Source organism: Dipteris shenzhenensis, chromosome 31 (genome assembly GCF_047967505.1).
Source record: "Dipteris shenzhenensis isolate YYH24624 ecotype China chromosome 31, Dip_SZ_1.0, whole genome shotgun sequence".
NCBI classification, from domain to species: domain Eukaryota; kingdom Viridiplantae; phylum Streptophyta; class Polypodiopsida; order Gleicheniales; family Dipteridaceae; genus Dipteris; species Dipteris shenzhenensis.
The window spans coordinates 13,365,091-13,437,179 of NC_141626.1; the positions used below are offsets into that span (position 1 = coordinate 13,365,091).

General features: G+C 42.0%; 1 protein-coding gene across 3 annotated transcripts; it reads left to right on the forward strand.

The window, feature by feature from the left end:
• The first annotated feature begins 30,147 nt into the window (after positions 1-30,147).
• LOC147881058 (pollen-specific LRR extensin-like protein) lies at positions 30,148-53,072 on the forward strand. Of its 3 annotated transcripts, none has more exons than XM_087369860.1 (5): positions 30,148-30,408; positions 30,760-30,877; positions 51,422-51,573; positions 51,757-52,569; positions 52,726-53,072. In XM_087369860.1, the coding sequence occupies exons 1-5, from the start codon at positions 30,389-30,391 to the stop codon at positions 52,802-52,804; spliced, it is 1,182 nt and encodes a 393-aa protein (XP_087225986.1). In that variant the 5' UTR covers positions 30,148-30,388; the 3' UTR covers positions 52,805-53,072. The 3 variants fall into 3 exon arrangements, with proteins under 3 accessions (XP_087225986.1, XP_087225988.1, XP_087225987.1); XM_087369862.1 differs by lacking the exon at positions 30,148-30,408 and adding an exon at positions 31,065-31,108 and having other exon boundaries at positions 30,757-30,877; XM_087369861.1 differs by lacking the exons at positions 30,148-30,408; positions 30,760-30,877 and adding an exon at positions 31,088-31,175.
• Positions 53,073-72,089: the final 19,017 nt, after the last annotated feature.

Consider the following 72,089-nt stretch of genomic DNA (forward strand, 5'->3'; position numbering starts at 1 on the left):
GGTCGTTTGTTGGCAGAAAAGTGATATCAAGGTGAAGTATTGAAGGAGTGCTCAAGCTCTCATGTGGTACATCAAAGCTTCTTCTCTGCTACTGGTAGTCCACATTCCAAATCATGTAGAAAGTATGTAAAGGGGTCTCCTTCAGGGAATAGAGCTTACTGTAGTTTTGAGATTAGGAGCCCTTGTAAAGGGGTCTCCTTCAAGGAATAGAGCTTACTGTAGTTTTGAGATTAGGAGCCCTTGTAATGAGTATAGCTTCGTTCGCGAGGAACACTGAGCACTAGTCCTATTATTGATTTCAAAGCCTTGTGTCTTCTTGCCTGAGTGGACTCAGTGTGACAGCCACTTCCTCTATAACCGTAAGCCCATGAGATCTTTTTCCAAAGATTTCTTGTACTTGTTACTTAATGCATTCTACTTCCTACTGTTAGTACCAGACCATGGCAACATTTGTCATGCCAGTAAATCCAACCATAGTACATATATATAGTCATAAAGGAGGCCAAATTCATGATGATTCCTATGGTGTGGGGTTCGAGGTCTGCTGTCATAATCAAATCTCCTCCAATCACATATGAATATACACATATTCATATCTCCCTAAATATATAGTAAACCCCTTCCTTGGGCTTGTATAGGGAAAAGCTATTAGTAATCCTTTATATCTTTATATAAAACTACTAATATATAGAGTATCTATATGCCAATGTTATCTGCAATAATAATTGCAAACATTTGCAATCCATTGGTCAGTCCAATGCCTCTAGTACATTCTTCTCCTCTCCATGTTATGGGACACTATATGATATAGATGATGATGTTCCTGTCACTCATTTTCCCAAGTACTATATGTCCTTCCACACTATTAATTATTTGATCCTTATACATAGGATTCCCTCCAAAAAATCATGTATTCCTCATGAAATTAAAAGCTAGGGAATTCCAACATCCATTGGTAAACTGGGAGGTCTAATAAATAATCCCTTCATGCAAGTCTCTCATCTTTCTGAACCAAGGGAGAATACTTGTTAGAGCCCTATTCTCTAAAATTACTAATGTACTCTTCTCAATGACAGGGTCAAAACAAGTAATGTTTTCTTGGGTTATCAAAATGTTAAACCATGGTAAAGCTATCGAGGGACCTTTAAGGGCCATCAGTATGTTGACAATCCTAAAGCACACAAGGATCCCCAAAGGGATGTGTGTGTGTGTGTGTGTGTGTGTGTGTGTGTGTGTGTGTGTGTGTGTGTGTGTGTGTGTGTGTGTGTGTGTGTGTGTTTAGGACCTAAAAAAGTGAATGTGTGTGTGTGTGTGTGTTTAAAAAAAGAAACCTCTAAACAACATGACACACGATGCTAAGAAAAGGGTGGAAATTTCTTTATTTTTAAAAATATTTAATATATGGATACTAATAAGTACAAAGTGTCGAATCCATCTAGCAATCTCCACTCTGAGGTTGGGGTCCACTTACCTGCCACCATCCAAACAAAACAATGTGTTAGAACATCATAGAGGGAAGACACGTAATGCCTGTAAACCCCAGCTTTAAACCCCAGCTTGTTATCGCTTATACCAAAGAGCAAGACGCCTACCAGGATTCTGAAATGAAATAATATGTAATATCATCAATCTAGATGGTACAAGAAGGGGGATCCTACTTCTTTACAAGAGATGCTTAGCTATTAATCTTTAAACGGAGTAACAAGGGGGGCATCACAACTTTATGACTAGAACCTCAAAAACTTGATCGAATCAAGGATTATTTTGTCAGTAGGAAGAACAAACATCTCTTCTAGGAACATAGAATAGCAAAGAAATGATTGACAAAAAGTTAGTATTGTTGTCTAGATATAGGCAAATTGAATAAATTTTCATATGGTACCTATAAATAAGACCCCACATAGGCTCTAAAATTGATTTAGAAAGGATTTAAATCAAAAAAGAGGAAGCTACCAAGCAAATAATTACATAACATAGACTCAGATATAGTCCCTGAAGCCATGGTAATCATTGATATTGTCTCCAAGTAAGCCATGGGGGTTGTACTCCAAGGTCACCATGTTAAAAATTTATTTTGCTATATAAAAAACCGTTTAAGGAACAAGGCCCAACCACGATACCTTTAGAAATTAAACCCTTAGTTAAGGTATACACTTCAAAGTACTTCAATGTAGGAGGCTTTTAAGTAACTACAAAAGAAAAGAAAAGAAAAAAGGGCGGGGTTAAAAAAGGATTTAACTATGGGAAAAAAAGGGGGGGTTTATTTTAAAAGAATGAGGTCTATAGATAGAGAGGGGGAAAAAACTTAGAAAATAAGGAGTAAAGAAAAGGGAGGGGGGGCTTGCGTCGTCGGGAACAAGGGAGGGTGTGTAGATAGAAGGTGGAAGAGGAGAGGGGATATGGGGGTGACATGTATAATAACAGAAAAGACAAAGGGGGGGTTCTAAAAAACTTTGAAAAAACCCTGAGCATCCATGTTGAGGCGAGTCAAAGCCAGTAGTACACTTGGCGGTGCGCAGTCTTACGCAGCAAAACAACCACGAGGTTGTGGCAGATCTTGATGGGAGCATTATGCTATACAAGGTATAGGACAGAGGCGAAATTATTATAAGGACTTGGGAGCTTGGTTAATGCGACTACACAGAGCACTAGGCAGCAGCATATAGTGCATTAAGTGTAGTATGCAAAGAGATAAAGGCCTAGCAAAGCAAATGACTACGGGAGTGTAGCATAGCGTGTAGAGGCTTAGGGCAGTAGTCAGTGAGGTGAGAGGAGGGTAGCACAGTTTCTTTTATAGGCTTCATCGTCGGGTAGTCGGACATGTAGGTAGGATCTAGCGTAGTTAGCTTACATCTTTGTTTTAGCGAGGCGGGCAGGTAGGTGGCTATAGGTATCAAAGTGAGTGCCAAGTTGGGGGGGGGGGTTTAATAATTGTTCTAAAGAGGTGGACCATTTTTGGCTGCTCTATGAAAAAACCTTAAACTAAGTTCCATTTGGAAAAAATGCAGTTGGTTGGAGGGGGGGGTTGGGATTTTTTTCTAGTAATTAATTAAAAGAAGGGGAGAGTAAAGGAAAGATAAATAATGACAAGATTTTTAATTAATTAAAAAGTTAATATAGGAAAGCTTGAAAAAAGGGGTTTTAATAAGAAATATATATATAAAAACAAGGGGGTTAAAACAACAAAAGAATTGGGGGAAAAGGGGGTTTTTTATTAAATAATACTAAAAAAGTGTGGTGTTTATATTTCTAAAGGAAAGTATGGGGGGGTTGTTTTTTAATCCTACCAACTACCACAAGGTGATTAATAATGGAGCTAAAGGAAGAAATTGGGGAGGAAGGGGGAGGGGGGGGTGTTCATGAGAAGGGAAATGTGTGTGTGTGTGTGTGTGTGTGTGTGTGTGTCTGAGAGAGAGAGAGAGAGAGACAAAGAGAGACAAAGAGAGAGAGAGAGAGAGAGAGAGAGAGAGAGAGAGAGAGAGAGAGAGAAAACACAGGGTTTAGTATGTGTGTGTGTGAGTAAGAATAAGGTGTGTGTGTCTATGTGTGTGTGTGTACCCAGCTTGACCCAAAGGAACACCATATCATGATGGGGATAGGATACCCATCATATGGTATACTTCCCCCCACCAAGAAGTGTTAGTATAGACGTAGTATTGATGCAACAACCCAAAAAGTGATTCTCATATATGAATTTAGTAATTAGCTTTTTAATTTTACATTGGAGAAACCCATTATTGTAAAATAGGTGTATGATTTTAGTCAACAAGTCTAGCTAGGCCATCTCATGATCCGATGCTGCATAAATAATAGGGATAATTTGAGATAAACATACCTTGAAGGAGTTGTTCTTGGGTCTATTGCTATGAAGATGAATGAAAGCAACATTAGGGACAGGTAGCTTGTCTTTTTTCCATGCAATTGATGAAATATAGTTTCCAATAAAAAGGTGGTATTGAGAAAGGTAGTATTTGAAGTAGCAGATCCAATATAATTGAAAGTAGGTTTTAAGGAAATGATGTTAAGCGGATAAATCCATAAGGGGTTTTTTGGTGATCTTTCTTAGGATGGATCAAGGCATCTCAAAACAAATGTATTATTGCAAAAATTAAGATCATCTATGTACCTAAAAGAATATAAGAAGTTTTTTGCCATATTCCACAGATTAAGAACTATAAGTCTCTGAATAAAGGCTATCTCAAACTTGAGAAGATATAAATTGCACCATGAAGGGGAACATGAATACCCCATGGGTATTCCAAGTACCTGTTTAGCAATGTTATTACCAATTTTCACAAATGCATTAGTCACAACATAAAGATTAAGTTCGATGAATTTGTCAAATGAAACCTTAGGTTTTTTAATCTTAGTCTCAGCACCAGCTTGTGATTATGTGTTACAAACCCTGAATACCCTTTTTTTCAAAGTAAGTCCACGTGAAATCTCAAGGAAGCCATCAAGGTATCCTCCCCTCTATGTGGTATAGCTTCATAACATATAGTAATATCAAATGTGTGCATGGAAAAAATGGATGGAGGAAGGTTAATCAGGAATTCACAGGAGCTATTAATCATCCAAAAGGCATTGATCTTCTTATAACAAAATTTCCATGCATCATTATGTATGTCAATAACCTTTTCCTTGATTACAATAATCATGCTTACCAAGCTAGAGTTAATAACTGTAGTAATATGTGAAAAAACACATGCATGAGCATTAGTAATCCATCAAAATTTCTTTTTGCGGCTTTTATAGCTACACATGAGATAAGGTAGAGTTAACACCTCCGTTACCCCCAAGTCAAATGATCTAATTCTTTTGTTGATGCATGCCGTAATGTTTTCCTCAATCCCACTCATAGTCTCAAATTCATTTCCAAATATCCTATCAATAGCTAGTAGTTGGCATAACCATTTGCATATGAATGTAGGTATTTGTGGTGATTTATCCAATCCAACTACAAACAAATGTGTAGTACGGTATTGAACGTCATCCATTATATGTTTATCTTTATACCATGGTTGGGACGCATTCCAATTCGGACAACATCTATCGATCATTTTAAGACATATCATTCTAATCTTGTCTTTATGATGGGTGCTAGGTATCATATTCAAAATCTTACATATCTCACACCATGCCTTAAATAATTCCTCGATAGCTATGAAAGGATTTGGCAGAAGTGGGGGGATATGATTCAGAGCTTTAGATAGGATCTCTTTAATCTTTGGATGATGACATATAGATATGTCCACCGTGAGTACATGTGACTCATCTGTGAATCCATCTTTTAAAAAAGGCGCAAAGCATTTGCTTTGTCGACATATGCATGAAGTGTTTTGAGAAGTGGTAAATGTGTCCATAGGATGATAAAACCAGCTTGAGATATTTGGAGTATAAGACCATGCAATTCCAATATTTTCAAACATGTTTTCCTTAGAAGGATCAAAACTTTTATTAACTTCTAGAAAGACCCACCTGGGTGAAATAAACTCAAAAACTTTTGAGGAAAAACAAACATGGATAAACCTTTTGGAGATCTTCCTCTCCACAAAAAGGGTTTTCATACCATTGATATGAGTCACTAATGATCATTGGGGGCCATTACTCGAATGTGATTTGTTTGGCAATGTCCGAAGCATCGTTGTATCTCTTCGCTCCATGCATAGGACACTTGGAGCAGTAGGAAGATGAGGATCCATGTGGAGTAGAAAACCTTGATTTTTTGAAAGATCCCTTGGATGACTCAATGACGAGGCTCGATTTAAGGATTTGTTCAATAATGAGAGCCAAAGGAGTATGGTTGATTTTTGGTAGGAGAGGGGAGTTGGGAATACTACCTCGATTGCATTCAAATTAATAATTCATATTTGCGAATATTGTACTTACTTTAAGTAGCTTGAATACATACTTTAAATGGCATGCACTATGTTATATGCATACATGAAGTATAGCTACAAAGATTATACATCCTTTTAGTATGCCATATGCACCATATATGTATACATACATGGAATTTACTTGTAAATATTGTACATACTTCCTATATCTTGAATACTACATGTACAGTATAGATAGCATAGTATAAGCGAGCTGATTGTAGTTTCCCATGAGTTGAAGAACTAAGCAATGGCTACTCCTATTCTAAGCGAACCAAAATGGGGAGTCATCTTCCATGTGCATGTGGATGTTTCTAGCTATGCCTTAGGCATTATTATGGCTCAGTTGGATGGTTGGTTGGACTATCTAGTATAGTATGATAGCCAATTATTAACACCTACCAAGTCCAATTATAGCACTACTAAGCAAGCAGCTTTGGGAATGGTATTTAGTGTGCAAAAACTAAGGCATTATTTACTCGGTAATAATTTTGTGTTCTATGTGGATCATCAAGCCTAGCTTTACCTTATCAACAATACTATCATTCAAGGATGACTTGTTCATTGGATGCTTTTGCTTTAGGAGTTCCACTTCAAAATCATAAGTCAAGCAAGAGCCATGTGGGAGCTAATTGTTTACCCAAGCTACTAGCACTCGGGGATACACAAGGAGTTAATATGGAGCTGCCAGATGCTTAACTCTTTGCAGTAGACTATTGTGAGAATAAATATGCTGAGTTGATGGATTATTTATCTATGGGCACATTTCCTAACACAATTTCTCGGGATAAACATAGGCAACTAGCATTATAGGCTTAGAAATACACCTTGATCTATGGACAACTATATTGAAAGTGTGCAGATGGAGTGGGGATGGAGTTGTTTATCAATGGGTTTGGCCACACAAGTGAGCTATCATGTTGTAGGAAGCTAACTCGGGTCCGTTATGAGAACATTTCCAAGAGGAGTTAGTGCCTCCGAGCAACCTGGTCACAGTTGGTGATATAGCACATAAGAAAGGCTTGGCATGATAGAAACATTGTGCCTAAGCATTTGAAGAAGGGTTTGCTTGTGTTACTCTACAATGCTAAGCTGAGTCCTATCAAAACAAATTTTAAGTTGAATTGGAATGGACACTACCAGCAACTAGTGAAAGTCTTTGACAATGGGACAATTCAACTTGAAGATTTGTAGGGAAACATGTTCTCCAAGTTGTACAATGGAAGAAAAATAAAACCATATCGAGCAATAAGTTCTTTGGACAAACAAAACTCAGCAAAAGACTACTCGGTTGACAATGTCTTTCACAGAAGACAACATGCCAATTAGCAGTTTGGTCATGGTGGAGGAAATGCATCACATGTCGCCATATGGTAGGATTAAAGTTGAAGGCACATTACTACAAAATCATCATGCTAAAGAAAGGGAGGCTCATGCAACCATTGATCTAACAGGACACATAGCTGCAAATTTGGGTCAATTACATTTGGTTAGGGTCTCTAGTTATCATCCTCACATGCAAACTAATTATAGTACTGTCTCTACTTCTTTTTTGTCATCTTCATCACCTACAATTTCTCTTTCTTTATTCTTGCTTACAATAGCTTTCATATTTCTATTGTCCTTTCTGCTTCATCTGTTTCTATCACACCAGTATATTTCTTTCACTACACAGCCTTTTCACCAGCCTACTTCTCCGCCACTCTGTACCTATGCTATCTTCATCATCAAGGAAAGAGTAGGGCGCACCAATTGATAGAAGAAAAAGAGAAGATTTTGTGTTTTGCCTCCACACCCGATTGATCCAATGATGTTCTCACAGGAATCTTATAGGCCAACCGTTTGATGAAGTTTGCTAGCTTACCATGGAAGGACATATGGGATGAAGAGCTTACAGAGTAGATCTTGGATTCTATGATGAGGAAGACCATGGCCTCATCATCAACAATACTCATGTTAGGATCTGCTCAAGAAATTTTTCAAGTTGAAGCAATGCATTAACCGTGCAAAATTGGCAAATGCCAAAAGGTATGACACCTACTTTGACAACAATAGTCATTCATCCTCACAGAGTTACTTGATCAACAAGACCATTTATAAAAGCTTAAAGGCCACTTGTAGGTTCCTATCTGAGCTCATTGGATTGAAGAAGAGCACCAGCTATGTTCCAAGGAAGTGTGTAGTGCAAGTGGTCTCTACAATGGAGGATTGGCTGGATTGGTTTACAATCTTTGAAAAGGCCTTTTGACACCCAACTATGGGTGGTGAGCCACGATCAAACACACTACAAGCTTGGCCCACACCTCTGCATGATGCAACACTGTATGGAGTAGGGACAGGTGCCCTGACTGAAGCTAAGGTGAAGTAGCTACTTCCCTATTGCATTGAGGATAATGGCACTAGTGTCGTTCCCCCATAAGCTCATTGGAGGTTCATAGGAATGGCATTAGTGTCAATCTCCCTTTTGATGGATGCTTTCGTGATATCTAGCTTTGCAAATTGTTTCTTTTTTTTCTATTCCAAACCAATTCCATACCTTATGTTAGAACACCATTTGTATTTAATTGCAATTTCAACCACCTCACTAGGAAGGGGAGCTGCACCGCTTGCCTTTGTGGAAAGGGATACCAGTTTTTTGCATAGTCAAGCAATCACCATCTCCAAGCTCATTACCAAATTCCTAGGAGAGGGAGCCCCGGTGTCTCGCAAAGGCCGTGCCGCCTACCTTTGTGGGAAGGGATACCAATGCTTCGCACAATAGACCAGTCACCATCTCCAAGCTCATTACAAAATTCCTAGGAGAGGGAGACCCAGTGTCCCATGTAGAAAGGTTCGAGAAAATTTGCGAGACCTTCAGGGACATAGGTGACTTAGACAAGATCAATGCATTCGGGCTAAGTCTCGATGGTAAGGCGGGCCAATGGTAGGCCCTGATTGCTAAGGAGAACATCGATTGGGAAACATTTAGAAAAGCATTGATATTGAATTTTCCCCCACTGGTCCTAGATGAATCCCCATCAATCAATTATGTGAGGTCAAGTAGAAGGAACACAAGAAATTTTGCAATAATTAAAAACTTGAATTCCCATTGTGATCTTCATGAGAGAGTGAGCGATGAATGACTATTGTCACGCTTCCTCATTGGGTTAAGGGATGCGAAGTTGTTTGAGTTGTGCAGCAAGACGGCTGTACTCTTAGATGACAATATGAAGGACAAGGCTCAAATAGAAAAGCCACAAGTAGCTCCATTCGATGTGTTTCACACAGGAAAAACCATTCGTATGGATGAAGCCAAGGAGGCAACTCCACTTGCCAAGGGAGCGAAATAGATGAAATGATCACCAATCTCCTAACTAAGTGTCCCAACAACTTCAGGGAGGGTTGACAAGAGAAGGCCCCAAACAATCCTCACTTCTTTCGTAGATGAGACAATGTGTGGTGCGGACTATGTATGAGAAACCACCCAAAGAATGAGTGTCCCCATCTTATGGCTAGGCCGACACTCTATTATGCCCATTGTACAAGTAGGGAAAATCATGAGACAACTCAATGCCGATATCCCAAGGTTATTCCCCAGCATATGTATCAATAAAGGCAGCCCTTGTCCTTATCTACACCACCCAATCACTATAATCAGGGCCAATTAGTTAAAGCACCTATGAACCAGATGATTATTGAGGAGCCAACCAGTGAGTGGGAGGATTTGGACTATGCTCTTCTAGTAGCAACCGATTCCTTGCCATGTGAGAGTTTTGTGTACCAGCCTAGCTAGATAAGTCATTATATCATGTAGGAAGAGCAATACATCGTGATGTACAAACAACTCCCACCATGCAATGAGCCTAGTATATCAACATGTGAACCGCAAACCTACCATCCAATGCTATACTTATCAAGGTCCACATCGCGCTAGTGAGTGTCCCTACAAAGCGATAGCCAACCAACCGGTGGCGTGCTATGAATGCCAAGGACCTCACTTCCTGAACTGTCCCTATAAGGATGACCAACCCCTACCCACAACATCTATTACTAATCTGAATGCTCTGTTATGTTTGGGATGTGGGGCGGACCACTTGTACAAGGACTATCCCATGAGAGAGACACCTAGAAGAGCCCTGATCCTAAGACCAACATTAATTTGCTCAGCATTGAGACAGGCCAAGTGTCCTCGTGTCTCTGAATGTGATCACGGCAGCCTAAGGCTATTAGCAAAAAACTCTAGAAATAGGCTGAGAGATAAGGTGGCTCAGTATATAGACAAAGGCCACACATGTGCGATTAAATTAAGGATCGAATAAAGTCATCATCTAGAGTGGGTCCAATGAGGACACAAGTACTATATCTAATGCCATATCTTTGGGACACACCCGTTGGTAGATCCTACCAACCCTTGATCTGACGAAAAGGCTAATGCAAGAGGGGTACAGTCCACAATAAGAATTTAAAAATGATAGGTCATAATGAATACCCTGACCCCACGGTAAGAAAGCAACGCCTCACAGAGGCACAACAGCGAGTTTGTGACTACCAAAAGAAATTTGAGCAAAGGCTTAGGACCAACAAGGGCATGCATACTATTTAGACATACTACCAAGCCCTAAATAGATCCCCTGAGGCCCCTCCCACCTTGGAATAGGTGGTTGATGAAGGCTCAAGAAGCACATCCGGGGGACGATCGCTCTTAAAAGAAATTGTTTCAAGAGGATCCCACGTGGCACTAGGCCATAAAAGAGGACCCTATGTCCTTTTATGGGTTTGAAGAGCTGCAATTTGAGGGCCAAGTGCCCATCACCCAACCTCAATATGAAACAGGACTAAATGCATTCTTACACAAGGAAGTAAAGATCATTGTAGTAGCCCTATTAAGAGGGAACCACATTCTTTGGAGAGATCTCTCTAATTGGATAAATGGATAGATGGTCACTCCGAAGGAAGTGGCCACCGACGTAGTTGAAGCCCCCATGGAAGAGCCAAACCTGCTAAAGATTTTGGTCAACAAATTGGGCCAATACTTTGAGAGAAATGATACTAATGTTGTACTAATCACCTATCAAAACAAGAATGCTACAACAATCTTTGATAGATGGGCGGGTGTTAGCATTGTCACCAAACAATGCTGGGTCAAGCGGGGAAGGCCTAAAATTAAGAGTACCAATCTGGTTGCTAAGCTAGCAAATGGAGCGAGAGCTCAACCAATAGGGGTTGATAGATTGAATTATATATTGTAGTTCTATCTTCACCGACAGTTTAGATTGCACTTAATACATACAGTGTATTGCAGTTAATTTAAACCGTGATGTCACAGACACTTTGAGGACATTTCTTGCACCATGTCTTCGACTAGCAACCTCAATTTGGAGGCATCTGCTAAGCTAGACAACTCCAATTACGGCACATGGAAATACCGAATGGAGACCATTCTTGTACTTCGGGACAAATGGGAGTATGTCAATGCGCCTACACCTAGACCATTGGATGATCTAGCCACCAAAAGTAGCTCTACTCCACCTGTTGCCATAGCACCAGCAGTAGGATCTACAACAGGATCTATAGCTACACCAATAGTGACACACTTGTAGAAAATCCTAATAGAGGCACAGATTACTCAGTCATCTATAGAAAAGGTTGATGAAGAAGAGCAAGAATTTCCAAAAGCACCTCGAGAAGAGCAACGACAACTCAAACAGTCTACTAGGGAAAGTAAACCACTTGTTAGATTGACATATGCTAAGAAAGGCAAAGCAATTTAGGTTGAAACCACTAATATGACTACCATCGTGGCTACAAAAGCTCGCCAGTGTACTTTAAAGATGAAATTGAAGAATTGGAAGCTTTGTACAAGAATAATACTCAAGAATTATGCGACCTTCCATGAGGAAAGAAGGACATAGCAAACAAATGGGCTTACAAAGTGAAGTACAATCTAGATGGAAGCATTGAAAATACAAAGCCAGACTAGTTGCAAAAGGATTTCCACAACAATATGGTCAAGATTATGATGAGACTTATGCTCCAATAGCAAAGATGGATTCCATACTGTCCTTGATATCACTCGTCGTGACACTTAGCAGATGGAATGTGTACCAGCTTGATGTCAAGAATGCATTTCTTGGTTACCTAGACGAGGAAGTATACATGCAACAACCAGTAGGTTGTGTTAAACCAGGAAAAAAGAATCAGGTTTGTCGTCTTAAGAAAAGTCTCTACGGTCTAAAGCAAGCACCCAGAAGATGGTACAACAGGATCAACAAGTATTTTGCTAATCTTGGATACATGGAATCCAATGCAGATTATACTCTCTACTTTAAAGTTTAAGGGGAAGACATTACTATTGCACTTTTATACGTAGATGATCTGATTGTGACAGGAAGCAATGATAGCTTCATCAAGAAGTTGAAACAAGACTTATCTATAGAGTTTGACATGAAAGATCTTGGACTTATGCACTATTGTCTTGCAATTGAGTTCTCAAGAGATTCAAACAGCACCTTCATGAGTGAGCTAAAATATGTTGAGAGTCTCCTAAAGAAGTTTCATATGGCAGATTGCAAGATTGCAGCCACTCCCATGGAGCAGAGTTTGAAACTTACAAAAGATTTAGAGAAGCCTACCATCAATGAAGGGTACTATCAGCAGCTCATCGGATCTCTTATATATTTGACTATCACATGGCCATATATTTTTTGTGTAGTATCACTAGCACAATTTATGGCAAATCCAAAACAGTCTCACTGGAATGCAGCCAAAAGAGTCTTGAGATACATCAGAGGTACAAGATAATTTGGAATAGAATACAGAGGAAGTCATCCAAGGTTGCTTGGATACTATGACAGTGATTATGCCGGAGATCATGAGACTAGAAATCCACACAGGGATATGCATTCTTCCTTGGTCAAGGTGCTATATCATGGTTGTCAAACAAACATCCAATTGTTTCTTTACCTTCAATAAAAGCAAAATATAGGGCACTCACTACAGGTGCATGTGAGGCTATATAGCTCAGAAGACTATTGCTAGAAATAGATTATTTTGGTGAATCAAAGCCAACAACAATATACTATGATAATAATCAATTGGCTCAAGCAATGGCCAAGAATCCAGTATATCACTCCAGGACAAAGCACATTGATGTCAGAGAGCACTTCATCAGAGAAAGAGTGTTACTTGGTGACATCACATTGCAGCATTATGATAGCTAAGAGAATGTTGCAATCATCTTTACCAAACCACTTGGCAAAGAGCTTTTCGAGGTGCATTGGTAAGCTCTTGGTTTGACTCAGAGGAAGGACATTCCCATCGAAGAGGTGTGATGGAATGTAATGCTTAGTACTTCTTCGATACCCCAGAATCATCATCTTGAGAGAAGGCCTACTTCATTATGTTGATCTTGAGGGAAGGTGTTGAGAAACCATGTTCAACATCATATGTGCATAGCACTAACCCAATAGAGTGATATAGAACCCTAACCCTAAAAGGGTTTGTATATATTCTACAATTTCAACTAAATCTAGTGTACACTTAGTCATTTGTGGTGTGCTCTCTAGTTGTGCCCTCTCCCCTCATCTCCACTCTTCTCCTCTCCCCTCTTCATATTTTGTCATCATCCCGGTCCTCACTTGTGCTCTTCTCATTGTAGGCTTGGAGCACACTTATGGAGGCAGTATGTTGGGTGGTATCGAACTCAGTCATAAATAAATACCTATCATATGGTGGACCTTCCAAGTTTGAAGGTTGCAATCCTAAGAATTTGTTCATCCTTGCACAAATGGATCTTATTAGAGAACCAGTCATGGGCTAGCCCCGTAGCGTGCATAATGGGTCTCCCTAGAATGACATCACATCTGATTAACTATCCATGGAAATCCATCACAACAAACCCAATGCGATAGGTGAGGCTAAAGGTCTTAATCTAGCTCCGACGAGATGGAGATCTTGGAAGAGGTGATGCAAGTCCCCTCGGGTCCAAGGGCTTTCGAAGCCCTCTTCACTATTGTGGCCTCTCCCAACTCTCCTACTCTTTCTGTAGTGTCCAAGGTAAGAGTAGATTCTCCAACATGTCCGGACGTTTAGGCCGAATAGAGTCGATAGACATGGAGAACCCCTTTGTCGGCAAGTCTGTGGAAAGGGAAGGTCAGCAACAACCAGCTCCTAAAACACAGATGGGGACTGAAAGCACCTCCTTTGCAAGGCACCCGCAATGGGAACACATGGATGATGAAGATCCATGGATGAGGGACTTTCGAGAACAAGACCCTAGTCGAGAAGATGCGAGAGAGGCTGTCAAGAAGGGGCGTCTTATGAACTCCTAACCGTCCTTGTGCCACTGACTTTCGTCAACTATGTGGCTCCAAAAGTTCCACCCTATTGCCCATGGCATGAAACCACCGTGCCTATGACCCATGTCCCACCCCGCATGTCATTACAAGGATTGTGGCAAATGATGTCGGGAATAGCTAAGAGGCTTTATAAGGCTTGAAATAATGTGCACAATCCTCTTCCAAGATCTCCATCTCCATCTCATTACAAGGATTGTGGCAAATGATGTCGGGAATAGCCAAGAGGCTTTATAAGGCTTGAAATAATGTGCACAATGCCGAAAAAATAGCCAAATAGGCTTTACAATGATGGCATGTGTGTGTGAAATCAAATCATGTGCAATCTGTCCACTGAACAATCCATCAATGACTCTGAACTCTCTCAAGTCTACTCACTGAATTGTGGAACGTCGGGTTTCAGGTAATGTGATGATGTGAAACTGCATGTGAGCAAAGGGACTGACTCTGTGTAGGAACTATTTAGGAATTTTTTGGCATGGCTTTGATTGGCTGCTTTGGAGTTCTCTCCACTATGGATGATCTAATCTACTCTGAACTAGATCTAGACCAACTGTTAAGTGATGAAAAAAGCAGCAAATAATTCATTTTCTTTATTCGTTTTAGGTGCTGGGTCAGATGCGTCGATATAGAGTTTATGTATGTGCAAGAAGTTGATTTGTGTCTGAGGCTCAAAATTGTGTGATAATTGCACCAAAATATGTGCATGATGTGACGAGTGTATAGAGCACAAAAAATCGAGTGTTTTTCCTTTTTGGAGTGCTCTCAAATTCTTCTTGAATCAAGAGATATCGCTTGATCAAGGTGGAAGGGCAAAAAAGGGTGCAAAATGATGATGTGGTGTAGTGTGCCAGTGTGCCAGCGAAGAGATGATTGTGCCTAGTAGGGGGTCAGTGCCACATGGCACATGCTGAGGTGGTTGCCAACGAGGTAGGATGAGGTGGCACTTCACTGACCCCGCTATGACTAACTAGGGTGAAGTTGACCTACCTCGTGGTTAACTTGGCCAAACCACTAACTCAGTGTTAACTCAAGTAAACCTGTTCAATGCTATCTGCCATGTGTCAAAGGATAAACCAAGCCTTGCTAACCATGGGTTATCTTCGCCCAAGTTAGGTTGATTGGGGTTATGAGAGTGACTACCACGTGGCCAACTATGGACCAACCCTGACTAACTGAATCATGGTTAGTTTATCAACTATGGTAATGGCTTATTTGCCACATGGCATTTCCACATGGCCTAGGCTCTAGATCTTGGAGTTTGTAGAGAAACGCCATGAGAGCTCGGAGACACAGAGTATGGCAAAGGAGCAGGTCGTGAGGCTGGGAGCTCGTGGATCAATTTGGTTGTAGGCGTCAATGTTTGAGGTGCTGCCTATGGTGCCGATCAACAAAGAGGAGCTTGCAGGTTGTCAAGGCACTCACCTCTATCTCACTGTCAATGTTGTCGTTATGAAGCCATGGTTGGAGATGTCGTTCGTTGTGAGTTTAGAGTTGCAACAGCAAAGGGTCAATGATCGTGGGAGATGGCTGAGTAGTCGAGCGATGGAGCTGGGATGATCACTGGTTAGGCTCGATGGCATGGTAGCTTTGAGTTGCTAGAGCTCATGTAGTGCTGTGAGGAGGCCATTTTGGGAGGTCATAGCTCGTTGTAGTTGCTGTTGGAGCTCAGTGCTTGTTGGAGCCATCGGTGAAGGAAAAGTTGCCTTTGATTAGGAGCCTTTGATTAGGAGCTGGCCATAGTTGGAGTTGCGCTTTGAGTCGCTGCTGTACAGTGGCTACTAGGAGCCATTGAAGCTAAAGCTAGGTTGTTAAGGGGTCGGCACCGTTAGAGTCCAGGCTGATTATGCTTTAGAGCCGAGCTGATGTAGTTGGAGAAGGCTTTGGAGTCGGCTCATAAAGCTTCACCTTGATGAAAAGCAGCTTCTTTGTGGAGAGAGCTAGTCCAAATGACTAGGTTCTCAAAAAACCTTCTAGGGAACTCCTCATTTTGAACCTTAGAGCCTTTAAACTCTCTCAAAGAATGGAGAACACATAGTAGATGTTTCTCATAAGCAAGAAGAAGACACTTCCTATCTCTCTCACAAAACCTTTGAATACCTCTCAATGAATGGAAGTCTCTCTCTCTCTCTCTCACATGGATGCAATTGTATGACATAAATTTTCTATCACTCCATGGAAGTGAATGGAACACTCAATGTCTCAACCTCTTGATCACTCTCACTCTCTCGAGGATCGCAATGCCTCAGCGGAAGGCAAGGGAGCTCTAATACCATGACAAAATATGAAGAGGGGAGAGGAGAAGAGTGTATATGAGGAGAGATGGCACAGCTAGAGAGCACACCACAAATGACTAACTATGCACTAGATTTAGTTGAAATTGTAGAATATCTACAAACCCTTTTAGGGTTAGGGTTAGGGTTAGGGCATCTAACCCTTTCCTTTATAGCACCCTATTGGGTTATTGCTATGCACATATGATGTTGAACATGGTTTCTTAATAGATGAACACTGGTATGCTCCCGTGCCAAAACCCGAGTTTTCATAGAATTGTATGCATATCCTCGACGTGACCATAGGCGTAGTCGAGAAGACACGGATATGAATGGTGGCCTATGGTTCCAAGGTGCTTGGGTCTATAGTCCCCTTAAATATGATTAATTTTTTGAGGGCACTCAAGGATGGAAAGGGATACGAAAAGTCAAGACTGATCTCCATTGTTTGAGATACATCAGTGCTATTACAATGCACTACAATTTTTCTAATAATTGGGGAGCTAAACTGAACATAATTAAAGCCCCCCTAGGATCCCTTAAGGCACAGGGAGCCCCTCTATCCATGGCTAAGGCCCCACTAGAAACTAAAGCTTTGAAGGGCTCCAAAGGCCAAAAACACAAAGACTTCTCTTAAAGAGAGCAACCTATCCCAAAAGCTTTGGAGGATGAGGAGGGTGACTTACGCCAGGTCCCCAAGTATTTTAAGGTCTACACGGTCCACGGTCATAAAATACTTATTGATGAAGTGAGAAGGATGGCAGAGGAAGGGGATCAACATGGTTATGATGGTTTGGCTAAGATCAAGGAAGTGGACCTTGCAATAGAAGGCATAAGACCCCAAACCAGTCTACATAGCTGATGACCTCACTACCAAGCAAGAAGAGGCCCTAATTGCCCTCTTGCATGAATATCAAGATTTCTTTGCTTGGAAGTACGCTAATATGAAGGGCGTGTCACCCAAGGTTGTACAATATACCACCCCTATGATGGATGGCATAAAATCGGTGAGGCAAAGGGCCTACCCTATGAATCCAAAATATGTGATGATTATGAGAGAAGAGATGCAGAAGCTAATCAACACAGGATTAATTAATGAGATCAAGCATACATGCTGGGTGTCCCCCATTGTCATTGTTATAAAAAATAATGGTAAGATCCAAATATGCGTAGAACTAAAAAAGATAAATGCTGCGACCCGAAAATACCATTATCCGCTGCTGCCCTTTATAAAGCATGTGCTGGAAAGGAGGCTTATAGCTTCCTAGACGGATTCTCTAGGTACAATCAAGTACCCATAGCACTAGAGTACTAGTACAAGACCACATTTGCCATGGAATGGAGAGTATATGCTTCCAAGGTGATGTCTTTTGGGCTCACCAATGCTCCCATAACATTCCAAAGATTAATGATCATAGCTTTTAAAGAGTACTTGAGAGATTTACTAGAGGTATTTCTAGACATCCTGTATGTACATTCCACATGGGAGGATCACCTTAAATACCTTTGAAAGGTGTCACCTCTACAAGATCTCCCTCAACCCTCTCAAATGCCAATTCTGGGTCAAACATGGGGTTATACTAGGACATGTTGTGTCTAGAAATGGTATCTCCATGGACTATAACAAAACCAAGCTCATTCTGGAGCTACCACACCCCACTAATGCAAAGGGTATATAGATATTTATAGGGAATATGGGTTATTATCATAGATATATCTACAACTATGCATACATTGCTTGCCCTTTGAATAAGCTATTGATTGTTTCCTGCTAGACAGAGGATTCCAGACCTCCTACAAAACTCTTAAACTTGTTCTGGCTTCCACCCCAATCTTGCAAGTGAAAAATTAGGATTTAATATTCCATGTTCATATAGATGATGTTAGATATGCTCAATGCCCCACCCTCCTAGTAACCACCAGTGGTCCAAGGTGCTCAAGTTGTAAGGCCCCCGTATGAGAAGAAGCCATGTGTGAGCTCGAGACATTGGATGGATCCTGACTTGCATGTCAAATGAGGTCTATCAATGAGACTGTTGATGGTAGAAAGGTGATCTATGTGAGTCTAGCCTATGGGCTAGGCAGGGTAGGTAAGCTGGTAGCACAACGAGGCACATTTTCTTGATTGTGTGGGAGCCCCTTGCTCTCGCTGGGGTCTGGGGGCCAGTTGGGGGATCCCAAGGGGGCCAGTGGGGGTTCAAGGGCAAGAGCCCCCGAGGCGATGGTATAGGGAATATTCCCTAAATATTCTATGGACGATTGATCGGTTCCACCGACTAGGTTGACTGGTCGGCTCCACCGACTAGGTTGACTAGTCGGCTCCACCGACTAGGTTGAGTGGTCGGCTCCACCGACTAGGTTGAGTGGTCGACTCCACCGACTATGTAGGGAATATTCCCTAAATATTCCATGGACGATTGATCGGTTCCATCGACTAGGTTGACTGGTCGGCTCCACCGACTAGGTTGACTAGTCGGCTCCACCGACTAGGTTGAGTGGTCGACTCCACCGACTATGTTGATCTGACTACTGCCCTCATAGCTCCTATAAAGAGGTGACCTTCCCAGTCCATTGTATCCATCAGATCAGATCTTCTAGCTAGTAGCTCTTCACCTAGTATCTGTCTAGATTGCCATCTAAGCTCCACTGTGGGAGCACACGGGTGGATGGAGCCATCATTTGTACTACATAAGTATTGAAGGAAAATTTTGTTCGTCTCCAGTTTACTGTGTACTGTCTATTATTTATTTAGTTTCTATTCCGCTGTGCCGTGTAATTTAACAGATGCCTCCAAGTTTGCAATAGGGTGTGTATTGGTGAGGTATTGGTGCAACCAGGCTAGTATATATGGCATGTACCAACTTCAAGCATAAATATTTCCACAAGCGCCCCAGACATTCGAGCAGTTCCCCAAGTTTATGAAGACCTCAAAGCCATACTGCTCCCAATAGATGCTGGTGCCCTGGTGCCCAAAGTATGCAATTCAATACTGATGAGCTGATAATGCCATTAGTTCATAACTCCAAAGCACAGCTCTCCTCCCTCCTTACAAGTGCACTCAGGTAGGTACCCTAAGTCCCAACAAATTTGATTTGATTCATTATATCTTGTGTCTAGGTGATAATAGGAAGTTTACAACATAGGTGAGAATAGGGAGTCTCCACGTTCAATCTGCCTTCAGGTGAAAATAGCACCCTTCCACTAAGATGTTGTTCGCACCATGGAAGTCACTTTGGTACAAGTCCATTTTGGTGACTAGGGTCATAGAGTTTGCACAAGTTCCATTTCTAGGGTCCCTAGATCACACGGGCACATTCCAAGTCAGCACAATGGTTTTGTACACACACCATGGTTGAAGCAGCAACACAACTCCCCATGCACTCACAAGCACATAGGTGAAGTCCAGAATGGTCAGCATGACAAAATATGAAGAGGGGAGAGGAGAAAAGTGGAGATGAGGAGAGAGGGCACAGCTGGAGAGCACACCACAAATGACTAACTATACACTAGATTTAGTTGAAATGGTAGAATATATACAAACCCTTTTAGGGTTAGAGTTAGGGCATCTAACCCTTTCCTTTATAGCACTCTATTGGGTAAGTGCTATGCACATATGATCACATGATGTTGAGCATGGTTTCTCAACACTTCCCTCAAGATTAACATCATGAAGTAGGCCTTCCCTCGAGATGATGATTTTGGGGAATCGAAGAAGGAGTGAGCATTACATTCCATCACACCCTTTTAATGGGAATGTCCTTCCTCTGACTCAAACCAAGAGCTTCTCGGTGCTTGTCAAAAAGCTATTTGCCAAGTGGTTTGGTAAAGATGTCTACGACATTCTCTTTGATATCACAATGTTGCAGTGTGATGTCACCAAGTAACACTCTTTCTCTAATGAAGTGCTCTCTGACATCATTATGCTTGGCTTTTGAGTGATATACTAGATTCTTGGCCAATGGAACAATGCATATCCCTACATCGATCTCTTGGTCTCATGATCTTTGGCATAGTTGCACTAGGATCCTCATAGCGTCATCTATAAGTACAGTCCATGGTGCAAAGGATAAGGTACTTGTGGGGCTAGCATGGTGCCATAGTTGGGTGGCATTTAGTGTGGGTTGTAAAAGATTATAGGCCTTGTTACATTCCACCTTTTGAAGGGAGGGCCAACCATGTTCTCTCTTTCACCTCTCTCACTCTCTGTTTACAAGCACATGGGTCCATATGGCTCCAAGGCAGATATTGTATTGCCTATCTCACATCCTCTCCTACTTCTCTGCTTAACCTTCCAAACACATGGTGCTTGCATGAACTGTTAACCATGGCAGTTGACATCGGTGGAGGCCGTGATTGCTTTAACTTTTGGGACAAACCAAGTAAGAGACTCTTTCACCTTGACATGAGATCTTGTTCTCCTATATGTCAACATAATGTGTGGAGTTGATGCTTGCAATTGTTGAATTTCTAGATGTTTGTAAGAATCAAATTAATTGGTATCCAAATCAGTACATAAGATGAAGGATAGAGGCAAAAATCATAAAATAATTAGTTCCTATCTAAATAAAATAAAATGATAGAGGCAACAATCATATGAATGTCTTAATCTAAATACCTGATTACAATTGCCAATTTGTTAGATATGGGTGTCGAACACTTGAGAGAAATGATTTGTAATGGTTTGAACTTTTATTAGAGTGATTATTATTGTATCCTTCTTGTTCAAAATGATTGGTGGGGTAAATTTACATCTGACATTCCTTAAGCATTCAACAAGCTTCATACACTATGAAAATTTGATGAAGTCTGAACATATATGACTCCAAAATGTGAAGTGCTAAAAAACTTTCCCCATCTCCAATGATAAATTTGTCCCATTTGTCAAGAGGAATTGCCAAGCTTAATGATCATGATAGCTAATGTTGCTATGGGAGTCTAGCCTCCTTCTCTTTTTTTCAACAAAGATATTATGAACTTCTTTATATTTGGAAATGGTGGTTTTTGTAAAGAAAATATTATCAACTTGGAATGTCTCTATCTACTCGATTCTTGTAGAAGGCTAGACTAAAATAGACTGAAATCAAACATTCTCCATCATTCTGCATATTTTTGTTGCACACTGAAAAGTTACACACTCTGATGCAATCCCCAATATTCAAGACTCTATAAAGTCCATGTAGTAGAGTGCATTTATATGCACAGTAATTGAATTAATCCCCACTTTATCAGCCCAAACTTCAAGGTCCTAGGATATGTTACATTCTAGATCATATAGGTCTCATATTTATTTAGAACCTTTCCTTCAAAGAAATCTATTTCTTCTATCAATAATGAATGCACAACCCTATTGCCTTCTTCTTCATCATTACTGAGACACTAAATTTGTTCATTACTTGCCAAAGGAGAAAGTCCTCCTTTAGGAAAGAGGACTCTTAGCTTTTTGTCAATAAAATGACTATTAGTAGAATCCATCTTTGCTAGGCTTCTGTTAGTTAGAGCACCTTTCTCAATGATGGGTGGAGACCTAATTAACAACCACAGCTATTATCAATCTAGGACTGCCAGTATATTAACTTCTTGGGGAATTCATGAATTGCTATTACATTTTTTCCTTTAGCATCATCAGTATTGTCATCTATCAAAATGCACGAATGAAAGTTGTTTATGAGTTAGCATGAAAAAATTAACACACTGTTGGACGTGTTTACAATTCTTCCCATGTGATTGAAGTTGCATCAAAGCATCCAAAGTCACTTTTTCTCAATGAAATAATATTTAAAAAGTTAAAGTAAATATGTTACAATTTTATGTATTTAATCTTGACAAATGAGATACAATTCACAACAAAATTGTGATTGGAAGATTTCATCCTTCAAATCTATGTAGTAAAAGCCAATTCACCAAAGCAAAAGGTAAAGAACCAATAACACACTTTTGATAAAGGGTATAGCACAACAACACACTTGATAAACATGAAGATAAAATAGACCTAGAATTGGCATAACGTAAGTTACAACATGAAGATAAAATAGACCCAGAAATTACCAACAACATCCATATATTCACAAATTAATACATCTCAAATGAAATAAGGAAAGAAAAATCCTGATTAAGATGGAAAGTAGCAATGGTTCTTGCTACAATGTCTTCTATATATAATTATATGTTAAATGTGGATCTCTAAGGCTAAAACTAGGAAAAGAGAACAAGAAAGTTATGTGATTGTTGAAGAATACAACTCAATACGATATCAAATGCAAAAATTTGATGACTGTAAATCGTTTAAAAGAATATGTTAGTTAGTATGCAGAACTATAATCATAAATTTTTTAGCAACAATAATGCATTTTGGAAAGAATAAAGGGGAAGAGATAGAGACCTAGTCCAACTATACACACAATGTAGGGGTTTACTTTGAAGGCCTGATCTAAAACACAAGGACACATGGACTGCAAGATTAAAAACAAAGAGAAGGCATTAAAGAAGTACAAAAGGGTTCATCTTAAGCTAGACTCCAAGTCATAACATAAAAGAAACTTGCACCCCATTCCACAAGCAACAAACAGACCAGTAGGAGGCTCAATGGACTCCAAAAATAGTGTTTAGAGCTTCTCTTATACGTACAAGTAGCTTGAAGCTATAAATCAAAGGCAACAACTGTGTCCCTCTTTACTATAGAAAATGCAGAAGATGACACCCAGAAAGAACCGATTCTCCTATGTTTGAACACAATTTTGAAGCAGCAAACCAAAAAGAACAAATGAACAAAATGATTCATGGCACAATACACAATTGAACAATGAAAAGTAAACACTAATGGAGAACAAAAGTTGCAAAATATGCAAACTATTGAGCTAAGCTCTAAATTAAAGGTGCTTTTACAATGTACAGGTCTTAAAGAGCATGTGATGCAACATATATGCACATGAAAAGCATGGAGGACAAACTACACAATTGGAAGCAAGCAACGAATAAAGTGCCACCTCCTAACCCCCCTTAAACATATTTCTCTCTCCTTACCTCTTGCAACAATATTTTGTTTGTGAGACAAAAGGGGATATTTAATAAATATAAGCAAAAAGCATTACTCTACACCCAAAATTGTAACATTGGACTAACCATGAAGTCTAAGGAAAGTACATTAGATTTAGGGCCCCATAGACGAGCGTGGATGCAACAATAGAATGTTGAGAGGTTGGTTATAAGCATGAAGATTTTACATAGAGCGCAAAGGTGAGAAAGAACAAACTTAAAGAAGATATATGAAGGAAGAGTTCTAAAATCGCTTTTTAGTGCATCCGCTAAAAATATAGATGTTACAACCATGTAAGACCTTTAATGAGGTCTGCAGAGGTCAGACCCAAAAATAATATAGTATTCAAAACACAAAAACATTCTAGTTGCTCACCAGCTACTTACTAGCATGCAAATGAAATCAAATGTGAAAACTTGTAACACAAATAGTGTATAGCGTCTGACAAAAATGTGTCAAAAAATGATCATCGGTGCAACAATTAGATTGGATGATTTAACACAAATGCTACTCAAAGCTTCATTCGAGTTAGATAAGAATGGGTACATGATGTTATTTTGATAACATTCGGCTCTGATAGAAAATCTTATGAGAGAAAATATCCATGGCTCAGAGAAAACACTGCAAAAGCAATCTAAATGATACGACTTCGGTAAGCAACAAGCTCGATTACTACGAGTGAAATGGTTTGAGTCAGAATATTTCTACCAAGTAATGATAAATCTGACTTAAAGGCATCGTCTTGTTAAAGTGAGGATCGTACTAGCCTAATCTACCACTCAATGAGCATAAAGATCACGGAGGATCAAACCAAGTATGGAAAAACATGAGGAGAGAGACACCATGTAGGAAAAACTCAATCTATAGCAATGTGTATATCAACAATACATGATAGGCTCTTTATATAGAGAGAGCCTTTAGAATAGTCAACACTTGTGGGATCCTCTGATCCACATCTCTCCTAGTGGATGTCCTTGCTCCACATCCTCACATCATGTAGTCCACATCCTTGGGTGGCTACTTTAATACATTCCTACACCATATGGTACCTTAGCGTTTGATTTATGTGCTCATGGCACCATATCTCAACACCTGCCCTTGGTGCCATGATCCATTGGCTACCGCAAGGTGGTTAGATATGAGTTACAAATCCATCACCTCCCCTTAGTGCATACCTTGCTACTTAAGGTGGTCAAGTGTGGTTTTTTTAGAATTTTAAAATTTACATGTCAAAACCTCCCCTGAGTGCTTGCATGACTACTTGTAGGTGGTCAGGCTTGATTACAAGAATATAGGCTAAAGGTGGAAAGGATTTTGCTTCTCAATGCATGTTGTTCTTGCCATTCTGCTCAAGGCTTGATGATGACTCCACATAGTTGACCTGCTAGTTCTTCAATCTGCAGTCTTTCTTTGTGTCCCAGCTTCTTGCAATGGTGACACTTTGGTTGGTTCTTCAGTCTACAATCACTTTGATAGTGACCCATCCTTCTGCAATGGTAACACTTTGTTGATGCTTTGCTAAACAATGCTTGGTCTTCATGATTGTTGCTGTGTGTTGATGTAGATGTCAATGTTGATGCCTTCAACTCGCTTTCTTTCTCAAGGAGAGATGATACACATTCCTCAAACTTTGGATCTGGAAGATTCTTCAAGGTGGTTGTCAGTGCATTGTACTCTTCAGGCATGCTTTCAAGGAGGATTGCAAGTGCATCCTTTTCTCCTACTTTTGCATTTATGCCTTCTAATTGGGTCATAATGCTTTTGATCTTGTTGACAAATTGTGCCATGGATTCATTGAAGATCATGTGCAAACCATAGAATTCAATCTTAAGATGAATTTCTTGGTTCTTTGCTTTTAAACCAAACACTGTTCAACTCATCCCATGCATCTTTGGCATGATCTCTAGAGTCTATATGATGAATTATGTTTCGACCCAAGTGCAAGCTAATGAGTGGTAGTGCTGCTTCGTCGTCTTTCTCTTTCCAGGCTTCATTTTGTACAGTGGGTATGTCTTCTTTTACAGTCTTCCAAAGCTTCTGATGCATCATGAGGCACCTCATTTGTGTATTGCCATTGCAAAGGTCTTACCAGTTTGAAGAACCTTTCAAATCTGGTAGTGTCTAATTGCACAAAACAAAACTAACTTGACAACGGCATAGAGCTCAGAAAACCAGTTATTTTTCCTTTTTGGAGTGCATGTAAAATCTTTTTGGATTGAAAGTTACGGCTTGTCAAAGTTTCTATGAAGAAGAGGTCTTTGATGATGTGGCACAGGGATTCACATGTAGCATTCAAAACCATGCTTAGTAAGGAAATGTATGCTTAGGTGGGACTATGCTGATGTGGCATATTGAGACGTGTCAAGATAAGCATGTGTGCCATGTGGCATTCTATTGACCAACTGAAAAAGATTGAAGCTAAACACGGTTAGGAAATGACCATCCATCTGCCATGTGGCATTTCCATGTGGCCTCAGGTTATCAAACCTTGGGCTTTTGGATAGACGTCGAGGTTTGCACGACGACGATGTCATGGGAGGATGATTCTTTTGCGGCTATGGCTGTGGCACGATCAGTTTTGTAGATGAAGGCGCAAAGGTCAGGAGCGACTGGCCAGGACAGAGCTCAAGAGGGTTGCCCGTGCTAGGTCATCCATGGAGGGGTTGGTTGATAGTGCAAAGCATTGGAGGTCACTGCTGTAGACTTTGTGTTCAGGAGCCGTGTGTGTTTTGGAGGCTTGTCGATGATGCTGAGCGTGGACAGTCACTGTTGGAGTGCTGGAGGCCTTTGTAGTAGAGCTCGGGCCGTCACTTGCCTGTGTTGTAGCTCTTTGTGGTAGGAGGTGCGTCTCATGCATGTTGCTTTGGAAAGCTATGAGTCCGTGTTTCCTGGCGCCTCTCTGTTGTGTTGGTATGCTGGTGCTTACTGCAACTTCCTTGTTATTGTAGCTTCTTGTTTGTCGCCTCTCATTGTAGAGCTACCACATGAACCTTGCTTGACTGTGTGTAGTCTGCTGTAGCTAGAGATGCAATGAGTTGACTATCGGCAAAAGCTTGGTCTTTACCCATCTATTTTGGTTGAGAGATTGCTGAGTCAAAGGTGTTGCTTTCATTGCATGGCGATGCTATGGATGGGCCGCCTTTTAGTTCGCTTGAGCTTGAGTTGGGCCTACAGTTGTGCTATGGGCAGATTGCTCATTGGGTCGATCATAGACTAGGATAGAGATACAATCTCTCTCGAACGTTCCTCACACTCTCGCTAATGTCCTTCTCTAAGATCTCTCAAGAAGTTGAATGAAAAACCTCTCATAAAAGAATGACGAAATGCACACTCATGAACTCCCTTAATCTCAATCTAGGCTTAACTAAACCTATGCTCTGATACCATGTCAAAGAGCGGATCGTACTAGCCTAACTACCAATCAATGAGCATAAAGATCACATAGGATCAAACCAAGTATGGAAAAACATGAGGAGAGAGACACCAAGAAGGAAACACACAATCTATAGCAATGTGTATATCAACAATACGTGATAGGCTTCTATATCTATATACTTTCTAATAGGCAAGGGTGGCTTGGGGGAGGCTCACAAAGGCTCGGGGCAGCCTCGGGGAGCTTCGAGGTGCTTCGGGAGGGGAGAGACATTCCGCGTCATTATCAAGGGGGAAGAGGACAACCGTGGCGTGGATTACAAGGTGTAGTGCTGACACGAGATGAGGAGTGGAGTCAGACGCGTATGAGCTGAGGAGTGGACGCTCGCGCGATCGAAACGTGGCAACCCAAGACCACAATCGCACAGTAGTCGACCCACCACATGTCTCGAAGCCTTGATGGCGGCACGCACGCGTCTCGTTGACTCTAGTGAAGCTCTAACGGAGACTCCAATGAAGCTCTGACGACGGCGCCACATGTCCCGAAGCTCCAACATGGCAGAGGCAGCACGGATCAGACGAGAACACCACACGGTGCGGGCCAAGTGGCAGTCTGATGCGGCATATAACGTGTCTAACATGCAGGGAGAGAGAGAGAGAGAGAGAGAGAGAGAGAGAGAGAGAGAGAGAGAGAGAGAGAGGAGAAATAGAGAGATGAGAGAGAGAGAAAGAGAGAGAGAGAGAGAAGAGAGAGTGGAGAGAGAGAGAGAGAGAGAGAGAGAGAGAGAGAGAGAGAGAGAGAGGGAGAGAGAGAGAAGGGGGGAAGAGAGAGAGAGAGATGGAGAGAGAGAAGATAGAGAGAGAGGAGAGAGAGAGAGAGAGAAGAGAAGAGAGAGGAGAGAGAGAGAGATGGGGGGAGAAGAGAGAGGGAGGGAGAGAGAGAGAGAGAGAGGGAGAGAGGAGAGAGAAAATGTAGAGAGAGAGAGAAAGAGGGAGAGAGAGAGAGAGAGAGAGAGAGAGAGAGAGAGAGAGAGAGAGAGAGGGAGAAGGTTCATGCAAAGAGCATGCGAGAGAGCGAGAGAGAGAGAGAGAGAGAGAGAGAGAGAGAGAGAGGGGGGGGGGAAGAGAGAAATAGAGAGACAAGAGAGAGAGAGAGAGAGAGAGAGAGAGAGAGAGAGAGGGGGGGGAAGAGAGAAATAGAGAGACAAGAGAGAGAGAGAGAGAGAGAGAGAGAGAGAGAGAGAAGGTACGTGCAAAGAGCACATGAGAGAGAGAGAGAGAGAGAGAGAGAGAAGATGTGCGCAAAGAGCACACAAGAGAGGGAGAGAGAGAGAGAGAGAGAGAGAGAGAGAGAGAGAGAGAGAGAGAGGAGAAGAGCATGTGCACGTGCATGAGAGAGAGAGAGAGAACGTGTGATAGAGAGTGGATATTAGTGACTAATGTTTTTTGTTTTTTTAAGGAAACAAAAGGGAGAGAGAGAGAGAGAGAGAGAGAGAGAGAGAGAGAGAGAGAGAGATGTGTCTCCTACCTTGGAAGAAATTGTCAAGGATTGCCATGTAGCACTCAAAAAGGATTCCTGCATTTCCTCCACTGCACACAGAGAGAGAGAGAGAGAGAGAGAGAGAGAGAGAGAGAGAGAGAGAGAGAGGCTCTATTGTGTGTGTTCGTGTTTTAGAGAGTGGACGTTAGTGACTTTGGCAAACTCTCGAGGTTTGACCTATCACTATTTGTAAACAAGTCATTGTTCGAGTGCCTTAATGAACAAATGTGCTCATTATGTAGATAAAGTAGCTTCGGCACATAGTCCACCCATGTGCATTCAGAGGTGCACATTGATATGAACATACACACGCACCTAGACACACACACACTTGCAAGGATGCACACATAGTCCAACTCGACAAGATCTTCTTTGCTTATAGCTTCTTATCTATGTCAACAATAAGCTTGAAGTGAATTGCATGCTGTCTTAAATGTATGAGTAAAGTTAAGAAGTTGAAGTATATATGTCATTGTTTGCATATATATGTGCTAATTATCTCTCATATATATATATAGAGAGAGAGAGACACACACACACATGCATTTATATTTATATTTATACATTTATATGTTTATAAGTTTACTCATCTATGTCAATAAGCTCAATAAGGAAATAGTAATTGACATGACGTCTTACATGTATGAGTAAAGTTTATAACTTGAAGTAAGTATATATGTTAATGTCTTCATACATACATGCTAATTATCTCCATGTACACACACACACGTGCGTGCGCGCACACACTCACACACACGCAAATATGGTTCCCTCTTTGGATACACACACACACACACGGGCACGTGTGCACACACGCACACACACACACAGATGTAAGGAAGGCCCTAGCTCGTTGTAGACGGGTCAAGCTACTCGTCTTATGTAGGGAGAGCCTTTAGAATAGTCAACACTTGTGGGATCCTCTGATCCACATCTCTCCTAATGGGATGTCCTTGCTTCACATCCTCACATCATGTAGTCCACATCCTTGTGTGGCTACTTTAATACATTCCTACACCATGCCTTCGTCTCTGATTTATGTGCTCATGTTACCATATCTCAACACTTCTTGTGCTATGAGAAGTTGTCATGCAACTACAACAAGCTGTCATAGAGATAAAAGAGGCAAATAGCATAACAAGTGAACAAGGTGAGATAGTATGTGCAAGTAGATGAAATAGTAGTGAGCAACAAAGCATGGTGGCCACTACATGAATAGGTGAAGGAGGATGCATGGTGGCCACTGGATAATAAGAAAGCTTGAATGAAGAGAAGAAACCCTCAAAACACATTAAATACATAATGGTAGATTATCAGTAACCAAAAACCTAATCACACATCACCAAAATTAAGCTAAATCACAGCTGATAAATTGGTCAAATTGAAAACAACTTCAAACATGGGCTCTAAATTAGCCTTTTTCCAACATATTAGCGAAAAATTAGCCCAATGAACCTTAGTGTGGTTACACACTGAGGGTGCCCGCCAAGTTGAGGCTGATATCAATCGCCCAAAGTTGATGGGCAGCCAATCTTGCCCGGCAAGTTGAGCTGGTATCTATGGCCCAGACGTGATGGGCAGCCAATCTGGGCCGTCCATTCCCGCAGAGGCAGTGTGACACGCGGAAAAAGGGGGCAAGTTTGAAATTTAAAACCAACGAGTGTGTGTTGATTCCAAGAACACACAAACGCCACAATGCATGAGAGCAAACAACGCCTTTAAAAAAGAGTGCATTATTGCACTTGAGTGGCACGGCCCTCAAAATTCCCTAACGGTCCTTGTTTCAATGTCAATCTGCAGTTCTCATGTCTCCACCCCCGCCCTCATTGGAACCAGTGCCCTTCCTAATGTCTTTCACATCATTTCTGAGCTCCTAAATTCTGTCGTGGAGACTCGCATTACTCAAATCCGCACTTTCCTCTTCCGCTTTCCTTTTTAGAGCTTCGGCACCTCACACGATGAATCATGATACACCCAGGTAAGTCCTCCGATTTCATTCTATCCTTCCGCTGAAACCGAACGCTCCCTGTTAACATTTTTGGTCTTCACCATACCTTCAATGCTTATGGTACACGTTTGCCTAGTTTGCTCACATTTGTTGCTTAGCGAAACACTACATTTTTCAGCAATGGTAGTCAGCAAGAAGACGATGTTTTTTAACCCTCCATTTTTGATCGATGCCATGGGCAATTGATCTGTTCTTTATCCTTCTACGTGGACTAGCAGTAGCATGCTCTGATCCATCAGGATCAACTGCTGTGAAATACTGCTATGGTCGAATGGTACCTAACTGCGATGCTCAAATGGCATGTGTGGATCGGCATTTCAGAAGTGCTAAAATGGGTTGGGATTCGAGCTCTCTCCCGTGTGGTAGCAAAAGGCTCCGTCCTGCAGAGGATGAAGTGTACTTGGACAATTTCCATGTGCAAAAGAGATACTTAAGCGAGGTAAAATTTTTAGTCCTTTCTTCAAATAAGATAATTGAATCTCTGCTGAAGGGGTGCTTGAACATTTAACTTTATTTGAAGACAGGAATTGGAAAGTGCACTTTCGTGTGGGATTCCCTAAGGCATGTATTAATTTGCAGTAGCTCTCTTATGCTTTATTATTAAAGACTTTTAGTTCACCATACAGATTTTGCCTGTATCCAGTGGAATGCGCAGACTATGCTGCTCATGGTAAGTGAAAGGGCAAGTATCAAAGATTGAATCAACCTTCCACGAGATGATGAGGGGGTCTTTCAAGGTTTCTAAAGGAGTTTTTTGGCTTCCGTGCTGTATTTCCCTTCGCAGTTGTACAAGGTTGATAGCCTGCAATTTTTGTACCAACATTCTTCAATGCACCCCGTTGCAGCTTAAATGAAGAAAGGGGGCACTTATCTTTTATGAGACTGCTGTTAAAGTTCCAACGGTCATCATAACTGACTTTGTTCTTTATCTTTAAAGGAAAAAACCTTTTGTAGAGAGAGAGAGAGAGAGAGAGAGAGAGAGAGAGAGATTTTCCTTGTTTGTACTAAAGCGGTCTCCTTGTTGATCGAGCTTGCTTGAGGTGTTAATCTTTTAACAAGGTGAATGATCATAAATCATTCATAAGGCATGTCCTAGATTCAAAATAGCAAGGAAGATGTGCAGTGCGGGAAAGAGGGCGGAGATGATGAATTGAAAGCTCATGAGAGAGAGAGAGAGAGAGAGAGAGAGAGAGAGAGGGGGGGGGGGGGGGGGAGGGGGCTAAAAATGTGGAGGATTTCTAGAGGGAAAAATAGCATGTGGAGAGGGAACAATCCCAAGTAAATCATAAAATCATTTCAGATTTTTTGAAAATTGAAAATGGCTATTTTCGCTTTGTTGTGAATCGCCTTCACTTAGTCCTTCCTTTCGGCAGGCCCAAAACTATTTAAGAGTAGATTTTGACATGAGTCAAGGATCACCACCGCACGGATCTGAACATTTTCCCCCTTTGAGCCTCCAACAAAGTGCCCTCGCTTAGAAGTGGCCCTGTAGGCTTTCCAATCATTGGAAGGCCTCTCCATTGTTTCCATAAGCTGGACACTATTGAGTTGGAATATGCATGGTCTCCATGATTGGGCACATTAGTAGCTGAAATACTTGATCTTATGGAAGAAGTAATAGAGAGCCCTCGTTGATATCATAGTTGTGTTCGTACGCGTATGGTTCAGCCAACCATACGCGCATGAAATAATTATTCCGTACACTTATGGTATGGCCAATCATACTTGGTCTTTTTTCGGGGGGGGGGAGCGGGGGGAACTGGGTTCCTAGACCTTATGAAAATGTTTTTTTATCAGTTTCTTGACGTTGAAACTAATACAAGTTTGAAGTTGAAAGTTTTGTAGCTCTCTGTCAATTAAATGTGTACAATGTGTGTGTGTGTGTGTTTTCCCACAAAAAAAAAGTGTCTGTGTGTGTGTAAAATTAGGGTCACTTATGATTCAGCCTTAGGGATCCATACTCCAATCATACTTTCGTATCAGTATGCAGCATGCATATGGTAACGTATCGGAAAAACTATGATGGATATTCTCATGCTCTAGGAGCACTTGCTTCCAGTCGTGGACATCGGTTGAGGGAACCACCTTCTTCTAGGAAGGGGCCTGGATATTTGGTCCCTGGCAATGGGATAGAGGCGAGGTGTTTACATCTCAGTGGGGCAAAACTTGGCGTGGGATGTGTAGTGTGGATGGGTTTGAGGATTGGGGATTCTTGTGTGGGGATCCTCAACATTTATTCATCCGCATGCTACCAAAGAGAGGGCCCTTTTGGCACCAGTTGATAGAGTCTTCCAGTGTTGGAGGCGACTTTAACAATTTGGAGTTCGTGAAGGACATTCGCTATTATGCCTCCCTTGAACTGGGGCATGTGAGAGTACTTTATCTTTTAAGACAGGGGTCGGGATCCTTAGTGCAAGGATGATTTCTCCAGAGTGCGAGGAATTCTTAGTATCACCTTTTGGCAGCGTTGGTACAATGGTCTCTTGAAGGGATTGGGTAGATTTTAAGTAATGAGGGAGAGAATGAAACCCCATAGGTGTTGGCAGCCTGGGTGGAGGTTTAGGTCCACATCCCCAGTGTAGGCATTATAGTTAAGAGGCTCCCTTCACGGTGAGGACCTCTTAGAAGCCCTTAAGGCTCTCTTAGCGAAGAAATGCCTAGACAAGCACATGGTTCATCCTTGAAGTTCTTTCGTTGCTTTTGGGAGCACTTTCACCCTCCCTCGCGTTTGGCCTTTTGGAAGATCTTCCGTTCGGGGATGCTCCCCTAGACACTTGCTCAAGGCTAGATTTGCCTGATCCGAAAGGATGGATTGGGCTCTGTCCACAGCTTCTTGAATCATCCACGACATCTAGATAAGTTTTATATAGGAGAGGAGCATCCTAGACAACATCTTTGCTTTTTGGGAGGTAGTAGATTGGACACTAGAGAGAGGACTAACCTTTTGATATCTTCCTATTGGATTTCGAGACAGCTTATGACACGGTGGATCGGGCTTTCTTAGAGGGGCACCATGCTGAGGTTGGGCTTTTGAGACTAGTGGGTGCAAGGGTTTTTTTTCCCTCTACGTAGTTCTAGCTAGATTCTCATCGGGGGAAGGCCTTCTCATTCTCCCACTCATTGTGATAGGCCTGTTCTATAGCCCCCTTCCTTTCCTTTTTGTGGTAGAGGCACTAGGGTATTTCCTCCGTTCACATTGATTTGGCAAGAGGAGGAGCTCCTGGACTCTAATTTTTGATACACCCTGTTTGTGTCATGCTCATGTGAGAGTTTAGAGGTTTGGCTTTCCTTGAAGGTGCGGCGTTGATCTTGATTCTTTGTGGGGCATAGACCTTATCTTCTTATGGATTCCTCTTTGGCAGATGGTCCTCTACTAAAGTTTGGGCAGACTATTATTGGTAGGGACAGCATTGATAGTGAATCAAGTCATTTTGGTGACAGCAATTGCTTGGTATATCGCCGTGCTTTCATAGGGGGTGCATGGGCCAATTGAGGCACTTGGTGCGCAATTTCTTGTAGATAGACTCGGATTGCATATGTAATACTCGAGCATGGGTCATTTGGAAGGCAATGATTCTATCTTAGGTAGGGAGGCATGGGTTTCATTGATCACGAGATACAGAGCAGGGCGATGCAAGGGAAGCTCATTGCTAAGGGTCTAGCTCCAAGTTTTGCTTGGAAGCTCTTGTTTCAGTAGGGGCTTCTACGAAACACTCCACATACAAGAGGACAGTGGTAGTAGTCTCTCCGATGGTCTTTATAGAGGCCCCTTTCCATTGTCATTGATGCGAAGCTTGAGAGTGTTGCAGCATCTCTTAGGCAACCTCATTTGGGCCAGCCCCTAGGGCAATGGCGTGTTTGCACAACGGCCCCTGATATGGCACCCAAATGTCAAGGCTAGGAGGATCATATGTTGCGATTGTGCCAGTGTTGCGGCATCTCTTAGGCAACCTCATTTGGGCCAGCCCCTAGGGCAATGGCGTGTTTGTGCAACGACCCCTAATATGGCACCCCAATGTCAAGGCCAGGAGGATCATGTGTTGCGATCGTGCCAGCACCTTGGATAGGTGTAGTGGGATTGGTCCAACAAGATCTCAAGGGCATGGAGTTGGCAGATGCTGAGTATGTACACCAACCTAAGAGGATCCAATAGTAGGAGGCCATCCCAAAGGCATGGCGGGAGGGGACCCCAGGTGCCAGAGACCCTCCACACGGGTTTGGGCAAATCTCTAGGACAAGAGCTCCTCTCAAAGTCTTCTATTTGCAGCAGGACCGGGACGCGGTCTTCTTCAACATAGGCTTGAGTGGGCTACTCGAGATGGATTCAGAGTGAGGGGTTTGAAGATCCGAGGGACGTCTGGGTCTTAGATTAAGTGGAGTGGCAGAGGATCAGAGTAGTTGGCCGGCTGGGCCGAAGTTGGTCCATTGACACCAAACCATTTCGATATGGGCAATCTCACTCTAGGTTGCACCTCTGATTGTGAGAAGGTGCAGTGGGATCCAAGTGAGTGGTTCTAGCCAAATAGGGTAGGGCACTCAGATCAAGTGGCAGAGGTGCCCTTCTTTTCCTACACCACCTGCATTGATAGATGACTTCATTTGGACGTGTTAGCTTGAACCCCTTATGGGAGCAGCATTGGCTTTTCATCCTGCCTCAGGACTAGCTTCTGCCCGAGGAAGATTTCTTAGTTCTTATGGTTGGTAGCTCATGGAGGTCTGCCCACAGGACCTTGCTTGGAGCAGATGAGGTTGGATAGGATTCGTCACTGTTGGGTACCTTCAGACGATAGCTTACTATGTGTGGACTTCATGTCTGGGAATGTTCCAGTGACGTTCCTGTGCACTGTGCCTTCAAGGAATGACGTCCTGGATGTTTTGGAAGGGGAATGCCATTCCCTGGTAACTATGGTTTCTGCAAGGCATGGCTTGCAGGCATTTTTTACACTCTCATGGATTGGGAATCCGCTGGTTGTATAGCCCTTCACCCTGGTTGTTGGGCCCCTGTTTCTGGGTTTTTTGAGGGAAGGGCACAATATATTTGTTGGTTGTTTATGCACACATCTTTGCAGGTTGTCTATTCACACAACTTTGCAGACTACATATACACAATGCTTTGCAGGCTGTTTATATGCTACAGAGACATAGGAAAAATGGAGCCATGTACATAGATATATTGAATTACAATAATAGCCCATGTTATTCACACGACTTTGTAGGCGGTCTACACAAGCTTTGCAGGCTATATATACACAATACTTTGCAGGCTGTTCGTTGTCTGTCACTACTTGCACAACGTTCTCAGGACCTATTTGCATGATAGCCTCCTGTATATGACCCCAAAATAAATGCACCTGTAATTGTGAGACTTGGGAGGGAGGCATCTAAGGCTTTCGAAAGCATAGTGCCTTTGCAACGAGACACTAAAACATTATACACATTTTACCTACGTACATCTAACCATCCATCAAACAATATAGTGTAGCCATACTTCTTCCATGTTTCCTTCAAGGGCTGTAGCTGCACTTCTATGCATGCTCTTTCCCGCTTGGGCTCTCTTACCGGCAGAGCTTGAGATGGAGGGCTCTCCCACTTGCATCCAATGCGGCTGATGGCCCTCATGGTTTTCATCCATTAATTCGTCTTGGTCACATGAAAGGAAATGGCACACCGTATGAACAATCGGGTGAGCTCCCTAGTTGCCTCTGCCATTGCTTCCCTCTGAAAACCAGCTTGGATGCTAGCCCTTTGTATAAAACATCTCTATGTATTGGAGGGGTGTCTCGAGATACATCACGTGCCAAAGGAGTTCTCTTTGCATGCAAACCCGACACTGAGGTGGATGACAAATGGCCACTCTCTAATTCTGCAATGCCACAGAATTCACCTCTTTGGGAACGGCCAGGTGCTTCCGCTTCCACCCTTCAAGGCTATCCCGAACATCTTGAGGAACATGGGGGCATGGCCCTGCATCTTTGTTTGGCACATGGGCAAGATGGCCTTTCACATGGGTGACACTCCCCGATTTGACCACTCCACAATACAAGCATCTCCATTTTTTGGATCCGCCGGACCCTTCGTAGCTCCTTACTTTCTCTACATGTTTCCAGAATGCATCCGGAGCCATGTGACCTGTGAGTCAAGAAGAGAAAAAGGAGCTGTTTTGGAGCTGAGAACTTCAGAAGAAGGGGCTGTTTTAGAGCTGAGAACACACTATACAGAAAAAGGGCCTGTTTTAGAGCAAATAACTCAGAAAAAGAGCATGATTTGGAGCTGAGAACAAGGGGCTTTTGGGAGTTGAGAACTAAGAAAAAGGGAGCTGAGAGAAAAAGGGGCTGTTTGGGAGCAGAAATTTCAGAGAAAGGGTCTGTTTTGGAGCTGGAAAAAGGCTGGGACAGCCTGATTTCAGACTATCCTTGCAAATGTCTGCAAGAGGAAGTGGTTGGGTGACGGGGGTTGCCAAAGGAGGCTGAGTAGAGGCAAAGTGAAGTGACAGTTGGAGGGTGAGGTGGAAATCGCATGTGCGCAGGGGGGAGCAGAGAAAAATGGTCGATGGGCCGTCTCTCGGCAAATTTAGAGGGGGATTATTCCATTTCGGGCTTCCCGAAATGCTGTTTCTGGGCACTATGCTCACTACAAGTGCAGAGGGACTCAACGCTCACTGCTGAACTGCGTGCTGATGGAGATAAGGGACTGCTCTGATGTAGGACCCTAACTGTTGCTGTCCAGACTGAACCGGGCCTGTAGAGGAGACCTGTAGATGCCCAGGATGGGGGCAGATCTGCTGCGGACTGTCCTGGGCCTGAACTGGCGGTGGTGGTTGTTGAGAACTGAAGCCCCAAATGGCCCTAGAAGTGGATGAAGAATGAGGCCAAAGGGGTTGCCTTATATAGGCATTTAGGGCAGATTGACCAACCCTGGTCAGCTGGTCAACGCGTCAGCTTTGACCAGGTCAGTCAAAAAGTCAACCTTGACAAAAAGGTCAACGCGTTGATGACAAGAAACTCTACTCTGCGTTTTCAACCTGCGTTGTCTTCTGAGGCTGCTTGGCGACGGTGCTGCAACCTCTGGGCATCATGCCACGGGCTGTGGATGCTTGTGACAATGTCAAATTTCTTTGTGATGCTGAGAGTTTTTAAAGCTCTTTGTTACGCTACGACGCCTCCTATGGAGGTTGCCCTTGCACTATGAAGGCTACCAAGCCTATTTTGAGTCATCTCAATCCTTGAGGGCCCTTTAGTTGGGCAATTTACGCTGCTGTATGTTGCTTAAGGGTATTCAAGCCTCAAGAGCTTGACCTTTTAAGGATTATGAAAACCTGTTGCAGGGCTTAAAGCACATAAGAAAAGATGTTATGCCGAGAACAAAGAAGACATTGTTACTATTCTAAGGCATTGTTGCTCATAGTTCAAGCTCTTGTCATATGAGCTGTGAAGCTGACAACTTTTTCAAGACACTTCATGCCTCATGGAGTGACTTCCCTTCTTGCTACTGTAGTCTCCACTGTTGTTGCTCGGCCGTTTCATTGAGCTGGTTTGAGTTTTTCTTTCCTTCGAAGGTTGATTCGTATCTCCAAAGGAAACTCTCAACGTTGGGAACATGATGTAGGGTCGAAATGCATTTCGGAGTCTTCTCCTTGTTATTAAGATGTTTGCAGCTTGGGCGACATGCTTTCGTGTTGAAGAAGCACTTTACTAAGGGCTTGAAACCACTGTTGACATGCTATTTTAAGTAGAGACCACATTCAAGGAAGAGAGTCCTCGTGGGTCACTCTGGACATAGGAAAACTAGACCTGATAGAGGAGATTTGTTGTAGCTTGACAAGTCACCTATACCTAACAACAAGAATTTGGAATTGACGTAAACTAATAGAGAAACAATCTCTCCCATACTAGTTGAAGCTAAATCCTTCAAGTGAGCATATCTTGAATTCCAGGAGTTTGTTTGAGGAGCTACAATCACCAAATCTTCAAAAAAATAACACCACCAAGGGGCGATTAGAGGTAACTATGGCTTGAAACATACACACTCCTTGAACCATGCAAGGGTGGATGAAGACAGACTAGCCCTTTGTCTGTGATACCATGTTGAGAGACTATGGGATGGTGGGAGAGGTGAGAGAGATAGACCTCCAAACACTAGGATGCGATACAATACAGACATTATTGAACAAGTAGAAGGTTACAATGATATAGAGACAACACTTTGAGAATCCTAACTGTCTCTTCACACAAACTTTACATTTGAGACATGTCCATATCACCACTTGTGTACATTCTCAACAAAAGCATATACATGTATGCAAACCCTATCAAGAACTTATCATAAGTGAGCCACTCTACACCCAATGCATGCCATTGAGGTATTAGAGGAATTATTGACATTGTGGAAAGGTATTTCATTGTTCTTGTATGAGGATGGACATCACTACCTTCGTTTAACAGTGTGTAGTATGTCAATAGGCAAGGAGCGATTTGGCAAATATAAAGGGCTTACTCAAGCTCCCCTATTCCTTAAGAGAGATGGGTGTTAGAAACATGGTGAAGGGAGAGAGAGAGAGAGAGAGAGAGAGAGAGAGAGAGAGAGAGAGAAAGAAAGAAAGAAACTATTATTATCGTCCTCTGGGGGCCTGAAATCGACCCATGGGACCCAATGGAATGTTACAAAAAGTCTCCTTCTTTGAAGAAGGGTGGAGTGGACAGCTAGCATGTTGCTACTTGTGTAATACATTGGTCACGGTGTGCAAGGACCTTGGTAATGTAATTGCCCAAGGCTGCGAGGTGAGGATGGGAAAGCAAGCTCTCCAAACTGTTGTGATGCTGCGTGACATTGCTGAAATCTTCTCTTAGATGCTCATATCGCGGACATGTCAAAAGAACATGTGCCTCATTTTCCACTTCATCTAAGTTGCATAGCTGGCAGAGTCTTTGTTCCCTTGATACTCCTTCCCATGCTTTTTTCTCCACTTCTAGGGAGTGTGATCGAGTTCGGATGATTGCGATGCTTCTTCTTGCCTTGAGAGAGATAGGTGTGCATATATATTTGTGTGCTTTGTTCTCTTTCTGAGAGTATGTGGTCCAATAGTTGGGGTTGATATTCTCACAATAGTTAGAGAGAGAGAGAGAGAGAGAGAGAGAGAGAGAGAGAGTTAGGGTGTGAGGAAATGATGCACAAATGAAGACATAATGAAAGGCTTTCATTCATTCATCAAGTATGACAAGACAAGTGAAGTACAAGCCTTATATAGGCTACCTAGTGCACATGGCATAAGTACCATGATGACACGTGGCACTCACACATGACTCACACACATGAACTAGTACTACACACTAACACATCACCACACTCTTTGACTATGATATCTCCAACACCCCCCTTCAGAGCAAAGAGTGTGAAGACCCAATACGCAAGAGTAAACGGATCCCCCCTCCACCCAATATTGCAAAGAGCAAGTCCAACTATCCAACACCTCGCGTGTGATAGTGGCTTCTTAGTCAGCTTACGACCTCAAGGGCAAACCATCACTCGTCACCCCCCCCCCTTACCCTGAATTGGGTGGTCAATACCATCAAACCAAAGTAAAAGACAATACATTCATTTTTGGGGGACAACCCAGGACAAAGGACCTCTTATTGACTCCAAAGACATTCAATTTAGAGGGACAACTCAAGGCTACTCAACACAAACATAGAAATATTTTCATTCATTTTATGCATAGCAAGGGCACAGAACCCATGATCCCAAAGTAGCTACCGCACAAGAGTGTGCACATCCTGATGCGAAGAGGTATGTCGGTGAAGAACCAGGCGAGGATGCCCTCGAATGATGTGTCGATGAAGTCCATAGAAGCAGCTACCAAGGGAGATCATGTCATGACTCTCAATGTGCTGACCGGAGAGGCACTAAATGCGAAGATCTTCAAATTTGAGCAATTATGCCCAAAGGAGGCAAAATGCCCAAATGAATGTACAAGATAGTAATGAAATTACATGGATTTTGAGAAATCCCCAAATGTCTACATGCAGGGGACTTCAATACAGCTCAAGGGATGTAAAAACAGAAATGCCCTAAAATTTGAAAATTAGGGTTTGGAAAATTTTGGGGCTTTTCAAATTTTCTTGCAGCAGAGTGTTCTTGCAACACTTAGGAGCACTCAAATCATAAAAGCCCTGAGCACTCAAATCATAAAAGCCCTAAAAATTTTTGGAAGATCTGAGCAGATATTGCAAAAATCAACTTTTAGGGTTTTGGGGCAGTTAGAGTTCCGAAATCTGCATGGAGCAAGTCGTGGGCTGGAGTAGAGGCGAAGTCCACCTCGAAAATGACTCTGTTGAAGGTAGATATGCAGCAGTAGCACCGAAACCTTGAGTTCGGCGATGGAGAGCTCCACACGTGCACACCTTGAACAATGTGCCGACCAGCTAGCTAGGTGCAGCTTGTAGGAGCAAGGCTGATACGGTGCTAGAGACTCGACAATAGCAGCGGTAGTACGGCAGATAGTACGTGGCTGTATGGCATAGTACGGGCAGATGCAACGACGATTGATACAAATCGTACGGCAAGTCGTATGGTCAATCATACGATTGTACGACAGAGCGTGCGATCAATCGTATGACAGCTTATGGCGAGGCTTTTGGGCTGATGTTTGCAACTGATGGCGAAGCTTCCGGGCTGATGGAGATTCCAGGTGGGCAGGTAGGAGTGCAAAGGGCTGCAAGGGAAGGAGGCGGAACTGAGGCAGCTGCAGGCTGCAGGAAGAAGGGCTGAAGTTGTTAGACACTTGCTTCTAATTACAGACAGATCACGGGAGTAGCACCAATATTGTTCCACCCAGCCAACCTTGCTGAAGCGTGAGAGCTGACAGAGAATTTTCGAATTAAAAACATACGTGAACAGTGCATTCTCTTCTCTCACTAACTCCAACAAGCCCCCATCTCCCTAGATGGATCTAGATGCCACATGTCATCATCATAGGTCCTTCCTAATGTATCTTTTCACCCCTCTCTTGGGATACTTTAATTTCAATTGCCCCTAGGCACATTTCTTGCATTAGGCCCTTAGCCTTGGATCCACCTAGTCTGGTGCTATCAACCCTCACCTAGGACCTTGACATTAATTCCCCCTGATCATTTACATGAAGCGCAAACAAATATATTACAAACATAGATCCTTTAAGGGAAATGTCGACTGATTCTTCCGAGGTCATGCTACCTCGGCTAGAGCGTAACATTCCTTCCCTCTTCAGACATCAGCGTCCTCGATGATAAAGTCTGGGAACACTCTCCGCAACTGGTATACGGATTCCCAGGTAGCTTCGGATAGAGGCTGACCATGCCATGCAACCAACACCGTGGGTATCTTCCGATTTCGTATTTGCATTGTTCCTCAGTCCAGGATTCTTGTTGGTTTGCGCCTTGCATTATCCTCTATCTCTTGAAACAAAACCACCCCTTCGATTAGTGAGTCACCTGTATGTAAAAATTTCTTTAAGCGCGAAACATGAAAAACCGGGTGCACCTTACACCCCTGTGGCAATTCTAATTTATAGGCTACCTTGCCTATTCTCTTTAGAATTAACCACGGCCGACAGTATCGAGGTGATAACTTAGCACACTCTCCTGAAGTTAACGACTTCGAGTGCGAAGGAACTTTGAGAAAAACTTTTTCTCCTTCCTTAAATACTCTTATAGACCGGTTTTCATTCGCATACACCTTGGCTCTATCCATAGCTTGGCGGATATTAGCTCTCGCAAGCGCTAGCATCTCCCGCATCTGAACCACAAAGTTCGCGGCACTAGGCACTTTCTGAGGTACTCCAACTATAGTCGGATTTGCTGGTCTATAACCATAGTTCAGCTCAAATGGACTGAACCCTGTAGAGGAATGTTTTCTATCATTGTAGGCAAACTCTAATAATGGCAACCACTTGTCCCACGCATGTTGCCTCAATGACACATATGCCCTCACCATATCCTCTAAAGTCTGGTTGACTCTCTCCGTCTGACCATCCGTCTCAGGATGATCCCTACTACTCATTCCCAACTCAGTCCTTAGTGTCTCAAATACTGCTGTCCAAAAATGACCGGTAAATTTGACATCTCGGTCTGACACTATGGATCTAGGCAATCCATGCAGACGAAATATATGTCTAATAAACAAATCCGCCACTTGCGGGGCACTAACAGACTCTCTAGTTGGAATGAAGTGAGCCATCTTGGTTAGACGATTAACCACCACAAGGATAGAATCATACCCTCCTTGTGTCGTAGGCAGCCCTACAATAAAGTCCATGGAAATGCTCTCCCACTTACCTAGTGGTACTTCCAAGGGCTGTAAAAGTCCGGGTGGCTTCACCCGCTCGGCCTTGCTTACCTGACACGAAAAACACCGTGTCACATATTCACGAACATGCTTTTTCATCTTTGGCCAAAAGAAATCTCGCTTCACGAGATCATATGTCTTCGCGACTCCTGGATGTCCCGCACACGGGCTATCATGGCACTGTCGAATGATTCTCTGCCTGAGATCATTCTGACAAGGTACTACAACCTTGCCATTTCTTTTCAGCATACCATCCCTTATGGTATATCTTGCATATGTTTGGTCTTTTTTGGACGCCAGGTCATCCTTTTTGTTTTCCCCGGGTTTTAACACACGAGCCTTAGGCCATAAGCTTTGGACAAACTCGTCCACCTTTTGAGTTTCTCTGATCTCGGTCATTAGAGCACTCTCTAATACCGTGAAACTCATATTGTGCATAATGCGAGACAACGCATCAGCAACCTTATTATCTTTTCCTCTTCGGTACCGAATCGTCAAATTAAACTCCTGCATGAGCTCTGCCCACCTAGCTTGGCGGCCCCTTAAGTCAGGCTGTTTACAAAAATGTTTCAAAGTATCATGATCCACATCCACATAAAACTCTGAACCATATAAATAATGCCTCCATGTTTTCAAAGCATGGATAACAGCATACAACTCCAATTCATGAGTTGGCCAATTTCTTTGAGAGGGAGAAAGCTTCTTGCTTTCAAAGGCTACTGGCCTTTCCTCTTGAAGGAGAACTGCTTCTACCGCAATGCCACTTGCATCGGTTTCCAGGAACAACGGTTTCTGGGGATCAACTATTTTTAACACCGGTCCTGTGACCACCGCTTGTTTTATGGTGTTAAAACTTTCTTGTTGATTCTGTCTCCATATAAAAGGTACTTTATCTGAGGTCAGATCAGTCAATGGCGATACTATTTCGGAATATCCTTTGATATGCCTTCTATAAAATTGGACAAATCCCAAGAATGATCGCAACGCGGTGAGATTCTGAGGGATTGGCCAAGTCAGTATCGCAGCCACTTTCTTTGGATCCATTTCTATCCCCTCTGGAGTAACTATGAATCCTAAATATTCAAGCCTAACCATACACAGTATAGTTTTCTTTTTATTTACATAAAGACTGGCTTTCCTCAAAGTACTGAACACTATTCTTAAGTGTTCACGATGCTCAGTAATACTTTTACTGAATACTAAAATATTGTCAATAAAATGTACTACAAACTTTCCGATATACGGACGTAGTAAATCGTTCATAAGCATGACGAATGTAGCAGGAGCATTGGTAAGTCCAAAGGACATTACCAAAAACTCATAATGACCAAACCTGCTTCTGAAAGCGGTGTTATGCACATCCTCGGCTCTAATCCGGATGTGATGGTAGCCACACTTAAGATCTATCTTATTGAAAATCATGGCTCCATGTAATGCATCTAGCAAATCATCAATCCGAGCCATAGGATACCTGTGCTTAGCAGTGATATTATTTAATGCTCTGTAATCTATACAGAGGCGAAACGTATCATCCTTTTTCTTCTTTAATATCACTGGCGAAGCAAAAGGTGAGAAACTTGGTTGAATTTGCCCCAACTTGAGGTATTCTTCCAGTTGTCTACGCACCTCCGCCTCTTCAGTAAAACTCATTCTATAGGGAGGTCTATTTACAGGTTCTGCCCTCGGGATCAGTTCAATCTTATGCTGAACATTCCGCTCTGGAGGTAACCCGTAAGGTAGTTCATCCCTAAAACATTCAGAGAACTCCTCTGTTATAAGATTAGCCAGCTTGGCCATCTCACCACTTTGCGCAACATCAGTACTAGCCTAAGAATCATCAATCGGCTCTAACGATGCTGTACAAAGGAATAAAAACTCTTCTTGAGCTTTACGGATTTCCATCACGGAAACCAACGGTCCCTGAGGTATATCTTTCTCCCCTCGTAAGACATAAAGCACATTATTCATCTTGAATTGATATATGTGCTTTTTCCAATCAATGGCTGGATTCTTCCTAGAATGCCACGCCATACCCAGGGCTATATCTGCATGAGCAAGCTTAGTCATTTCAAAATCAAGCTTCTCAGCATAGTCCTGAATACGAAGCTCCAATTGGGTAACCCTTTGGTCCCATACTTCAGTTGAACTTCCATCTGCCATCCTGACTGTATACGCATAGTCAGATGGGTTAGTCTTTAATTTCAGGCTCTTCACGAGCTTGGAGTTAATCACATTGTGAGTTGACGCCGAGTCAAACAACACAATGACATCATGATTGGCCACTTGCCCTTTCATTTTAATTAACTCTGTATCATTGAAGCCTTCTCTCCTCGCCTTTTCTCTTTGCTCTGGGTTTAAGGGAGACTTAGACCAAGCCTGGGCTGCCATTGGTGTTACTTTCCTCTTCACCCCAATGGTGGTACTTGATTTAGGAGTTTCAGCTGGTTTCGCTTGCTTGGCTTGACCACTCGGCTGAGAACCACTCCCTTTACTAATCCATTTCTTCTTAAATCCAGATTTCTTTAGGTACCCATACTGGGTCTCGACCTGTGCAAACCCACTTGGCCTGCTGCCCTTGGCATCTTCATAGTTCAGGGCTATGGCTATTGCATCATCCAACGTGTTCGCGTACTTAGCCCGAACTTCCATTTTGATCCGATCATTCAATCCAAATATGAAATCTTTCACTTGGATTGATTGAGGCAGGGGTTCATCGACCTTCGTTACGCTCTCTCGAAACTTATCAGTGTATTCTGCCACTGACAAATTTCTCTGACGAAGGTTCCTATACTGATCCCAAGCTCGTGATGCTTCTTCAGGAGGTAAGAAGTGTTTCCTGAATTCTCTTTTAAACCCCTCCCAGGTAGTGGATGCTATACCATCTTTTTGTTGTTTAATCCACAACCGATCCGCTGCCTCACTAAACATGTGGGTGGCCTCGCGGATCTTCTTGATGTCATTTCAGATTTCACAAATGGCGAACGCCTCGTCCCATTTGTGTAGCTAGGTCTCAATGACATCAGAACTACGGTCATTCATCCGACTAGAATACTTTTCCGGCCTGTAATTGGCAATATTTGGTACTTTAGCCTTTCTAGGCTCGATCGTATGGACACTAGACTCCGGTTCCATTGGAGCCTTTCCTTTCTCATCTCGAGAAGGTCTGGTAGACATACTGTGTATCACTCTTCTAAGTTCAGACTGCCCTGCATTGGCCTGTAACTGTTGCGCTAATAACTGCTGCAAGGCATCCTCAAGTAATGCAATCCTGCCAGATAAGGTGTGAGCTACTGGGCGCGACACCTGCTGGGTCGGTCGGACTCCTGACTCACCAGGGTCCCCTCTGGAAGCCCCTTCTTCTGCTTCCATTCAGGTCAATGGGTGTTTTTAAAAAAAAGAAAAAAAGAAAAAAAGACACTGCTAGAAAACTGTATTTACAAACTGACGCAATTCAGTGTACTGACACTCTGACACAATTCCCTATACTAGGGAATACTTGCAATCCCAGATTCACACTAACTAGGCATTTGATACAGGCATATATCCCAAATCCCGCTTTTCCCTATACTAGGAAAATTCCTGCAAGTCAACTCAGACTGAAACACACAGGCATAGTGTCAAGCATAATCTATCCCTGCTATAGCATCGAACCTTCATGCAGACTAATTAATAATAAAACCCTCTTCACGCAAACGGAGCATCAACAAAACTAAATCAGGAAAAAAACACCGAATTGACGGATGTCAAAGAAAGCTCCCTGGTCGATCACTCTTGCTACCTGATTTGATCCCTTGGACTTTCACGTATGCAGACATCCCGAAGCCTGCAGCCTCCACGTACGGCCTGCTCTCTGATCGCAACTACAGCAGATAAATGAAACTGGTGGCCAAAGAAGTCCCAGCATACGAGTTGTTTACGTGCCCTTAGAGGGCTGCGACTATGAGTCCGTTGCACGAGCCCCTTGATTGGTTGGTCGACGCCGCGCCTTCCAGAGGCCTTTCTTCCGTCTGACGATTACCAAATCCCCTCTCTTGGTATCGTGTATCCTTCAGATTACGTTGTTCTCGCCAACCTACGGGCTAATTACGTAACGCTAACGATCTTTTTTTTTCGTCGACCGTCCAGCCACCACACTGTTCTGCGTCCCGTCCACGTATCGCATCGAAAGCCTCACGTATGTTTGGAATCTCTACATGAGCGTCAATCAAAACTCTCCGTTAAACCCACGAACCACCTCGCATCTCGTGTCTGCGCTCTGGTCCTTGGACGACCGTTCGTGTCACTATGCGCTTCACGTACTAATTCACCGTCTGTTTCACAGGTCTTTCACCAGTAGCCTACGCTGCAACTTTCGTTTCATCGTAGATGACGAATCCCCTGTCATCCTCTAGCCCTGGCTCTGATACCAAATGTTATACACTTGCTTCTAATTACAGATAGATCACGGGAGTAGCACCAATATTGTTCCACCCAGCCAACCTTGCTGAAGCGTGAGAGCTGACAGAGAATTTTCGAATTAAAAACATACGTGAACAGTGCATTCTCTTCTCTCACTAACTCCAACAAGCCCCCATCTCCCTAGATGGATCTAGATGCCACATGTCATCATCATAGGGCCTTCCTAATGCATCTTTTCACCCCTCTCTTGGGATACTTTAATTTCAATTGTACAAGCCTTATATAGGCTACTCACTCATACACTAGCACCTAGTGCATATGCGATAAGTCCCATGATGACACGTGGCACTCACACATGATGTACACACATGAACTAGTACTAGATCACCTACTACTACACGCTAACACATCACATCACCACACTCTTTGACTATGATATCTCCAACAATGGGAAAATATTACCTTGGGCTTTGTGTCAAAATTCCCAAAGAGTGGAAGATATTATTAGGTTCTTGCTATGGTAGATAGAATCATTAAGCAAGCATAATTCATCCCTTGTAGAAAAAACATTACAACACCTCAAACTGCTAAATTCATCATTCAAGAAATCTTTATACTTCATGGCTCGCCTAAGACCATCACTTCCATGACGACTTTGAATTTTGCACACACATACACACACACACACACACACACATATATAAAATTCAATAAGTGATTCTTTGTTTCAACAAATTATAGGAATCCCCATGGGCACTAATTGTACCGTCTTTTTAGCAAACTTTTATCTTTTCACTTATGAAATTGAGTTTATGCAACGTCTTATTTCTATCAATACCTGCCCTATCATTTTACATAAGCTTAGCTAAGTCAGGCGTTTTATAGATGACAGATGTTCCTGACTTTCAAGACTTTATATACAAAGACGCTTGTGCTTTTGGAGAAGGAATCTATCATCGTGACTCTTGTGAAGTGAATTGCACTTCAAGAGGGGATTCTTGTGTTTTCTTAGATCTTAGACTTTCTCAATCTACCATAGGATTAGAGGTTGATATGTACGATAAACGTGAACAACCTGAATATAGTGGTTTAGACATTATAAAAATGCCTCACGTGGACTCAAACATTTCTGATTTGGCAAAATATGCAAAATATGTAGTCATTTCTTCCCAATTCCATAGATTTTTTTGCCTTTGTACAACTAAGGAGTCTTTTATCCCTCAATGTAGTAATTTGATCACTTTACTTTTACAGAAGAGGTATAATCCAAGGAAAATAATGAAAAAAGTACGCACAATCTTAGATATGAAGTCTTTTATCTATGGTGTATTGGCCTTAGGTATGTTTAGAATGATTGAACATAAGCTGAAAACAAAAAGCGGTGAGTTGAATAGCTTGTTTTTCTTTTAGTTTCAAAAGAGAGTTTGATTGAGTATGCTTGTGCTTTGTAAGTTAGGAATGTATTTTTGCCTCTTTGTAGGAAGCAATACATAAGTGTGAAGAGTCCATTTAGCTTTTTATGTTTTAAATGAGAGAGAGAGAGAGAGAATTCCAGTTTTTTGGAAGATTTTGTTTCTTGACTTGCTTGTTTATTTTTGCTTAGTCACTGTCTTCCTTTCTTTTTCCTTTCTTGTTTTCTTTCTCTTTTGTTTATTTGACGTATTTTAGTAAGCATTGGGTTTGCCCAAGAGACTCCGCAGGTCTTTAAAAACTGAGCGGGTCATAGTCCATGTCCTTGACAACCCATTGCCAAGGAGACACTGCGCAGTGGCATGAGAATACAACCAGTAAATAACATGAACCAACCGAGGGCCAAATCCCAATTTATGCATAGTCTGAGAAATAAAATCCCAATGGACAGTATCAAATGCTTTCGCAATGTCCACTTGCAGAATGAGAACATCTTGTTTAGAATATTTGGCATACTCGATTGCAAGCAAAACATTGGAGATATTGTCAGTAATCTGCCTTCTGGGAACAAACCCATACTGCCTGGGATGAAGTCCTGCCTGCAAGATAAATCGAACCCTAAGGACAATCATCTTGGCAATGAGTTTGTAAATGACTGGCATAAGAGATATGGGCCGCCAATCAGCCATTGTCTCGCACAACCTTTTTTTTGGGATCAATTTGACAAGGCCATGCTTCCAAGAAGAAGCAAGAGATTGTTCTGCCCAAGCATGATTGATCATAAGAAGAAGAGTGTCCTTGAGATCACCCCAAAATGCACGGAAAAATTCAACAGTCAATCCATCCCAACCAGGAGAGCTGCCTTTACGTAAATGACTCAAAGCATCATCCAGTTCATTAAGCATAAATGGCTGCTCCAATGCATGAGCCTGTTCTCAAGACAATATAGGCTGAACATGCATAAGAAATTGAGACCTAGCTGCATTCACTTGCATCGAATAATCAGGATGAGGAGAAAAGAGATGCTGAAAATGACTAGAGCATTGCGATTCCAATTCTGATTTGGAGGTGGTCCAGGTGCCATCATCCTGCCTGATCCTGCAAATATCCTCCTTTCGCCTATCCGCGTGCAGGCTTTTAAAGAAGGCCTTGGAGGAGCAACCCTTATCCAAAAGGGGTTTCATGCGAGCTCGGATTTGCCACTTCTTTAATTTGCAAAGATCATTTTGATGGATGATATGAACCGCATAAGCCCAAGAATCTTGTTCAGAGGAGGTGAGCTGCCTATAAGAGCTGATTACATCCATTTGTTGCTTGTGAGATTGAGCCCATTTCAGCTTAAGCCTGAGGTTTTTCATGTGACTCCGTCCATAATCTTGAATAACAGCCTGCAAGCGATGTGCAAGACTGATCCAAGCAAAATCCATGTCCTCCTGAGCATGTAAGAGGAGGGGGCGGACGACCCTAATAGGCCACTCTATAGAGGGAGTTTAATGGAAGAACACGTTCATGGATAGCTGCAATCACTCTATCAAGTACACGCCACACAAACTATTGAAGTCGTGCTCAAGCTTTACAATAAAGTCGTGGTCATTCAAGAGAGCATCTGCATCAAATCGGTACCAACCATCCTTCAAGCTAAGAGAACTCTTATCCCAGACCCTAATATGGACACCTCACGTGTACTTTGCCACTTGGCAAATGAGGGCCAATCCATGCCACAAGCGTCTTTAGGCCCTTCCAAGCTAGCTTAGAGTTTAGCAATCTCAGCTTTCACCAGGTCACTGCATCCAAATACACTAACCTTTGAAGCAATCCTATTGGACACTACCAATACATGCCAAAAAGCATTGCAGACACCTAATTTCTTGCATCCCACACGGACTACCTTGAAAAGCCACCTCTAACCTTTCGTTTAATATGACAACCCAAATAAATTCATTGTCTGATAAACCCACATATTTACAGTTCTGTTCATTCTTGAGGATACTACTGATGCATGCAGCATGCTATTAAGCCTTGTGGACATCCAGTCCTCTTGCAACCCTAAAGTAGACACTGGAATCCAAGTTAATTTATTAACAATAAACCCATACAGGTTTTCATACATAAAATCCACACATACGCACACTATGCCAACCCTAGGTTACATTAACCACATTCTGTCCTCTCTAAAGACATCTGTCAACCAATCCATCTGATGTCATGTTGCATTTTGAGTAAAAGATATGCTCTATCAAGTACAATTTCACACACTACTCAAAATCTGCTCAAGCCATAGAAGGAAATCAGCTTAAAGAACACTTGGGTGTTCCCTGAGAGGATCAGAGAAAAGGGAGGAAATATTTGAGAGCAAGGAGAGTGAGGAGTGTGTGGATGAGGTTATGTGTGTCGAGGCAGGTAGGACAGTTGAATTCATGGGGTTTGATGGGCTACCTCCTATGCTTCAACCTGTCAATCCCAAAATGTCAGAGTACATCCAAGGTTGTTAGGCCTAAGCTCTCTACTTTAGCTGGCCTTCCCTTTTATTGCTAAGTAGTAGTAAGATGGAGAAGGCAGGAGAAGTAGGACATCTGTAGGCTTTGGTGGCAAAAGGAAATGGTGGGCATTGGCTAGTGTAAACATCTTGGCATGGATGGTATTCTCCTTGACATGGGAAACCTGAACTTGAAAAGTCGCGTAATTCATGCAGTACTATTAGCTGTCAAAAATCTATGAAGAGATTCCATATTGATTGTTAAGCAACCTTCTGCTCATCAAAGTAAGCTCATTTAGCTCCATCTTGTTTAACGCATGATTTGGCATAACTTGTTTGTAAAGGTGCATTATAAAATTTCTCATCAGATGCTCTTGGCAGGTCATGGCTTCCAGCTTAAATGGTTTGAAAGTTGGAGATTCACTTTCCGGAGGTGCAAGAATGCCCCCTCAAAATTATGACCCGATGGAATCTCCCTCTCTAACAGAAACAGGGTGTTTGTCTAAGTCCTTATCTTCGTTTCCAAGTAACGGGTAAGTGAACCTATTAACCAGTCTCCAGTGTTCTTGTCTGTTTGCAATGTTTTAAAATGCGTACATATCTTTGCTCCTTGCTTATCTACTTTTTGAGGCTTTACATAGACCAGAGAAAACAATCTTGCCATAAAATGTACATTCAACTGTCTGTATTTCTCCCATAACGCATTTTTTGTGCAGGGAAGAATTATCTACCCTGGATTCATCTATGTCTGATGATAGCGATGAAAGCATTTGTTATCGGGTCGGACGCTATGGTGACACATCACAGCGTATGCCAGTCTCTCTTTCTGAGGCTTCAAAGCCAGCATCACCCTGGAAGGCCCATAAGAGTGGCACTTGCAATGGTACTCAGCCCGTAGCCACAAGTTGCACTGGCATGCCTGGATCATCTGCTCTGTTGTCTACACCATCGATGCCATTGCCCTGTTCACAGTCAAAGCAACGTGCCCCAGATGCTGAAAGTCGGTTCCCACCATCACCTAGTGATCCTTGGTACTCTGCAGACCTTCGTCGAGCTGCACTGTTGCGCTCATTGCAGATGCGGGCTCAATCACCAGTGGCCGCTTCAGATAATGTTGCTGTTGATGATTGTTTGGATACGTGTGTGCATGTTTTAGCAGAGTCAGAGGATCAGTGCTCTCCGAGTTCTAATTTTGGTGAATCTTCAGCGGAACAAACTGCATGCAACCATGACTTTCTTGGATCTCCTGTACATGGCACATTTCCTAGCCAAGTTGGGAGAGGTTCTGGTCGTGCAAGAAGTTTGCTTTTGGATGAATGTGCAAGTGTGGCACCAGGAAATTTTGATGATGCATTATCATCTGACCTGGAGATCAGCTCTTTAAATACAGGAAGGCCTCAGGTTGACAGTGTACTTGGCATGGGCATGAACGTTGACTGCAGTTTTCCCAGTACGTATACAGAGGAGGTGTCAGAAAGTACAGACAACATTGCAGACGTTTTCAACAAAAGAGGAGCATCATCTCCAAGGTGTGTATCCCTATCTGCTGTTGGCCAACAGTTGATGGAGCATTGACAGTAGGTAAACAGGATAAGTTATTGTCAGTTAGGATTTTAAACGTGATGGTCTGTTTACTTGGCACATGAATCAGCCAAGTTTCTTATTTGTTTTACATTTTTTGCCAGGAGGGAGCAACTATGTGATTACTTCTATAAGGGTAGCCTGGGACGTAGGTCTGCTCGTAACATTTCCAAGCAGCAATAATGCTTTTCAATGGAGGACAGGCCGTGCTTTCTTGTGAATATTTGTAGCCCTAATTCCTTGTTGGGCTGTAACCTTGTACTTAAAACAATGCTTGAGTGCTCATTGCTATTGCAACATCAAGGGGAATCAAGGGAGCAATGAAGCGGTAGACTTGCTACCAGAGCCTCAATTTTGTCATCACAGAATTTGCAGAAGTGTGATTCCCATCTGTGATGTATAATCAGACTGTTTTTATGTCACTTAAAGTGCGTATGCTGTCATTATCTGTCCTAGCATTTGATCTTTCAAGGATGGGATTTGGAGCAATGCATTAATGTTTTCATTTCACCATGACATTTTTATGTCCAATGATCAATCTTTCTGTGTAGGACCTTGGGGGGGCTGAGTTTGCTTCATGGGACAGTAATGATCTGCTCGGTATATATGAATGACAAAATATTGTAGTATGTGTTGGAATTATGGCTGGCATTCAGCATGGCACTTCTTGTTTTCATCAAAATTGAAGTCTATCGGTAGGTTTTGTAGAGTGGAAGATTTAGATACCTTAGCATCATGGGATAGACTGCCCAAATTACTTGCACCTGTTTTTGGAATAATGCTTGGCATTCCATTTCCTAACCATGTCTCTGCCTCTGCCTCTATAAAGCTTGTTCTGAATCCCAAGACCTTTGGTTGTTGGGAGTACACGTTTCTTTGTTTCTCTTGCATTAGAAGATCAGACAATGTGTCAGAGAATGGAAGCTTTGATAGAATAATGAAGTAAGTTTGTTCTAGATTCTCTCCCATTTGCGTTCACTTGGGCTCATTGTCTGCCAGTGGTGCGCTAGTATTAGTCTGTCACATGCACCCTTGCACTTAGGTTCAAAGTGACACTAGCTACATCAACAAGTGTGTAATAGCTCCCTAATAGGAGATTTTGTCATATGCTGTGACCCCTTCGTGAGCCCTTGTCCAGGGACAGTCAGGCACAAGCTACGTAAGTCAGCCTTCGGTCGAGTCAGAAGATCAGTCCTTGTTCACGAGTACCCACTGGAGAACCGTAGGTAGTGTTTCCGTCTTAGGTTTAGGGATAGGTTTAGGTCCAGCCTAGGATAGGAGCCCTTCTGGGCCCCCTCAGGACTGGAACAAGTGAAGAGAATGGCAGGGGAAGGGCTGCCTTTATAGGCTACCCTGCACCCCTCCCTAGGGCTGCTTTTATGTGGCCTAGGGCTGCCTTTATGGGGCCATCCAACCAGCTCCAAAAGCCCTATAAATAGGGGGCCTCCAGGCCCTCTTTCATCATTCAGTTCTCCCAGCACTTCAGCCTCCTACAGCTCCTCCTCAGCCCCCTTTGAACAGCCTGACACTCACCCCGAGTGGCCCTCTTACCAGCCTCAGCCTTTGGCATCAGTTCAGCCCTTTGGGAAGGTGTTCACGCAACGCATCAGACGGGGTGTTCATGCAGTGCATCAGACGGGGAGTTGGGACAGCGAACGGAGTAAGGTTTGGGGTTTGTTTCAGTAGCTCTTTTCAGTTCTCTCTTACAGTTTTACATAGCTCATTCTCAGCGCTTTATTTCAATAATCTCCTAGCTCTCTTATAGGATCTATCACTCCTAGCTTTTACTCACTCATGCAGTAACCTTGCATTCCGGTGGACAGCACAAGCCTCTCCCTTGCCTTGCAAAAGCGTCCTACATCGTCAGTGTGAACAGCATCAAGGTCTCGGTATTGGTCAGCGTGGCCTCTCAGGTCTTGGGTCTGCTATATGTGTGTACAGTGAGCTCTTTTGAAGCACGTTTTTTGTGCTCTCTTGAGGAGTGTTCTTTGTATTTTTCAGTTCTCCAAGTATAAAGCGAATTCTCCCTTGACTGGGGGAGGGTCCCTCAGTGGGTACAGGGACCCAATCGGTTGTCGACTCTACTCTTTCTCTACCCTCATCTCCTTTCTCTCTATGGTGTACAATGCTAATTCCTCGCTTAAGGTTTAAAGGTCTTGCTGTGAATTACATGATCAGATTATCATTGCATGTTACTTAGTTCCTCTCAAATGAGTTGAGATGGCACTTGGCTTTGTTGCACTATTGGCATGAGCTAGACCATCCAGCATTTACCTTTGGAGATGCTAAGTAGCATAATAGATTTGGGAAGATGCTCTTAGGATTCTTGTTGGACTATCTAAGATCCCTATAGTGGGTGCCTTGGGGATGGTTGGTGTGCTTTTCCAAGTTGGAGCAGATCTCCCATTTCGACATATTAGATCTCGAATGTCTTGGTGGCAAGATAAGAAATCTCTCAAACTACCTTAAGCTTAAATAGGTCTTATTTTTGGGAGGAAAAGAAAGAATGATGAACTGCAATAGAGGCAATATGGAGAACGGAAGGCACCTTTGTATACCAAAATCTTCCCATTAACATACTATTGATTAGATATTCAAAAGGTATGTTTTTTTTCCAAAAAGTATGATAACTTTGGACAAAGTAGAGGGTCCCTTCCTTTCTTCCACTTTCATCTTGTTCACTCTTTTGATCTTTATATTTTGTCCACTTGTTAAGAAAGGGACTCTCATGCTCATTATTTTGACCACTTTTTTATAAAGGGACTCTCATGCTCGTTATTAATGTAATTAGAGAAGTCCACTGTGCATAAAAGTTTCTTTATTAGTTAGTAAGTCACTCAATGAAAGTAACATTCCTTCTTGTAGAAAATTTCATTGGAGTTTATTAGCCTCCCTCAATGAACATTTTTGAGGAGACTAGTCCAAAGAGTAGAGAATAGTGAAAATTTCAATGAGGCAAAGATTTGGTAAGAGTGTTCTTAATATTTTTTGATGGAGTATTACTAGGGTGTGATTAAAACAAGTGTGAATTTTGAATGGGTTCAAGATATATTATAATGGCTATCACAATGAGGCAAATTAGCATCATGCTTCTCATGATGTATGTCACCAAGGGTTCGAGAAGACAAATGGCCTCAAAAAAATTAGAAGACCTCTACTTTGCTTGAAGGAGACATTGTAGGTTGCTTTTTGTGCTCTAGTAAATATCCCGAGAGCCAAGTGTCTCAATGGAATGTGATCACTGTAGGCTTCCATACCTTGATATATGCGTAGGCAATAGTACAAAGATGCAAACTAGATTCTTGTGCATGAAAGCTTCAAGATGCATAAAGAAGGATTTTTTACTTACATGCCAATCCCATCCGAATGGTATCTTTGAGTGAGCGTGCCTTGCTTATAGCATTTTGGCACCAATCTAGAGAACGCTTTTGTAGAAGCTTTGAAGCCTGTTTTTCTCTTGCAACCTATTTCTTTCTCCTTTTCATAGGTCTCTATCTATTTTCGCAAATTTGTTGAATTATATAAAACAAATAGGAAAATCTACTCATGAGTTTCATGATATAATATTATGTCTTTTTTTTTGGCCTTACAACACCTCACCTATTATCTTCTCGTCATCCACATAATAAGAAGAGCCTTGATAATCCTTCACTCTTTCTTGCATAAAAAGAGGGCACTTAGTTTGAATACAAGGAGGTATGACCATTTTTTACTTAATGCATGCATTTTTCTTTGAACTTCTTCTTTGTTCCTCGTGAAATTAGAACTTTAACAGGACATTTTATTGTGAGATAATCTAAACATTTTAGTTTCATTCTCTTTTTAATTTGTTGCAACACAATTTTGAGTTTTATTAGTTTTGTATGTGCAGAGAGAATGCATAAAATGTTCTTTTTAAACTAGCTACCAATTGACATAAAACTTTTCTTTCTCTCTTACTTTGTTTGTCATGTCTATAACAACATCCAATCCACCACTCATAACCTCACATGCATCCTGTACCTCAGTCTCTTCATTGTTATCCTCCTGTAGCATCTCAAGCTGTAAGCCCTTGGACATTTCCTCAAGGTTCTCCCCATCTTGCAAGGAAAACTCACCCTTATCTAAGCTCTCATCCTCGGACACAACAAATGGGTCCACACAACAAACTCACCCTCATCTAGGCTCTTATCCTTGACACAACAAATGGGTCCACACAACCCTTAATGAAAGGCTCATCCATATGACTCCCAACATCTACACCCACTACATTTATCACTCATTGCACCAACCATACTATCTGAACACTTGTCTTTACACATATCATAACAAATACCACCACAAGCACTTTTGCTAGGCTAGTTTGCGGTGGTCACATTCACCACCAAACTTTCATCCTCAACACATTGGAACAAAGACTTACGAGCACTACGTTCCACTCTCTCATCTTCACAAGTACATCCTCAACATACACAAAAGTATCTTGCTCAAATAAGACCAATATTAGGTAACCAATCCATGAGGGCAATGTCCATATCCCCCCCTAGTTTTGTATCACCCATGCTTCCCATAGTCATGGTGAAGCATCCTCAACTTGATCGAAGTAGGCATTGCCAAGCACCTCATTTAAAGGCATGCAATCCTCCTCCTCATCCACTACATCAGTTAAACAACTTTTCTTATCTACCTCTATACAATACTCGCGATGAAGAGAAGAGCTGGACATCAAGTCCCATACTCATCATGATTAGCATTATACTGGCTAGTGGATCCACTGCATCTTGTCTAGCATCGCTAATAGAAGTGACATCACCAAAAAGCACGCCCAAAGTGGACTCCTCGTAGGCATCATGTCCTATATAAACATCATAACCATAGCATGCACCAAAGATAAATTTATAACTTTGGCATTGACAAGGGTGCATTCCTTGTCAATTCCAAACTCATCCCTTAAGCCATTCTCAAATTTCTCCAATTGTCCTACACCTTTTTAGGTAAAGCTATATACCACTCCATTGCATAGCCTCATAAGCCTTGACATGCACACATTGCACTACAAAAGTCTCCATCAATCTGTAAATGTTGCACATACTTTTCTACATTTGCAAGACAACAATGTACATCTTCAATTGCTAAACCATAGAAATAGCTTGGATGCTCACAAACACTGAAGACTTCCCTTCCTTTATTATACTGAGCTATTTAAAGCTGCTTCCCTCTAACCAAGATCCTAATGTACTTGCCTATTCTAGTCATTATACCATTTCATTTCCTCCATTCTAAGACCCAAAACCACATTAGCCCTCCTATTAGGAGTTTTATTCTTGTCACTGCTGTGCCACATTTTCCAAGAAAGCATGTGCATCCTCCCCTTCTTCACGAAGGAATAAAGGAAATTTCGTGATCATGCTAGGGAGGGCTACAAATCAAGTGTTGTTTGTGTTGACCAGAAAGTAAGAATGATGACATGTACGTGCCCACCAATCTCACACTAGCTATTGCTAGTATCAAAAGAAAAGGCTATGCAATAGACCCACCACAAACACATTGAACAACACCAGCACTGAAGGTAGAGTCTCTCGCACTATTTCAAACATGTATGTCGTGCACAATATGATAAATTTTCTACAAATCAACTAGATACATACCCATTCTTAAATCCACACAGCCTTTTGAAAGAGGGCAACCCACCGCTTTCTTTGAAAGAATAAGAGAACTCGCGTAGAACGTCGCAATCTCTGCTGAATCTCATGAAAAGCATCTGCACAATTGATTCCCAAATGCAACACTGACATAACTCTCTCAAAGATTGTACGGTATGATTCATGATGAATATAGACATATCTACATAAATTCATGAGAGAATGGAAGAAAGTGGATGGAAAAGCCACGAGATACCAATACATACGGATTGAATCAAGAGTAGAAAAATGTGTTCAAAATGAATGTTACAATGCTAAGGGAGAAAGAACTGAAAGCTTGAAGACTAGGCGACCACACACACCAACGGAAGCCTTAGGGCTCAATGCATAGACGCAAAGGGGGCCAACGACAAGTTGGGCAGCCAAAAAAAGATGTTGCTTAGAGGAGATTCAAATTGCATAAAGTGTATTTTCAAGCTAATATATCATTCTATAAAGTTGTAAGAAAGCTCCTCAATTAGAGTTTGGGATCAAAAGTTATGACGGAAATAGTAACTACAGCTTTTTTTGAAAGAGGCAACCTTCTTTTCTTGATATTTGCTTGCTTTTTCTTGCCGATGTTCCTCCAATAGAGGTGAACGCCTTTCTTGCTTTCTTTCCCCATTCTTGACCGAGCCTAAAATGGTACCACCCTGTAACATTTTCCAAAATCATCAATGTATCCAATATCCATTGATTTACCCTTAGAGCCCTCTCTTTTTGACATCCTAAGACAAAATCCAGGTATCAAAAAACCATGCATCAACGTATTGTCCTTTTTAAGTGATATAGCGCAACTTGTAGTTTGAGTATCTATGCTTTCATTTGGATTGAAGTTGATATGGGTAAATGCTCAGTCAATTGTTAGAGACACTTTGAGGATTATTGCCAATGAGTCACTGTATGTGGCACTATCCTAGTGGGTTTGATCAATGCTGCCTTTGATTGGTTATGCATGTTTCTCCAAATCTTTAATGTACCTTAGATTTTGTATCACATTGGATTATCTATAGATTTTGGGCCAGTTAGGAGGTGCATCATGTTTTTCTAGATCATACTTTTTGGCATCTCACCTAGTTCAACATGGTATTTCATCAAACTTTGGGTATGTCTTGAAAGAAGATGGTGTTATGAGGTATTCTTGGAGATACATTTCTTTGAGAAAATTTTCTCTGCTCCAATCGGGTTGTGGTTCCAATTTTTCCATGATGGCCTGAGTGATCTGCTTTTGGCATATGTTCATTGGAATCCCTATGATGTCCCATTCTCCTCTTGATCGCATGTCGGATTATTTCTTCCAAAAGTTTCCAATGGGATTATTGGGTAATGGATTTCTTTTTGTTTGCTTTGCATTTATATCTAACTCCTGTGCGGGTGTTTGGTTTAGATTATCCAGACCTTGAAATTGATACATCGAATCATTTTCTTCTCCAACCATTGGAATTTCAATGGGTGTTTGAAGAAGGTGTAATCTTAAAGCAGATGGGAGATAGGTATGAGGTGGACGGAAGTGCAGAATTAGAGAAGATGGAAGCTGGTATGACTATGAAAAATAGAGGAAGGTTAGGGAAAATGGACTGAGCTTCTCGATACTTCTATAAGGGAGGGTTATCAAAAGGTGGGAAGAACTTTAAGCATTAAAGGATGATATGTTTGGGAATCATGGATTAGTGGGAAGTGGAGAGACATATGTGAGTAGGTATAGTATACGAGTTAGCTTGGATTTCAGGAAAGTTTAAGAAGGATGGTATTTGATTTGGGGAGGATGTGAGGAGATCATTGAAGAGAGAGTGGTGAGGTTGGATTTGAGGTAGACCACATATAGTTTAGACAAGACCTTTTTTCTATTTTAGATAGCATTGTCAGCTTCAAGATTGGATTTGTTTTGGAATTAAATACGTGGGATGATAATGATGGCTTTTGCAATAAGGATAATAGTCTAGCTACTACCTAAAGAGGAGGGATTCCAGTTATACATTCATAGATCATTAATGCATGTTGTTTCATGTAGAGGAAACCTACATGTATCGAGAGACAAAACACATTTTTCTCATCCTCATCCACCTGTTCACATAGAAGTAGGAGAGTGTTCTCACCCATTGGCCTAATCCAATTGAGAATGGGTAATGCATATAACTTTTTGAGTTGCAATTATCTCCACTGAAATCTGAGCTCTTCCTTCAAGAGGAACCTCTCATTTTAGGACTACAATAAGATCTTCGTATAATGTTGTGGTGCTTTGTAGCAATAGATCTTGCATTAGCTCCTCTAGATTTCATTGGTTTGATTCATTATTTGGAGTTCTAGTTTCAAAATTATTGCTATTTGAGCTTGCAGCTATGTGGATTTTTCCTTATACTATACTAAACGTGGAGTCATAGGCAAGTTCAAGACTCTTAAGCTATTGAGTTGCTTTGGTATGGGATGGTAGTTGATCATCTAGATTTGGTATATGCATTGATACCTAGGCTTGAGCATTGCTTTCGGCACTTGAATTCACAAGTTTCTCCTTTGATGCATTCTTGCTCTAGTTCCTAAACTTGGTGTGTATAGTCTTCGAGACTTTCCTATAACTCTGTGTTTAGGTAGGCAGCATAGCGGGATCAATATAAAATCCAAGCCATGGTTGAGCCATGTGTAAGCCACGTGTCACCCTAATTGAAGCCGTCATACACATGTCACCCTAATTCAAGCGGTGGTCTTAAGAAGGATGATCCTTATTCAAGTAGTGATCCCAATAAGAATGGTTTGCTTTTTATTTTTGCATGGATGCATGGATAATAGTTGCTCGTGCTGCAATTGTCTTCAGCTTCGGCCGTTCTGCTCGGCGATCGTCTTCAAGTCCAACGTGCTGCAGGTGCAGAGCTTCATTATTTCTTTGCTCCTTAGTTAGTTTCCCTTCATGCCTCGTCGTTTAGCAAGTTCTTCATGGTAGCTCCATGCCTGGTCGTTTAGAAAGTTCCTTCCGTCTCATGACTTAGAGTGTTTTCTGTTCCTCTTGATTTTCTTACTTTTCGTCTAGCTCTGGAGTCTGCTGCTCCTCGTTTGTTTTCTAAACTCTTTGACTCCTGCTTGCACGTGCCACACCCCCCTGCGTCCTTGATCTTTGAGTTTCGTCATCTTTGGCTGATTTCTTCTTTCGCACAAATTCCTCTTCTTAATCCCAATCACAAAAGAGACCTTGCTGTGCAGAAGGTTAACTTCACGGACTCGAGGAGCGATCGTTTTGGCTGTTGGCTCCGTCGGGCAAGCGATGCAGTGTACGAGGCACATGCTGACTAAATTCAATTTTTACTTTTCTCCCACCAATCTCCTTGCCGTCCAAAGCATTTAACGCTGTAGCAGCATCTCTAATGTCAAAAAACTCCACGAACTTGTGTTGCCGTTTAGAAGGAGTTTCCCGTAGTTCCTTCACAATTCCTACAAGCCTATGACATAGAAGGAGTGAGATTTTAAACTCTCTCACCACCTTGGTGGCAAAGCAGGGGGACAATGAAAGAGAGTAGACCGAGAGGTGTTTACCATATCTTTCAAAGATGGTCTGAACAACGTCGATTTGCATATCGGCATCCAGATTGAACACCACCAATGTTGTAGTGATTGTTGAAAAGGAATGCGAACATTCTGGCTATTGTTGTGAAGGAGGTACGAAAACTAATGGAGGAGCGATCTTTTCCCAATCCTTCATCGTATATGAGACTCTTGAGTCCTGACTACCGCAGCTTCGGGATGGATCCCATGACGAATGGGGTGCTGCTTCCAAGTATATTGCCTCCAATCCACCTGAGCATTCCTCAATCGATGAGTATGGGGCTAGACTTTTCGGATCTCTCCTTCAAGCCCCTGGTGAGATCTCTTCTGCCCTTGGCCCACCATCTTGTCTGGTACCTCTAGTCACCATTCTCTGAAACATGTGTGGACTATTGTAGAGACCAAAAGGCATCCTTCCATAAACTAGTTCAGCTAGACCCTATGCACATGCTTCTTGGTTTACTTCTAATACCCTACTCGAAGCGCTAGGGTGTTCCTCATCAAAGTCTTCTTGTTGGCATGTTCAGTGCTAAGGAGCCTAGGTCTCCCATCCAATCTAAAATGATAGCTTCCATCTCTTCTTGATTAGCCTGATCTAGCAAGTAGGTCAAGCTCTGGAGCCCTTCCACCATTGTGGCTCCTCTTGGTCATCTTGGTCGGGCCAGTACCCTCAAGCCAATGCTCCTGTTTGACTCTTGCTTGTTCTTCAAAATCCTCTTCTCCCAATTCTATTGGGATATGCCACGCCTTCCTTGTGACCATATCTATTTCGAGAGATGTGGATCCCAAGGGCAACCGAACTTCATCTGCCAACAAATCTTAAATGGCCTTTGCTGACTGCAACTATGGTCTACCATGAACTGGATGATAAGTTTGCTCATTTTCAGTCACATTGAGGACAATAAAATTAGACAAAAAAGTTACTCCACCAATCTTCATGTGAACACCTTTGACTACTCCCATTGGTTTCACTCTGCGCTAATCAGCCATGTGCACTTGAAAATGAACGTCACTTGTCAACTTCAAACTGAGTTGCTGGAGTGTACCTTTCGGCATGATGTTCATGGATGCCCCACCATATAGAAAGATGTCCTTCAGCTTCACTCCATTAATATCCACCATGAGCTTGGGACTTTGTTCACACATGAGGGCAGCATAGGTAGAGCAATGATCTGGTGGTAGCCCATGCTGAGCTGGTATTGCCTGTAGTGTGGGCTCACCTTGAGTGGATCCCCTATGTTGAGCTCCTAGCAAGCGGTTAAGAAATGCAATGGTCTAATGCTTGATTTGGGGAGACAACAAACAAAGCTTTTGTAGAGTGATGTTGGGCTTGAAATCCATAAGATCTTTGAAAAAAGAGTAGGGCTGGACAATAGTAGTAGCCTTGTGTGACCTCATCCTCCTAGCTTCTTGCCAAGGGTCAAAGCTCACCCGAGGCTTAACCCCCTTCTCTTTGTTGAGTGTCTGGCTTGGGGGAAATGTGGATAGACCTGCTTTGCCTTATTCTACCTATGATGTCCTAGGGTTGTCACTTCCATTGCAAACCTCATTATTTTGAACTTACAGTTTAGAAACTAAGGTATGCTACCTTTATCCTTAGAACTAAATTGAAGATCTCTGGTGACACTCTTAACCACCTCCTAGAATCTTAAAGGCATAGAGTGAGATCACCAAAAGATGAGGCACTTATAGATCTAGTCCACCTATCAGGAGAAGGCAAGGGTGGTCTATTCCTCAACATACTATGTACCTTGGAGGGAGAGAATGATTTTGGTGGGAGAAAACTTGTGGGGCTGATTGGTGTGATGAGGTCTTTGGTGCCATCCTTACATTTGTCACCTTTTGTTTGTGATTGTGTCACAGCTCCCAACACTGTGCCAATCAAATGGGGGTTGTTGCCCTTCCTCGCCAATACCACGTCAACCATATTGACTTGGTATGTGAGCTCCACTCTTCCATTGGGACAGTCTCTCATGTAGTGGTCATTTGTGTTGCATTGTGTACAAGAGGGTCCCCCGAATGGCCGTGTGTAGTCATCTTGGTAGTGGTTGTACTCTCCACATTTGTAACACATATGATGGGCCTTCAAAAGTTGATACCTCTGCTTGCACCTCCACGTCCACGTCGAAAACCACCCCATCAACCACGTGGATAAGGGGGTCCATATCCACCTCTAAAAAGGGGGATTGGGAAGTAATGGAGGCAGAATCATAGGAGAAGAGGGTGGTACATATGCTTTTACAAGAGGAGGAACATGAGCTATAGGTGTGGGGCTAGAAGCTATCAATGTGGTTCTATTGATTGTAGCAACTAGGGGTTCCCCCAAAGAATACTCTAGTAGAACCTTCCTTAACCCTTTAAGGTACCTCCACTCAGAGGCATCATATCCATGAATCTCACAAAATGTAAAAAGTGAGGTCGAAGGAAGTACCTTACGCTTAGAGGGACACTCCCAATGACCATGGCCAGAACCCTTGCATTTAGTGCACCAAATACCACTTTGAATTTGAGCCTCAAAGGATGACTAGACATCCACCTTTGTTCGATCTTTCAGTCCTTATTTGATTTCTTCTAAATTCTTCTTGAGTTTCTACCTTGCAAATGAGCCCTCCTCTCTTAGTAGCTAGGTAATCAAAATTTATGATGATGCAAAACTTAATTGCGACTATTCCATCTTTACTGCTTCCTTCAGGAAGTCTTGTAGTGAAGCATGTTCAACGAGTCACACTCACACGTATTGTTGATATTAGAAGGTTCCTTCAAACCTATGGAGATCAATCACTATGACCGATTGGTATGTGCAAAGTTGCTAAATAAAACATTTTTCCTAGAGTTGCATAAGATTATTGGACAATGTAATGTCCATGGTCCGTGTGGTGCACTAAATGCCTCTGCATCTTGCATGGTCGAGGGGAAATGAATTTGTTGTTATCCACATGTATTCTCGTAGTCTATTATTGTTGGCAATGCATGGTAGAAAGATACAAGTGAGAGGGGGTGTAATAGATAATTATTGGATTGTGCCATTTAGTCCTTTCCTCTCATAAAGTGCAAGTCACACATCAATATTGAAATATGCTCCACAATTACTATAGTTAAGTATTTATACAATTATGTATACAAGGGTCATGATAAAGCAATCATCAAGATGTAGGTAAATCATGTAGGAGAGCAAGAGTAGTTGCATGACCTAGTCGACGGTGGCATTGATGAGATCAGCAGTATTTGGATGCACATTATGTGTCAGCATCAGAAGCATGTTGGTAAGTTTATGAGTATGCCATGCACAATAAAAAACCTGATGAGCAAAGGTTGCAGGTTCATCTTCCGATGTGCAATAATGTTGTATTTTGAGATGATGATGATTTACACAATGTAGTGGATGGGGAACAAAATTGTAAGACTACCCTTACAAAATGGCTCACTTACAATCAGTTGCAACATGATGCAAGTAACTTGATGTATGGTCACTTGCCATGCAAGTTGGTCTAGGAAAAAACTAGTAAGCGGTGGGCTAGAAGACAAAAAGGAAATATCATTGGCCGGATGTACATTATTTTCCCCTCAGTTGGTGAGCTCTACTTCATGTGTATGCTTCTTAATGTGTGTACCAGATGCAGGTCTTTTGATGACTTTTGTACTTTCATTAGGCAAGTCTACCGTACTTTCAAGGCAGCTGCATAGCACAGGGTTTGTTGGAGAGTGAGGACAAATATTTTGTGTATGAAAGAGGTGTTTTATCAAAATAGTTTGCAGCTGAGACACCTATTTGTCATAAGTTTGGTTTTCTATGAGCCAATGTCTCCAGGTCTTTTTGTGGGAAAGATTTTCTGCCGAGCTTTTCGATGATTTTTCCATGCATTGGAATCAAGTATGGGGAATTTAATTGGACATCATGCCATGGCAATAAAGAAGGTTGTATTTCACTTTCTTCAATAACATGGGAAAAGGTTGTTAGAGTTTGGCAAAATTCCTATTGTCGACAAGTCATCTTTGTCAGAAGTTGAACATGGCTTATTGCAAGAGGAAAGAAATTTTGATTCTGTGAAAGAATCACACACTGACCAAAAAATGCAAAGAAACTTGAATCATTTCCAACATGCTGCATTCAATCAAATTTTGGCAAGGGTCTATGCAGATGATGGTAAGGTGTTCTTTCTCGATGGTCCATGAGGTTCTGGAAAGACATTCCTCTATAATTACTTGCTCTCACACTTGTGTGGGGAGGGTCACATTGCTTTGGCATGTGCATCTTCTAGGATTGCAGCCTTGCTACTAGCCAATGGATGCATGGCACACTCATGATTGAAGATACCATTGGAGTTGGATAGTACTAAGGTTGATAGTCACCTCACAAATGTTTTAAAGATGGCTAAGCTGATAATATGGGATGAGGCACCCATGACTCATCGGTTGGCTTTTGAGGCACTGGATAGAATGTTGCAAGATATCATATTAAATGAGCAACTTTTTGGTGGGAAGGTGGTGTTTGCGGGGGGGGGGGGGGATTTTAGACAAGTCTTGCTAGTGCTTCCAAAGGTAGGATGAGAGGACATTGTCAATGCTACCTTATGCCACTCAAGGATTTGGGGTTGTACTACAGTATTGAAGTTGACACGGAATATGCGAGTCCTTCAAAATGGTGATAACTTAGCTGAGCAAGAGTTCACACAATGGGTTTTGGACATTGGAAATGGGATAAGCAGATGCATGCAAGAAGATGCTATTGTAATTACATCGCAGATGCTTTTAGAGACAAAGTCCATGGAAGGACTCATTGGATGGGCATATAGAGGGCTACTGTTCTAGATTATGCTCCATATTTTTGAGAGCACTCCATTCTTGCACCTCGGAACCTTGAGGTTGATGCAATTAATGCTACTGCATTGAATGCAATGCCCGGTGAGGAAAAGGAGTACCAAACCATGAACTCAATGGATAACTGAGGTGGAGATTCTTTTTTGTTTATAGTCGAGTACTTGAACAATCTGGACCTTGGTGGTGGATCCCCCCTCATTGATTGGTTTTGAAAAGGGATGCTCTTATAATTTTGTTGCACAATCTGAATCCTTACTATGGTCTGTGCAATGGGACACAGTTGATATGCAAAGAGTTTCACATGAAAGTGTTAGAAGTTAAAATCTTTACTGGTACCAGTGCTAGTGATAGAATGTTCATTCCAAGGATAAAATTCATTCCAACCAACCTAAAACTTCCATTCACAACATGAGGAGCAGGCAATTTTGTATCCTATTGGCATTCACCATGACAATCAACAAGTCATAGGGGCAAACCTTGTCTGTCCTGGGGCTGTACTTGGGGCGACGAACATTTTTCGAGCGAAATCTTCTGAGCGTCCGAGGCGAAGGAAAAAAAAAGCTTTCAACTATGCAAAAATGGATCAAAAGAAAACATAGTTTCACTTAGAAATATGCAAAGTATTATAGCAATGCCTATTTTATACACAAATCTTTACGTGAATCTTTAGGAATGGTGAGAACATAATGGGATGGCTTTTGAAGAAATCCACATGTAGAGTAGACTTCTCTATGAAAATTCCCTTATGATCCTTCTTACAACTTTTACTTAATAGGGGGTGACATTGAAAAACCTCTCTCAACCTATCTTCATGAAAGGGTTTCTTCAAGAAAAACTCATAAGAAAGCCATCCAGGTGGTTTTGCCAGTGAAACCCCTTTGAAGTAGGTCTTCCAAGGTAGTTTCGCTGGAGAAATTATCTTGGACAACATTTTTAAAAGTGACATAACTTTCACATCCAATGTCCAAATATAGTCATTCAACCACTCAAATTGATCGGAACACCCCATTTGAGCACATCTATGAAGTTATATTTTGAAAAATCTTGCATATATAGTATTAAATATTACATGTATTTTATGAGAGTGATATATAAGCCCAAGTTAATACTTATTTATAGTAATTTAAACTTCTTTAGAAACATGTCCATAAAAATCTTGTTATTTATGCTATAAAAACACTAGAAAGATATTGCCATATGATATAAATGTGTTAATAAGTAATTATATATGTATAGTATTATTACATTGAGAGTGATTATGAGGGATGTTTCTTAAAGGAATTATTTTTCAACACTTTTTTAAGGTAATAACAGGGGTACAAAGGGATGTCTATAAATAAGAAAATTAATGTTGTGTAAAAATGAATGAGTGACTAGTCTATATATTTTTATGATAAAGGGATCTAGTTCTAGTGAAAATGAAAGTGTAAAAACCATGTTTCCTAAAGAAATACAATTTTTTAAATCTCTTGAAAAACACGCTCGGATAAAGTTGCTCATAGGTTTTTGCTCATAAAATTGACGCATCCCTGTACTTAGCAATGCCAATGTTCACTCATGTATAGCTATACGTGGCATTCTCGCATGTCCGAGCATTGAATGCTATTAAGGTATTCATTCGAGAGAGTGTGTCTGATGCCGGTGAGATGAGGTAGCAGAAAAGGCATGTAGCACAAATGTTGTATACAGGGAAGTTTTGCAATTGGCAACATCAAGAGCCTAGGAGTATGCCGTTGTTCTTTCAAGCAAATCTTCGTTTAGGTAAAATCTTTGTATTTCTTTTCTAAATTTCATTCAATATTCCATCCAAGAACTATCACATGCCTTGGGAAAATGCCAGCAAATCTTCATTTAGGTAATCTTTGTATAGCTTTTTAAAAGTACTTGGAGCTTATAGAGGTACATCACCCTTATTTTGCAAAGGTGCATCATCCTCAACTTGATGAGTATGAGTGCTATTAGTACTCCTTAGTACTAAACACCATTAAAATAGTCACACTAATATATGCTAATTCACACTACTTACTACTATTCAATACATCTTATTAGTACTAGTACTATTTAGTATTGTTTAGTACCCAATTGATATATGCTAGTTACTAGTCTCAATGCTAAGTATGATTGTCATATGCTAGTTTTATTCAGTACTATTTAACACTATTATGGTTCTATTGACCACTGTCATATGATATTTAGTACTACTGTCATACTCCTAGATGCTATGTACCACTGTCACATGCTACTTAGTACTAGACCATGCTCAACATCATGTGATTACATGTGCATAGCACTAACACATATAGATTGCTATAAAAGAAAGGGTTAGATGCCCTAACCCTAACCCTAACCCGAAATGGGTTTGTATATATTTAACATTTTCAACTGAATCTAGTGTATAGTTAGTCATGTGTAGTGTGTTCTCTAGATGTGTCCTCTCTCCTCATCTCCACTTTTCTCCTCTCCCCTCTTCATATTTTGTCATGGTATTAGAGCATGGTCCTGCCTTCCACTAAGGCGCCATCCGTCTTATGAGAGTGAGAGAGATTGACCAAGAGATTGAGAGGTTCTCTGGAGTGTTCTTCAAGCAAGTTCACTTCTGTCAAGAGAAGATTTTCATTCATTGTGTCGAGAGAAAATTCCATCCATTGATTCTTTCCATTGCGTTGAGGTAATTCCATTCATTGAGAGTTGTTCATTCTTCTTCTTCAAAAGATTTTCGGAGAGAGTTTTGTGACCATTTTAGAGTCTATGTTGTAAAAAATTTTCTCAAGACTCCAAGAGAGAAATCTCATGACTCTATTCTATGAGAAAGAAAGATAGATTTCTACTTGAGAGAGAACGAGAGAGTCTTGTATTCTCCTTGAGAGCTCCTGAGAGCTATCCCATTGAGGAAATAGGCTGAGAGAAAGAGTGAGAGACATAGGTAGGAGTGACTCAAGCACTCAGAAGCAAGCTCCTGCAAAAAATTTTGAGTGGTGGTCCTCTATCAACGAGCCACCAGCAACCTACTCTACTCATCCTCTACAACGACTATCAAAAAACATCAATGCGCATCTCCGAGCTACAGCCAGATGACATGGCTCCATCAAGCTCCTTGGCAACCGCCATCCCTAATGTCTCCTAACAATAGCCACAACAGCCATAGCCTCTATGCCATCTCCAACAATGCCAAGGGGATGCTCCACCGTTAACTGCATATTCTCATGGGCTGCTCCACCATCAACTACAAAGCAAGCAACCTCCAAGTGACTGTAGCAATAGCATCGTAGCACCCTCGATAACCTTCAATGTGGCTACTGCCTTAGCTCCCATACACCAAAGGACCATTGAAGTCCGCTCTCCAAGCCACCTAACTCCATGCTACGACACCTCCAACTTCCAGCCAACAAACTTCTGCAGTAGCACGCCATAGCTCCTAAGGTCACCTAGCTTGCAGCCATCCAACGAACCATCCAAAGCCTGCAGCCAGCTGAGAACCTTTAATTGCATAGGATGCTCTAGCCAGCAGGTTGCCAGCTATGCAGCATTGTGGTCTCCATCGCACGACGGATGGCCATTTCACCAATGTTCTCCAATTAATACAATAGCTTGTGTCCTACTCTAACACCAGGCAGACTCCAGCACCTCTATCAGTTTCTCTATAGCTCCCTCGAATGACCTCCATCCATCGACCTCAACATAACTGCCATCCAAAAAAAAAGATCCAAAGAGCTGCCCTTGCAGCCTTGCAACGAATAGCAGCAGCAGGCGACTGCTCCTTCAGTGGCTCCAACAACCCTCCATAACCAGGTGCAACAATGGGCTCCAAGGCCCAACGCTCCATCTCTGCATGTAACAGCCTCTCACCAATGGATGCATGAACTTCCACAAGATTTCATCAACAATGGGATCTCACTAGATTCTAATGGAATCCAACAGATTCTGTCCCTCCAAGCCCTCTGGTCCTCGAAGCGACATGTGGTAGATAAGCCATAGGCTAGGTAAGGTAATCGCATTGCCATGTGGCAACCCAATCACGTTGCCATGTGGCAACCCTATCCAACTGCCATGTCATTTGGCACCTTGCATGCCACATCAGAATCCAAGGAAGTTTGACACATGGCAGCTTATCTGCTACGTCAGCAAATTGTACCAACTACCATATCATCACTCCAACCTAGCAGCCACATCATCATCCACCTTATATAGTGCCACATCATTTGATGACTAGTCAAAGTGCCATGTTATCTATTGAACAGTCAAAGTACCACATCATCAAGGTTGACCAATCAACTACCACATCACCTTGTCCAATCAATTGTGCCACATCATCATGACCACGTGGCTTTGCCCCATGGCACACTGTACCCCTACTTGGCACACTATATGTGACCACATGTGCCACCTCATCACACAGTGCCCCAGAGGCACACCCTTGGCATGTGAACAAAGTGGCCACATCATCATTGAGCACATTTGCACTCCTTTTGTCCCTCCACTGAGATGAAGTCATATCTCTTGATTCAAGAAGAATTGGAGGGCAATCCAAAAAGGAAAATCACTCAATTTTTTGTGCTCTAATCATGTGCACATTTCGACACAAGTATCACTCACTTTTGAGCCTCATCAACAATTCCACTTCCTTCATGCACATCAGCGTCTACATCAACGCATCTGACCTAGCACATAAAAAGAACCAAAGAAAAAGAAATTATTTGTTATTTTTTCATTGATCAATGGTTGGTCTAAATCTAGATCAGAGTAGACTAGATTGCCATAGAGGAGCCATTTGAATTTCTCCAAGTTGCCAATCTAAGCCATGCCCAAAATTCTTGACTAGTTTCTACACTCACATACAATTTCACATCATCACATTACCTGAAACCTAACGTTCATCAGTTCAGTGAGTAGACTTGAGAGTGTTCAGAGGCATTGACCGATTGTTCGGTGGACAGATAGCACATGATTTGATTTCCGAAGATCAGCAAGAACCTCTTGTCAGTAGGTCAGCAGCTCTTCTGGAGGGTTCTCTCGCAATTCTTGCTCTTCTTGTAGGTGATTGAGTAATCGGTGTGGCTATCTCCTATGTATTTGATGTTTTCCATTTTGATTCTTCATCAGAGATTATAGCTCTAGAGATTATGACCTTTCAGTTGAATGGTTCATATAACTTGTATGCTTTGCTCTCTTACTGTAGCCAACCATGATGCATTTACGTGACTTAACACTTGATTTTCTGCAATGATCATCATGTATGTGGGCATATGCTATGCAACCAAATATGTGGAGTTGCCCAATGCATGGCTTATATCGAGTGAATGCTTCATAAGCTGTCATACTTTGAATCCATTCTGTCAAAATCCCATTTGTAGTGGCAATTGCTTCTGCCCAATATTGATTCGGAAGATGCTTCTCATTGAGCATTACTCTAGCACTGTCTACTAAAGTCCCATTCTTCCTTTCAGCTATTGCATTCTGCT

What these genes read in the sequence shown, in the direction of transcription:
- LOC147881058 (XM_087369860.1), top strand. Translation starts at nt 30,389, where the DNA reads ATGAATCATGATACACCCAG. An exon ending in AAAAGAGATACTTAAGCGAG is followed by an intron (nt 30,878 to 51,421) that starts GTAAAATTTTTA and finishes TGCTCTTGGCAG; the next exon opens with GTCATGGCTTCCAGCTTAAA. An exon ending in TCTTCGTTTCCAAGTAACGG is followed by an intron (nt 51,574 to 51,756) that starts GTAAGTGAACCT and finishes TTTTTTGTGCAG; the next exon opens with GGAAGAATTATCTACCCTGG.